This window comes from Herpailurus yagouaroundi, unplaced genomic scaffold, assembly GCF_014898765.1.
Source record: "Herpailurus yagouaroundi ecotype Mexico unplaced genomic scaffold, PumYag 166, whole genome shotgun sequence".
Classification (NCBI taxonomy): Eukaryota; Metazoa; Chordata; class Mammalia; order Carnivora; family Felidae; genus Herpailurus; species Herpailurus yagouaroundi.
In genome coordinates this window covers 21197248-21269336 of record NW_024412407.1, presented here as the reverse complement: position 1 = coordinate 21269336, position 72089 = coordinate 21197248, and the positions used below count along the sequence as shown (strand labels likewise).

Below are 72089 nucleotides of genomic sequence, written 5' to 3'. Positions count from 1 at the left end.
ACCCACAAATGTATGGCCAACCAATGTTCAACAAAGCAGGAAAAAATAGCCAATGGAATAGGGACGGTCTCTTCAGCAAGTGGTGCTGGGAAAACTGGACAGCAACATGCAGAAGAATGAACCTGGACCACTTTCTTACACCATACACAAAAATAAACTCAAAATGGATGAAAGACCTCAATGTAAGACAGAAAACCATCAAAATTCTAGAGGAGAAAGCAGGAAAAAACCTCTTTCACCTTGACCACAGCAACTTCTTACTCAACATGTCTCTGGAGGCAAGGAAAACAAAAACAAAAATGAACTATTGGGACCTCATCAAAATAAAAAGCTTCTGCACAGTGAAGGAAACAATCAGAAAAACTAAAAGGCAACCAATGGAATGAGAGAAGATATTTGCAAACGACATATCAGATAAAGGGTTAGTATCCAAAATCTATAAAGAACTTACCAAACTCAACACCCAAAAAACAAATAATACAGTGAAGAAATGGGCAAAAGACATGAATAGACACTTCTCCAAAGAAGACATCCAGATGGCCAACTGACACATGAAAAAATGCTCAACATCACTCATCATCAGGAAAATACAAGTCAAACCCACAATGAGATATCACCTCACACCTGTCAGAATGGCTAACATGAACAACTCAGGCAACAACAGATGTGGAGGCAAGGATGCAGAGAAAGAGCATCTCTTTTGCATTGCTGGGGGGAATGGAAACTGGTGCAGTCACTCCACAGTATGGAGGTTCCTCAAAAAGTTAAAAATAGAACTACCCTATGACCCAGCAATTGCACTACTAGGTATTTATTCAAGGGATACAGGTATGTTGCTTCAAAGGGACACATGCACCCCTATGTTTATAGCAGCACTATCGACAACAGCCAAAGAATGGAAAGAGCCCAAATGGCCATCGATGAGTGAATGGATAAAGGAGATGTGGTATGTGTGTATACATACACACACACACACACACACACACACACACACACACACACACACACAAAATGGAGTATTACTTGGTAGTCAAAAACAATGAAATCTTGCCATTTGCAACTACATGGACGGAACTAGAGGGTATTATGCTAAGTGAAATTAGAGAAAGAAATATCATATGACTTCACTCATATGAGGACTTTAAGACACAGAAGAGATGAACACAGGGAAGGGAAGCAAAAATAATATAAAAACAGGAGATGGACAAAAACATAAGATTCTTCAATACGGAGAACAAACAGAGGGTTACTGGAGGGGTTGTTGGAGAGGAGATGGGCTAAATGGGTAATGGGCATTAAGGAATCTACTCCTGAAATCACTGTTGCACTATATGCTAGCTAACTTGGAAGTAAATTAAAAAAAGAAAAGACAGCAAAGACAGTCATAAGAGGGAAGTATATAACAATCCAGGCCCTCCAAAAGAAGGAAGAAAGATCTTAAATACACAACCTACCCTTATACCTAAAAAAGCTGGAAAAACAACAGCAAATAAAGAGCAAAAACAGAAGGGAAATAGGAAATAATAAAGATTAGAGCAGAAATCGATGATATTGAAATTTGAAAAAAGTAGAACAGATCAACAAAATGGAGCTGGTTCTTTGAAAGGATTACAAAAGTTGACAAACTTCTAGCCAGACTTATCAACAAGACAAAGGAGAGGACCCAAATAAATAAAATCACAAAAGAAAGAGGAGTGATCACAACCAACACTGCAGAAATACAATTATAAGAGAATATTATGAGGAATTATATGCCAACAAATTGGGCAATCTGGAAGAAATGGATAAATTCCTAGAAATATATAAACTACCAAAACTGAAACAGGAAGAAATACAAAATTTGAGCAGACCCATAACCAGTAAAGAGATTCAGTAAGTAAAAAAATCTCCCAACAAACAAGAGTCCTGTGCCAGATAGCTTGCCAGGGGAATTCTACCAGTCATTTAAGGAAGAGTTAATACCTATTCTTCTCTAACCATTTCAAAACATAGAATTTGAAGGAAAATTTCCAAGCTCATTCTATGAAGCCAGCATTACCCTAATTTCAAAACCAGACAAAGACCCCACTAAAAAGGAGAATTATAGACAAATTCCCCCGATGAATATGGATGCAAGAATTCTCAAGAAGATACTAGTAAATGAAATCCAACAATACATTAAAAGAAATATTCACCATGGTCAAGTGGGGTTTATTACTGCACTTCAGGGCTGGTTCAATATCCACAAATCAATCAACATGACACACCACATTAACAAAAGGATAAGAACCACATGATTCTGTCAATAGATGCAGAAAAAGCATTTGACATAATACAGCATCCTTTTTTGATAAAAATCCTCAAGAAAGTATGGCTAGAAGGAAAATACCTTAACATGATAAAGGTCATATATGAATGACTCACAAATATCATCTCAACAGGGGAAAAACTAAGCTTTCCCCCTAAGGTCAGGAACAGGATCAGGATGTCCACTGTTACCATTGTTGTTCAACATAGTACTGGAAGTCCTGCCTCAGCAATAGACAACAAAAGAAATAAAAGCCCTCCAAATTGGCAAGGAAGAAGTCAAACTTTCACTCTTCACAGACCATGATACTCTATGTAGAAAACCCCTCCAAAGAAAACTCCACAAAAAAACTGCTAGAACTGATACACGAATTCATCGAATTTGTAGGACATAAAATCAATGTACAGAAATTTGTTGCATTTCTATACACCAATAATGAAGTAGCAGAAGGAGAAATCAAGGAATCTATCCCATCTGCAATTGCACAAAAAACCCATAAGATACATAGGAAGAAACCTAACCCAAGAGGCAAAAGATCTGTGCACTGAAAACTATGAAATGCTTATGCAAGAAATTGAAGAGGACACAAAGAAATAGAAAAACATTTCATGCTCATGGATTGGAAAAACAAGTATTGTTAAAATGTTGATACTACCCAAAGCACTCTACACATTAAATGCAATTCCTATAAAAAACAAAAAACAGGGGCGCCTGGGTGGCGCAGTCGGTTAAGCGTCCGACTTCAGCCAGGTCACGATCTCGCGGTCTGTGAGTTCGAGCCCCGCGTCAGGATCTGGGCTGATGGCTCAGAGCCTGGAGCCTGTTTCTGATTCTGTGTCTCCCTCTCTCTCTGCCCCTCCCCCGTTCATGCTCTGTCTCTCTCTGTCCCAAAAATAAATAAACGTTGAAAAAAAAATTTAAAAAAAAACAAAAACAAAAAACAAACAAACAAAAACCACCAGTTCTTCACAGCACTGGAACAGACAATTCTAAAATTTGTTTGGAATCATAAAAGACCCCAAACAGCCAAAGTAATGTTGAAAAAGAAAACCAAAGCTGGAGGCATCACAATTCTGGACTTTAAGCTGTATTACAAAGCTGTAATCATCAAGACATATTGTCTGCACAAAAACAGACACATAGATCAATGGAACAGAATTGAGAACCCAGAAATGGACCCACAAATGTATGGCCAACCAATGTTCGACAAAGCAGGAAAAATATCCAATGGAAGAGAGTCTCTTCAACATTGGTGTTGGGAAAACTGGATGGTCACATACAGAAGAACGAACTTGGACCACTTTCTTATACCATACATAAAAATAAATTCAAAATGGATGAAAGACCTCAATGTGAGACAGGAAACCATCAAAGTCCTACAGGAGAAAACAGCAACCTCTTTGACCTTGGCTGGAGCAATGTCTTACTAGACAGGTCTCCGGAGGCAAGGGAAACAAGCAAAAATGAACTATTGGGACTTCATCAAGATTAATAGATTTTGCACAGTGAAGGAAACAATCAACAAAACTGACGGGCAACTGACAAAATGGGAGAAGATATGTGCAATGACCTATCACATAAAGGGTTAGTATCCAAAATCTATAAACAACTTATTAAACTGAACACCCAAAAAACAAGTAATCCAGTGAAGAAATGGGCAGAAGACATAAATAGATGCTTTTCCAAAAGAGACCTCCAGATGGCAAAAAGACACATGAAAAGATGCTCAACATCACTCATCATTAGGGAAACAGAAAACCACAATGAGATACCATCTCACACCTGTCAAATGGCTAACATGAACAACTCAGTAAACAATAGATGATATCGAGGACATGGAGAAAGGGGAACCCTTTTGCACTGCTGGTGGGAATGCAAACTGGTGCAGTCACTCTGGAAAACAGTATGGAGTTTCCTCAAAAAATTAAAAATAGAACTACCCTATGACCCAGCAACTGCACTACTAGGTATTTACCCAAAGGATACAAAAATGCTGATTTGAAGGGGCATATGTACCCCAATGTTTATAGCAGTGCTTTCAACAATAGCCAAATTATGGAAAGAGCCCAAATGTTCATCAACTGGTGAATGGATAAAGAAGATGTGGTATATAGATACAATGGAATTTTACTCAGCGATCAAAAAGAATGAAATCTTGCCACTTGCAATAACGTGGATGGAACTAGAGTGTATTATGCTAGGTGAAATAAGTCAGCCAGAGAAAGACAAATATCATATGATTTCACTCATGTGAAATTTAAGAAACAAGCCAGATGAACATAGGGGATGGGAAGCAATAATATGATAGAAACAGAGAGGCAGGCAAACCAGAAAAGATTTTTCAATAGAGAGAACACACTGAGGGTTGATGGAGGGGTGTTAGGTGGGGAGATGGGCTAAATGGGTGGTAGACATTAAGGAGGGCGCTCATTGGGATGAGCACTGGGTGTTACATGTGAGTGATGAATCACTAAATTCTATTCCTGAAATCATTATTATGCTATATGTTAACTAACTTGGATTTAAATTTTTTTAAAAAGTGAAACCCATAATAACAGAGTAGAATGGTCATTACTAGGGGCTGAGCGGTGGGGGTAAAAGGGAGATGTTCTTCAAAAGGTATAAACTGCCCGTTAAGAGTAAGTTCTGGAGAACCAATGTACAATTTGGTAATTATAGTTCATAATGTACTGTATGCTTGAAATTTGCTGAGATAGTAGATCTCAAGTTCTCATCACACGCACACACACACACACACACACAACGGTAACAATGCAGATGATTGATCTTTTATTTAGCCTGGTTATGATAATCACTTCAAAATGTATACATATATCAAAACACTATACACCTTAAATATACGAAATTTTGTCAATCAACTAAACTAGAAATAAAATAAATGTGAACATACTAAAAACAAAAACAAACCAAACACTGAATCAGTTGAGCAATGATAACATGTGTAATTTACATTTTATTTTAACCTAAAAAGTATGCCTCCACTTCTTAGTGCTCGGAGTTAGGACCACAGCATTTTTGAGGGGGTCCATTAATTGGAGTTCTGCAGAAATCACACCAACAATTTATCATTTGTGTTGTCCAATTTGAATTTATGCAGGTGAAGCGATAGGAGTGCAAAATCCTACTAGGCTTTTTAAATCCACATGTTTACAGTTTTGTTACCCACACCTACTTTAACAATAAAAAGTGCAAGGTGCCTGGGTGGCTCAGTCAGTTGCATGTCCAACTCTTGGTTTCAGCTCAGGTCATGATTTCATGGCTTAATGAGTTTGAGTCTTGCATCGGGCTCTGTGCTAATGGGCTCGGAGACTGCTTGGGATGCTCTCTCTGCCTGTCCCCTTCTGTTGTCTCAGTCTCTCTCTAAACTAAATAAACTTTTAAAAAAAGTGCAATTCACCATTTTAAGATTTTTTTCCAAAGCTTAGTTTTCATAAAAACACTTTAAACTCTTATTCCATCATTTTACATTACTCAATACAATGAGTACAACCAGAATGAACAGGTCACAAAAGGGAGAAAAAAGTGTTCCATAGGCAAGAGAATCTACGCGGGGCTCTTGCCACGACACCATTTCCTTCCATCAAACCTACCAGCTCTCCTGCATGCATAGCCATCCCTTCCACCCTCCTTCCTGTCAGAACGGAAGGGGACTCCTGTCCTTGAACATAGTCCTTCTCCTGGGTCCTACATCTGTTCTCCCAACACCTCAGGTACTTCTGCCTATATCCTATCTTCAACATCTCCTTCTCTTCTACCTATTTTCTGGGATCTCATCCACTCCTAGAGCTTCCCTACCACTTAATTGCGAATGATTCTTAAACCCGTGATTCCATCCTGATCTTTCTTTCTTTTTTTTTTAACGTTTATTTATTTTTGAGAGAGAGAGAGAGAGAGAAAGAGAGAGAGAGCAAGCTGGGGAGGGACAGAGAGAGAGAGAGAGAGAGAGAGAGAGAGAGAGAGAGAGAGAGAGAATCCGTAGCAGGCTCCAGGCTCTGAGCTATCAGTACAGGGCTGGATGCGGAACTAGAACTCACAAACTGCAAGATCATGACCTGAGACGAAGTCCGCAGCTTAACTGACTGAGCCACCCAGGCGTCCCAATCCTGATCTTTCTCCTTATATCCAGAACTTGGGGTGCCTGGGTGGCGCAGTCGGTTAAGCGTCCGACTTTAGCCAGGTCACGATTTCGCGGTCAGTGAGTTCGAGCCCCGCGTCAGGCTCTGGGCTGATGGCTCAGAGCCTGGAGCCTGTTTCCGATTCTGTGTCTCCCTCTCTCTCTGCCCCTCCCCCGTTCATGCTCTGTCTCTCTCTGTCCCCCCCCCCCAAAATAAATAAACGTTAAAAAAAAAAACTTATATCCAGAACTTTATGTTCAACAACCTAATAATCAAAATATACCTATATATTCCAGAGAGACCTTAGTCTCTACATTTCCAAAATGTGATTCATCATTTTGCCCTTCCTCCCCAATCAGCTCTCCCTCCAGTGTCCCTACTTTCCTGCAGAGTATCAAGATTTACCCAGTGTCCAAGCCAGACATCACTGATTCATCACTCCCCTTATTCTATACATCCAATCAACCACATCATTCATTTGATAAATATTCCTTGATGTGTATAAATTTGTGAGAGTTCGGAATTTCCTATTTAGTAAATAAAAATACAGGACATCTAATAAAATTTTAATTTCAGACAAACAATGAATAATTTTGTAGAGTAATTATAATCCATACACTATTTTTGACATACTGTTACTAAAAAATTATTTCCTGTTAATATGAAATTCAAATGTAACTGGGCATCCTACATTTTATCTGGCAATGTTATTATAGGTTTTCAATTCCAATTATGCATTGGTTTAGGATACCAAAAAAAAAAAAAAAAAAAATCAAAAGCCATAATTGCAAAACTGATAAGTTGTGACACAAGCTATCTAGGCTCAATTTATTATAATTAAAACTAGTTCCTCAGGATCCACATAAGAGTGAAAACATATGGTATCTGTCTTTGTATGGCTTATTTCACTTAGCATCCTGAGAAACTTAACAGAAACCCATGGGGGAGGGGAAGGAAAAAAAAAAAGGTTAGAGTGGGAGAGAGCCAAAGCATAAGAGACTCTCAAAAACTGAGAACAAACTGAGGGTTGTTGGGTGGGAGGGAGGGAGGGAGGGGAGGGTACGTGATGGGCATTGAAGAGGGCACTGGGATGAGCACTGGGTGTTGTATGGAAACCAATTTGACAATAAATTTCACATATTAAAAAAAAAAAACTAGTTCACACACACAAGTTCCAAGATAAGTATTTTAACATAACTCCGCAGGGACCCATGTGTCACAATAAGACTGCCTGCTATTCCAAAAGTGTCTTGCAAAGGCTTCCATAACAAAATACCATAGACCAGGTAGCTTAAACAATAGGAACTTATTTACTCACCATCCTAGAGGTTGGAAAGTCTGAGATGAAGGTGCTGGCATTTTTGGTTTCTGGTGAGAGCTCTCTTCTGACTTATAGAAGTCTGCCTTCTCCCCAAGTTCTCACATGTAGTGAGAAAAGAAATCTTGCAAGCCCTCTGGTGACTCTTCTTATAAGGGCGCTAATTTCATCACAAGGCCCCACCTTCATGACCTCATCTGAACCTAATTACCTCCTAAAGGCCCTCCCTCCAAATACCATCGCAATGAGGCTTAGGGCTCCAACGTATGAATTTAGGGGGACCCAATTCAGCTCACAAGGCAGAGCTTACCTAGTTTATAAATTAGCCTATCCCTGACCCAATGTCACTTACCAACTTTCATCCAGAAACTACCCTATGGCTAACCAGCATGCTCACCTGCCTGCTTTGAGACACTACTTGGATCCCATTAAGATGGTATACTCCTTTGCTCAACAAGGTAAATAAAATCTGATGTGGAGCTAAAACCACACCATCACCTCTCTGCTTCCTAATGGTAGCCTCTATCCCTTTTCCTACTTTTCCTCCCTCTAATCTAACTGATCTCAAACATTACCACTCAAAGGTGATCCATCAGAGTCACCTAGGAGGGCTTGTTAAAACCCAAACTGCTGTGCCCATCCTCATAGTTCCTGATTCAGTAAATGTGGGACAGAGCTGGGGAATTTGCATTTCTAACAAGGTCCCAGGTGATACCAAGGACCACACTTTGAAAAGCTCTGCCTTAGAGATCCTCTTTAATTACCTGATGTGGGGACTGAGCATTGGTATTTTTCAAAGCTCTCAGGTGATTCTAACAAGCAACAGGATTGATTGAGAACACTGTTCTAATGCATTTTCCAGACTACAGCCAGTATGCTTTTTGGAAAGCCCAAATCTGAAAAAGGAACTCATCAGCTGAAAACTTTGAATGGCATCTCACTTGCCCTCAGGATTAGACATAGCTCCTCACCAAGTCTCACAGAGCCTGCATAATGTGCTTCCAGCTAGCTTGTTTGCTGTTGCCTCTAGTCCCATGTCGTGCTAGCTCACCATTTCATGCTCTACAATCCAGGTTTACTTGGACTGATAACAGTTCCCTAAGTTGATCTTGTTCTTTTTCTCCCTGGGTCTTTGCATGTTCTGGGGAAGTTCTCACCACCACACCTCTGCACCTGGCTAATTAATCTTTACTTTCTCTTTAGGGCTTTGCAATTAAGAAGTGTCATCCATGGACCAGCAGCATCCGCCTCTCCTGGGCACTTGTTAGAAACGCAGAACCACGGGCCTCACTCCAGACCTACTGAATCAGAACCTACATTTTAACAAGATCCCAGAGTGATTCATATTTACCTTAAAATTTGAGAAGCCCTGTTTTTTAAGCTCCTCTAGTCATATTTTCTCTGGACTGATGTTTCTGATCCCCAATGACTCAGGCAGGTGCCTCTCTCTGCGCTTGCACAGTAGCCTTCACTAGTGCCTAACACACTGCACCTGTGTGCACCACCTTCCACTGGCCCTTGAACTCTGTGGGGGCAGGACTGGATGTTTATTTATCTTTGTATTCTCTACACTAGCACAAGACCTGGCACATAACAGATGCTCAAAAATAGTTGCTGATTAAATGCTTTTGTAAACAAGTAGAGAATATATCAGCTTTCGAGTTTAAAGAGATTAGGACTTAAATTCCTGCTTTGCCGCTCACTAGGTATAGAATTTGGACAAGTAACTCACCTCTCAGAACTTGTTAGCCCCTGGTTAAATGAGAGTAACACCGACTGTCCCACAAAGTTTTGTCAGGATTAACAATATAGTGGATGTAAACCCAGAAACAATGCCTGCCACATCAGAATTGCACAAGATGTAGGAGTGCTTTTCTCCCTTAGTTCTCTGAAGTGGCTAGACTTTACTGAGTTTAGTAGAATCCTAAATGTTGGCATGGAAAAACTGGCTGTACTTGAATGTAATGCCATTTTTCTTCCTGTTTTTTCCCCCCACTGCAAAAAAGCAAAAACAAATCAATAAAAGTGAGAATTGACCTGGAATCAATGTTTTTCTCTGCTTTGTGTCAGGAAGACAAAACTCAAATTTGGGCCACCAGACATGCTGGTCATTAAGGACCTACACAAGGGATCCCAGCCAGGCTATGGGACCCTGGGATTAATTGTTTAGCCCTGTCTCCCCATCTCTATCCCCCAATATCCTAAAGAAAAGTAAATAAAGAAACTTTTTATAATGTGATTAGAGGTGGGGCAGCAAACAAATGACCTTTAGCAGAATAATCTGCTTTCGATATACTAAAATTTTCACTGAGAAAAGTCTTATAGTCTTTTTTAAAATTTATTTTAAGAGAGAGAGAGAGAGCAAGCAGGGGAGAGACAGAGAGGCTCTGCCTGCAGGCTCTGCACCATCAGCATGGAGCCCTATGTAGGGCTAGAAGCCATGAACCGTGAGATCATGACCTGAGCTGAAACTAAGAGTCAAGCATTTAACCACTGAGCCACCCAGGTGCCCCAAGTGTTATAGTCTTTTTGATGATTCACCCTGAGGCCACTCTCACATCCTCCGTCCTCATTCTCCAACCAACCACATGACTCCAATCCCCTCAGCTCCTGGCTCCCAAGCTTCTTCTACGTTTATTTATTTTTTTGGGACAGAGAGAGATAGAGCATGAATGGGGGAGGGGCAGAGAGAGAGGGAGACACAGAATCGGAAACAGGCTCCAGGCTCTGAGCCATCAGCCCAGAGCCTGACGCGGGGCTCGAACTCACGGACCGTGAGATCGTGACCTGGCTGAAGTCGGACGCTTAACCGACTGCGCCACCCAGGCGCCCCATCCAAGCTTCTTCTAATAGTTGAACTAACAAGGGCAGAGGAGTGAAATTATCAACACCAGAATCAAAGGGTTAAAAGAACAGAGGGAGTTTGAAAGAGGAGAAAGGGAAGGCAAGCAGGGGGACCTTTCTGTTGACTGGAGATTTGACAATATGTTGGCCATAAAGTCACCCCAGATCTTGGCTATTCTACGGGTTTTATTTGGGTCAGAAAACTATTTCTTGACCTGAAGTCACATTCTCCTGAAGTGTTATGCTAGACTGGCTAACCTGAGGATGGTTTTTGTTATAGATCACCCTCCACTTCCACAAGAGCAGAATATAAAAGCTAGAGTGACTACATGTACCACAAATGTCTGAAAGAGGTTTCTTTCAACTACTATATACGAACCAAATATTTTGCTCTGGTCTTTGCATAAACACCATTTGGATACACAAACATTTTTTATGCTTTAGTTATCTTTATGTGTGTGAGGGACAAAGTAATCCATCATCCGCTGCATACTTTTGAAAAATTAATGGGTAGAAACAACTTGACAAGCTTTCTTAACTGGAAAAGCTTCTCTGCAAAAAGTAAATTATTGAAATTAATTGTAAATAATACAGTGTAATGGTTAATTTTAGGTGTCATCTTGGCTAGCTATGGGGTGCCCTTAGCTAAACATTTCTGAGTGTCTCTATGAAGCATTTCTGGACAAAATTAGGATTTGGATTCATGGACTCAATAGATTGCCCTCTCCAATGCATGTGGGCATGAACCAATCCACTGAAGACCTGAAAAGAACAAAAAACGGAGGAAGGAGGAACTTGCCCCTTTTTTCTGCATCACTGTTTGAGCTAGACATTTCATCTCATCTTCTACCCATGGACTTGGATTTACACCATTAGTTCCTTCTGGTGCTCGTGTTTTTGCACTCAGACAGGATTTTCTGGGTCTCCAGCAGACGGCAGATCTAGGATCTTCACATCCGAAGATTTATTATGAGGAATTGGCTCATGTGATTATGGAGGATGAGAAGACCCATGTCTGCAATCTACAAGCTGGAGACCCAAGGAAGCCAGTGGTGTAATTCAGTTTACGTAGGATAATGTATATATATCCTATGGCTTCTGTTGTTCTGAAGAACCCTGACTTATTCAACAGGAAACTTCTTGTCAAGACTGGATTAAAAGAATGACAGAAGGGAATAATGAGGCTCCTCTCCCTGCTCCGCCTTTCTGGAAACTTTTTCTGCATAGAAGAAATTTGATTTAAAATGTATTGTGCCTTGATCGAGTTAAGCATAACTCTAGAGAGGATTTATGCAGACTTTGTTCTCATGTGGTACCTCAAAGGCAGGGGAAGGAGGGGAGTTAAAATCCCTGATATAAATCCATCAAGTAATCCACTAGTAACACAAATCTGTCTCACTCTCTTCTGTGCACATTGTAAACTCCATTTCTCTGGCTAAGTACCTCTATTACCCTATAGTAGAACCACAGGCTCTTAAAAATCAGTCTTTTCCCTAAACTAAAAGAAAGGAATGATGCAGTTGGCTTACATGTCTGACTACCTGGATCTCACATCTCCAGGTAAGCCACTTCTACAGGATTTTTCAGACCAGCACATCTGGCTTCATGCTTTGCTGCCCACTTCTCTCTCTCACCTCTGTCTTTCCCTTTATCTGCCAGTTTTGGCTCCTAGCCCCTATAGACCAACTAAAACAGTCTCTTGAGGCAATCTTATCAAAGGCAGTGAGGAATGATTTCTGTGGACCTCGTGCAGGAACATAGTGTTCATCCAAGGTTCAGTTCTGTTCCTTTTAGCAGAGAAGTCTGTGGAGGTCAATTCCCCCTGGCAGCCTCAGCAGGTGCTGTCCCGAGGGTCACTTAGGCTCATGAACCTCTCTCTAGTCCTGATTCAGGCCTTATCACTTCCTCGAGTATGAGAAGTACTCTATATCTTCAGTGTGGGCTGACCCACTCCACCCGACATCCCTTCTCCTGCAGACTGGGCTGGCTTGTCTGACTAGCACCACTGGACCTGACTTCTGTTTCCTCCGAAGCCCAGTTTTCACTGAAGTGCTTGTATACTCATCATGAATGGATGTTGTCAATTAGCTGATACTTCTTACCTAAATAAGTTTGTTAGAATCTAACACTACACAGTCTAGCACTGGTAGTTCAACAGAAATTGCCTGATGGATATGTGTGTCAATTCACCTTAATCTATACTCCCCACATCACCCCCAACCCCTTGGGAATCCATATTTATCCATGCTTATAAATTAGCATACTCAGGCTCTTATCCAGAGCCATCACAGAGAGAACAGCACCGAATCTTTATCTAAGACTGGAACAGAGAATTCCTTAGTTCCTGAGGAGATATCAGAAATAATGTTTATTGGTGAAGGATGATTTCTGTAGTTGTTTAAAAATGGCATTTCAGGCAAATTAGACTGCTTTATAAAATAAAATAATGAAAATTATAAGCAAATATTAAGGTTAAATGGGCTAAATCTTTCTAGGTAGAGGTTTCTTGGTGTTTTTGTTATGCTGGCTTTAGAGAGTGAGTACCCCAGTGGTGTATCAGTGAAAGAGATTATCTTCACAGAGAAAGAAGTGCTGTCCTGAATGATTCCTTGTGGGAATTAAAAGAGAAATTTTAGAACTGTTGTGAGACACTGGTATTTTCCAAGGAATTCTAGATTTTTATAAGCTTTATGAATTGCCAAATTGAGGCTCTCAATAATCTCTTCTCATGTGAATAATTGGAAGATACAAATACATGTCATTTATTACTAAAGATAGCTATTTACCATCTGCTCTTTCTTCTTCTTCCAGTATTTAAGATCACATTTGATTCCCATTATTTGTGGTAGTTATGTTCTATAAAGTCTTTGAGAACACTGCAAATTCACAGTTACTGAACGGTTTTCCTAGGGGAATAATAGGGTTAGGTTCCTGTGAGCCTCGGGTCACAACATTTTCATCAACCACTCAATACATAACTTTGTTTTCTGTGTTATGTGTTTTGTGTTATGTGTTTCTATTTAAAGATACCATATTTAATGTATTTTGTTCATTCATTAATATTGAACCACCAGCCAAAGGCACTATAACTCATGCTTGAATGAAACTTCCATGTTTTTTCTCTGTAAAGCACATTACAGCCTCCTTGTGCAAAGGAACACCAGACCACACTTTAGCACTACACTTGAGGGCCATTTTAAACCATGAGATCACCAGTAAAAAGCACAAAAATGCAAAAAATGACAAAATAAAGTCCACTCAAGTCCACAAAAAGAACACTCGTTTATAGCATGAGACTTAAAACAAGAAGGCAGGGTACCACCCTGTCCATCCTCAGCTTTGAATATGTCAGGTGACTCAAAGTTTTCACTGTTCTGTGAAAATCCACTAATGACCACAAAAACACCAAGAGTATTGATTTGGGGGTTTACAAACAAATTTTAGTAAGTCAATTCACAAATATAGAAATTGTCAATAATGAAGACAGACTATATATTCTTGGTCCCCGGCCACCTCTCCCCTAAGTATCTTCGTTCTTGGTCTTCTCTTCTGAAACACTACTGGGCCTGCTTTCCTGAAGCAAAGTCCTTAACTGGAGCTTTTTCCTCTCTACAGAGAGTCACCTGGTAACTGTCACTCTCTGCAGGGAACACTTGTCAGCTAGCACGAGTTAGATGCAATAAATGCAGTCACATTTAGGCAGTCATAGCTAATATAATACCTGTTCCAGAGATGACAATCATTTTGTAAAATCTATTTGTTCCTTGATCATATAGAATGAAACTTTAATAGAAGGGTTGCAGAGTGCTGAGTAGATATTAGAGGAAATGAAGATAAGGAAGGCACATTTCTGATACCATATCATATAAGGAATCATGTACTCTAGGAACTGAAGTTTCTTTCCTAGGCCCATGGTTATAAAACATGTCCGATAAAGTCTATGAGTCTGGATTTCTGCCTGGTGTCAGCAATCTCAGAACATGAGAGTCTACGGCCCATTCTTTCTGGAATCTCCACGAATATTTTAAGCTTCCATCCCAATGTTAAAGGATATTGGCCCCAAGTTTTCAACCAGACTGGAGCTGAGCACATCTATGACACAATAGGAGATCCCTGGCCTGAGGGTATCTCTTCCAGGAGCTGGTTGGACAGGAAAGTGTTCCATGACAGGCTTTCAGATGTGGTCGAGATTCTTCAGCATGGTTTGGGTCTTCCATTTATTGTTTGAAGGTTTATCATTGCAAAAAGGCACTTCTAACAGAGCCTGCTGAGATAAAAGCTGCCACCCCATCCCATGCTGGGAAATATAAGTGTTATTTCAGTGGCTATGTACACAGCTCTGTAAATCTATATCTTGGACTAAAGCCCAGCTAGAGAATGAAACATCCCCTTGCATGTATTCCCTGGAAAACAGTCACGTATGCTCAAACATAAAAGAATGGCAAGGGTGCCCCTGGCAGCTCCCCACCTTGCAGAATTTCAAAACTGCCTGTGGCCTCACCAGAATAAACTATCTGAACAAAAGGAGGTAGAAAGAATGAGAGGAGAGTGGATGCTGACTGATTTCTTGGCCTCTCCTTCCTTCCGCCCCCAGCCTCCTTCCCTACAGATGTTTTCGCTGAACTTCTGTCAAACCTTCTTGGCTTACTCTTTGGCTCTTTCCCCAGGGAACTGTATCCAAGCAAGCATGGCAAGTGTTGCATGAATCAAGAAGAAAGATTGCCTTTTCCTAGCTAAGTCATTTTAGTTTTAGTTTACTTTTTAAACAACACTGTTTTTTTCCTAATTACGGAAGCTGTCAGGCCCATTGTGAAAAAGTATTGAAAACTGCAGATAAGTAACAAAACAAATAACAAAAATCAAGTATGATCCCACCATCCAAATTTAATCATCACTGACACTTTTATTGTTTTCTTTTAGCCTTTCTATATGAATCAGTATGAATAAATATGTTTCCAAAGGGATTATATTGGGTATAATGTTTTATAAACTACCTTTCCCCTCACTTGGCAATACATTCTAAATATTTTTTTAATGTTCATTTTTGAGAGTGAGAGAGAGAGAACACAAGAGGGGAAGGGGCAGACAGAGAGAGACACAGAATCCAAAGCAGGCTCCAGGCTCTGAGCTGTCAGCACAGAGCCCGACGTGGGACTTGAACTCACAAACTATGAGATCATGACCTGAGCTGAAGTCAGACAGTCAACTGACTGAGCCACCCAAGTGCCTCAGTACATTCTAAATATTTTGTCATGATATCACATATCTTCAGACCATCATATTTTTAAATAAACTTTGTATTTTAGAGCAGTTTCTAGGTTCAGAGCAAACTTGAGTGGAAGGGGCAGAGATTTATCAAATGCCCCTTGCCCCACATATGCATAGACTCCCTCATTATCAATATCTTCCAGACCACCAAGCTGCATGGCCTTCTAGTATTCTCATTCTCTTAATCAAGTCCTACTGTTGAATGTTCACATTATTTCAAGGGATTATATTCAAAACACATAGAAAACATGTAAAAGCCAGCAGGTATGGATCAACCAATCAGAATGACCAGCCCATCAGACCACAGCTGGGTTCTGGAGACCCCAGACTGTACCACGCGTGAACTTAAGTTTAGTGTTTAAATGGAAGGATGTTCTAGAGCAGGACTTAGAAGGCAGGCAGTTCTTGCAGGGAGGGCTTCAAGTAGCATCTATTTAACCAGTCCCAGCAAAAGATTTTCAATATTTTAAGAGTCTATATTGTTTTATAGATGCTAATTTTCTCAATATCAGAATATTAATTAAAATTACAAATAGAACAGCTATGAACATCTTTGCACAGATATATCTTTGCACAGATCTCTGATTACTCCTAGATGGAACATGTACTGAGTCAAAACATTTGATACATTCTTAGGCCCTTTAGGATATTCCTAAATTGTTTTTCAAAAGTTAACACAATTTACACTTTTACCAAGTTTAATACGTTTTTTAAAAAGAAAAAAATCTAACTTAACCATTAAACCTTGTGGGGTTTTGTTTTGTTTTGTTTTGTTTTGCCTCTTTGTTCCTTTCAACCCAGTATATCCACTCTTAGATATGCATCCAAGAAAAATAGTCTTGTATGTGCAAAAAGAGGCATATACAGGGACATTTATTGTAGTGTGTTGTTCATAGTACGAACAACAACCCAACTTTGTTCTTTCCCAAGATTGTTTGGGTACTTGAGGCCTTTTGTGGTTTCATACAAATTTTAGTATTACTTGTTCTAGTTGTTATTTTAATAGAGATTGCATTAGACGTGTAGATTGCTTTGGGTAATATGGACATCCTAACCGTATTTGTGCTCCCAGTTCATGATCATGGAATATTTTTCCATTTGTTTCTGCCACCTTCAGTTTCATTCATCAATGTTTTATAATTTTCAGAATACAGGTCTTTTACCTCCGAGGTCAAATTTATTCCTAAGTATTTTATTTTTTTTTGGTGCAATTGCAAATGGGGCTATTTCCTTAATTTCTCTTCCTGCTACTTCATTATTACTGTAAAGAAATACAATAGATTTCTGTACATTAATTTTGTATCCTGTGACTTTACTGAACTTATTTTTCGGTTCTAGTAGTTTTTTGATGGAGTCTTTAGAGTTTTCTATGTATAGTATCACATCATCTACAAATAGTAAAAGTTTTACTTCTTCTTTACTGATTTGGATGCCTTTTATTCCTTCTTCTTGTCTGATTGCTGTGGCTAGAATTCCAGTACTATGTTGAATAAAAGTGGTGAGAGTGGACATTTCTTATTGTTCCTGATCTTAGGGGAAAAGCTCTCAGTTTTTCATCATTGAGTATGATGTTAGCTGTGGAGTTTTCATAGAAGGCCTTTATTATGTTGAGGTATGGTCCCTCTAACCTACATTGTTAGAGTTTTTATCACGAATGGATGTTGTACTTTGTTGAATGGTTTTTCTGCATCTATTGAAATGATTGTATGGGTTTTTTTTGCTTTTCAGTTTTTTTTTTTAAGTTTATTTATTTATTTTGAGAGAGAGAGAGAGAGAGAGAGCAGGGGAGGGGCAGAGAGAGAATCCCAAGCAAGCTCTGTGCTGTCAGCATGCAGCCCGATGTGGGGCTCAATCTCAGGAATTGTGAGATCATGACCTGAGTCAAAACCAAGAGTTGGAAGCTTAATGACTGAGCCATGCACGTGCCCCATTTTTTTTTAATCCTTTCTCTTGTTGATATAGCACATTGATTGATTTGCAAATGTTGAACTACATTTGCATTCCTGGAATGAATTCCACTTGATCATGATGAATGATTTTTGAAAACATATTGTTGGGGCACCTGGGTGGCTCAGTCGGTTAAGTGTCCGAGTTAGGCTCAGGTCATGATCTCACCCTTTGTGAGCTGGAGCCCCGCATCGCATCCAGCTCTGTGCTGACAGCTGGGAGCCTGGAGCCTGCTTCAGATTCTGTATCTCCCTCTCTCTCTGCCCCTCCCCCTCTCGTGCTCTGTCTTCTGTCTCTCAAAAATAAACATTGAAAAAAATTTTAAAAAAACATATTGCTGAATTCAGTTCTCTAACATTTTGTTGAGAATTTTTGCATCTATGTTCATCAGAGAAATTGACCTATAGTTCTCTCTCTCTCTCTCTCTCTCTTTTTGCAATGTTTTTATCTGTTTTTGTTGTCAGGATAATGCTGGCCTCATAGACTGAATTTGGAAGTTTTCTTGCCTTTTCTATGTTTGGAATAGTTTGAGAAAAATTAGTATTATCTCTTCATTAAATGTTTGGTAGAATTCACCTGTGGAGCCATCTGGTCTTGGACTTTTCTTTCCTGGGAGTTTTCTGATTCCGATTCAATTTCACTGCTAATAATATGTCTGTTCAAATGTTCTATTTCTTCCTGATTCAATTTTGGAAGGTTTTATGTTTCTAGGAATTCATCCATTTCTTCTAGTTTGTCCAATTTGTTGGCATATAATTTTTCTTAATGTTCTCTTGAACAATAGGGAGAATAGATGGTTAAAATACTTTATGGAAATTGATGGTGTGAAATATTACACAATGATTAAAAAGAATGAGGAAGATGTACAAGACTGACTTAGAAGGTCCTGAGACATAATGAAAAAGAAAAGCACGTGTGGGACATAATATGCAGTATGAGCACAGTAATAGTATATAAAAAGCATTTGAATATGTAACAATGTATAAACGTATATATGTATAATGAAACTATGTATAAGTATGTCAGTATCTGGGAAGAACACACATGGAAATATTGGGGTTTCTGAGGAACAAAATAGTATTATAAGTGGGTAAAAGTTTTTCTCATTTTTTAGTCTGTGTGTTTTTATCATGTTTTAATTCTTATAATGATAAACTTTTCCTATTGTATGATTTTTAACAATATCCTTTAAAATATGAAATAAAGAGATTGAACTTGGTTGTTTCACTTTTGTATTTTGTTTTATTTTTTTTTCTCCTAGCAGAAGAATCCTTTCCTCCCCAAACCTTTAAGTAAAATTCCAACATGTATGATACCTAAAATCAATGCTGGTCTAATTACAAACCAGCCTCAAGGGCCTGAGGTCTGTGCATCGTATAAGCCCCCCACACTTGATATCATACCCTGCTGTCACTGTTTTGAAATTCTTATTAATTTTTAACAAGGGGTCCCATTTTTTCACTTTATATCGGGTCCCATAAATTATGTAGCCAGTCATAACCATAGATTAAAACTCTCCACGTTCCAAGACTGTTTTGTGAGTTTTCAGTGTCAGAACCACTGAGTAGTACTACACTGAGTAGCCACCTGGGGAGTAGAGCCATGGAAGTCAGCCTCCTAAGAGTGTTCTAAGAAACTCTGCACATCCAGGTCCTGAAGTCAGAGCTTCAAATGACTGAGATTTAAATATATGGGCTCGAGTCTTTGCAGTCAAAGGCATGCCAGTGCCAGATGCATCTGTAACTCTTTCAATGCACAACGTTTCTTCCCAAATGCCTTCCTGATTTCTGTGGAAATTCCCTATGATTATCGGTAAAGCCCAAATCTGCATACGATATAATAAGTGAAAACTTTTTAACTAGAACGCTTGATTAAAATCAAAATGTAATCTTTTCATGTTATCTTGGAGGAGATAAGATGACTGATGTTTCAGGTACAGGGAGACGATGAGAAAATCTGCATCCTATGGTATTTTTTTTTCCATTGGCAGAAAAATTAAATTTCCTTCTTAGGGCTTACTTTCTTGGGCTTTGAAAATGATTTCATTTTTCTCCTTCTATGTCAATTGAATGAAGTGAAAGGAGATTTTGTGTGCAGAAAAGATTAATTGTATTTCTGTCATGCAAAAGGAAATGAAATGAGTCTCACAGGGCATGTCTCAGAAAACCCACACCAGTGCTTAGAAACCACTGATTCATTTTCTAACAGCTTGCTTAGAAACCATGTATTCCTTTCTAATAAGCTGCCCGAAATTGCTGTGTTCCTACAGCATGACTTGAGTCATGTCATGTCCTTTGACGGGAATCCTTACTAAGTCCCCATTGCCGGCAGGCTTGTCTGCCTTCCTTCCTTTCTTTCCTCCTTTCTGAAATCTGTGCTGTACAGAAAATCACAAAAATTCCTGCCACTCCAAAATAGCCCCTTTTAACCTGTGGGTGAACATCCTGCAAATTATTTCTCTATGAAAAGATAAAATACCAATTATGGCTATAAATATGTATTGACATGCATGGGTCTTTCCTCATTGCCTTCTCTTCCATTTAATTGGTTAAAACATCAATTAAATGACGTTTGCATAAACTATCTCCGCATCAAATTCCAAGCTCAAACTCCTTACATTGGCATTTAAGACGGGTCCCAACTCCACAGCAGATTTTCTTCCCTCTTCTTCATTTATCTGGACAACATTTGATTCAGTCACACTTATTATGTAGTCCTCTTTAAAAGTATTAGAAATGCCCCTAGGTAGGCATCCTTCCAATAATCCCTTTGCTCTGCAATGCTGCAGCAATCCTATAAATGTCACTCGAGTCCTGCCATGCATCATAGACTGACTGTTACTGTTTCTTATCTTTTTCTAAGCTGAAGGTAAAGACTGTCTTGAACATCCTTTCATCCCTTGCCTTATTTAGCATAGGGCCCTAGATTCAGTAAGCAGCTGATAAATAGTTGATAATAGAGATGAGGATACTGTTACCACCACATAAGGGGACTTGACACTGATGTTTTATTCCTAAATATCTGGGAAGCTGTAGGCACTACTTTCCCTAATCTTTCTCATTATATGTGTTCTCTATCGCTTCCTTTAGCTGCACTCTTGTTTAGGGTCTAATAAGAGAGTTTTGGCTTCTAAGACCTTTCCTTCCTATCATGGGACAGAGTACAATCTTGCTTCCCGTCTCTCTCTGTCCTTTTCTCTCTTTCTTTCAACTGTTTCTTTCTTGAAAACAGTGACAATCATTTTATTAAAGGGCTGGAAGCCAGGGGCTTCCCCGATGTAGAATGAATAATGTTCTCCTTATTTTGGTGGTCAAGATATTCACCACCTGAGGTTTGGCATATTTTATTCCTCCAAGCTGTCACTTCTCTTTTTTAGTGCCTACTGTTTTCCAGGGGCTGTACTGAATACTTTACACAATTATTCTGCTTCCTACTCACAATGAGCCTGCGAGGTAGACATTCCCCTATTTTTTTCATGAGAAAAGGGAAGCTCAGAGACACTGAGTGACTTACAGATATCTCTCTGTCCCAGCAAAGTTAAAAAGGAGCACATTCAAAGGAGATTATTTGACTTAACTCCTGGCTTCATAACAATGTTAGAGAGTGAATTAATAAAATATGCAAAACCTTCCATGGAAAGGTGCTCATTAAAAGGTTCTGATTCCTTTGAGAACATAAATAAACACATATTTACTCCTTTATAAGTTTAATTCCTGAAACCTCTGGGTCCTCAATGAAGCCATTTGCCAATACATTCAAGACATAGGTTTTTCACAGGGATCCAATGCCCTTCTTGATGTAAGTGTCACATCTCAAGACTTGCTGGGCTGGAGGTGGCCTGGTGAGGGGCAGGGAGGATAAACAGGGACCAGGTGGGACAGATGCTGGGGGGCTAGACCCAGATTCAGGCCTCAGGAGCAGTCTTTCTGAGCATCTAGAGATTATGACACTGGATGAGAAGTAGTTCCAGAAAGCTGCCCACTCATGATACCCACGATGCAACAGTAGGGATGCCCTATGACTGTGGTTGCTAATGCTTACAAGATCTTCATGTGTGCCTGCAAGTTCACTTACATTACCCAAAATCTTTAAAAAGGATTTCCCAAAGTGTGGCCCATGAAACACAGTGCTTTGAATATAGAAAAACCTCTGGGATCAAATAAGCGTGAGAAACAAAGTGTATTATTCCCACTCCACCAACGAAATTAGACGATTAAAGCCTCTAAAAATAGGAAAAATAAACAAAAAAACCCTTGTAATCAAGAAGCCATATTGAAAACACTTAGGACCTGAATATGTTACGAACAATAGAAATGGCAACTATAGTAATTGAAATTCTAAGAAATTTTTGTTAAAAGAAGAGAGTTAAGATGGTAGTTCAAACACACAGAGTGAAAGGCTTTTTTCCTACAAGAGCGGAAACATGACAAGGTTTTCACACGGAGGCGAAGCAATAGTGCACAAGGCAGAGCTTGCTGCCTCAGGCTTACGTCTGTTTCCTCAGAGAAATTGCGAGCTCCTTAGGGGAATGCCAGAGGTGGAACTCAAAAAGAGTTTGAGAAATTGCCAGAGAATTGATCATTAATGGCTACCATCCCCAGGAAGGAACAAGGGTGGGAGTCAAGGCAGCCTGAGGGAGAAGAGTAGAAAAGCACTTCCTCTGAGGTAGAAAGGGAGTGGGAAAGGATGCAGAAAACATACGGATATTCTGGAGAGGAGGCTACACAAAGGAGCTGTCTGGCGGTGAAGAGAACTCCCATCAGGTGGCTTCCTTCAGTGCAACAGTGCCGGAGGCTGTGTCACTGCTCACAGAGGGAGCTGGCTGCATTTTGGGAATAGGGCAGAGAGGGAAAGGAACTGAGCAAGACAGAAAACAGCTGTTAGCACCATATTTTTGGGAGGCAACAAGAGATGTATAAAGTTTTGCTGAGTAACTGTGAGAACCCAACGTGAAAAAGAGTCATATACAGTGGTCCTGAAGGGCATGGTCTCTGGAGCCAGACTAACCAGGTTTGGGTTTGAATCCCAGATCCCTCCCTTTTTGAAAGGTGGTAAGAATTAAATTAGGTAATATATGTAAAACGCTTAGAAGAGTTGCCTGGCTCATTAGTAAGCACTCATTAAGTATTAGATGTTATTGTTGTTGTTATTAAATTGTGAAGGAACCACTTATAAGAATCTTGTGATTTTCTCCCTCTTTTTTTTTTTTTTTCTTGTGATTTCTTTCTTAAAGAAGTATAGGATTTCTTGGAACAACCACAGGTACGAACATAGTCATGAAATGAGGCAAGAACCCAAGGCTGAAGATTGGCCCAGCGGGTACTAAGGGAAGTCACAAGATGGAGGAGTCTGGGTTTCTTCTTTTTAAAAACAATTTTTTTTCAACGTTTATTTATTTTTTTGGGACAGAGACAGAGCATGAACGGGCGAGGGGCAGAGAGAGAGGGAGACACAGAATCAGAAACAGGCTCCAGGCTCTGAGCCATCAGCCCAGAGCCCGACGCGGGGCTCGAACTCCCGGACCGCGAGATCGTGACCTGGCTGAAGTCGGACGCTTAACCGACTGCGCCACCCAGGTGCCCCAAAACAATTTTTTTTAATGTTTATTCATTTTTTGAGAGACAGAGAGAGACAGAGCATGAGCGGGGGAGGGGCAGAGAGAGAGGGAGACACAGAATCTAAAGCAGGTTCCAGACTCTGAGCTGTCAGCACAGAGCTCGACATGGGGCTTGAACCCATAAACCATGAGATCATGACCTGAGCTGAAGTTGGATGCTGACCTGACTGAACCATCCAGGCACTCCTGGAGTCTGGGTTTCTAATTAGGTAGAGAGCATAGGAAAGTCTAGGAGAAAGTTGGGACATGTACCTTGAGCTTTTAGCTGAGGAAATATTCAGGGTGATGACCAGACCTAAAATATTGACATAGAAAACATGGCTACCATATATACATTATCCCATTGCTTTGACAAACATTTTTTGAGTGCCTAATGCCAGCCACTCCTAGTGCTGGGGTACAGTTGTCCACAAAGCACACAAACATCCCCGTCTTCATGGAGCCTACATTCTGGCCAGAGGACTAACAGCCATCCACAATACCCTAAACTCCCTCCTCAAATGATTGCCTTAATCTTCTTGACAAACCAATTAGGCAGGTATTATCCAAAACATTTTTTCAGACAAAGAAATTAAATTCTGCCACAAGCCAAATAGCTAATGAATGGCAAAGCCAGGTTTGAAACACTGATCTAATTCTAAAGTTCATGCCTATAAAAATTTGTATCTCCATGCTGCTGAATAATTTTGGTGGTTGTAGAGGAAAGTTTTAAGAGTTGGGGGCTTCAGATCCCTGAAGTCAGCACGTTAGGCCCTTCCAGTGGGTGCTGAGTTCCTCAAGAATGATGGGAGAAGATGAGGTACCAAGGGAAATGTACATTTGGCACTGAAGTCATAGAAGAAGTGAAAGTGGGTTGTAGAGAATGGTAAGAGGAAGTATGGATTTCAAATGCAAAGAGGTGACGGAGCCACCAAATAGGAGTAGCCCTGGCTCGCAAGATCAACTGCTTCCTCGTTCCTGCTAAGTGGGAGGGAAACGGGAGAAGTCATGTCCTCTGTTGTAGAAGATTTTACTTAAGTGTCTTATTCAGACAAGGAGGTGAAAGGAGCAGGCATGGCAGAAGCATCCGAGGCTGGAAAGGCATCCCAGAGCATCGTGTCCGTAGACAGATGGACAGAGGGCTGAATTTAGTTTCCAATAGTTAGCAAAAGCAAGGAAGCTGGGAGATTAGCTGGAGATTAAGTTAAAAGAAAGCAGGCGAGCTCTGTATACCTGGAACTTTGTGAGAGGGGGTTGAAGGGTTGCACATGCCGCATTCCGTGCGGAATGTCAGAGAGGAAAAGTCCAACTGCAAACTCGCCTGCCTAGGTGTGTAGCTCTCACAAATGGCCTCTTCTAGGGGAAAGGTGGATCTGGCCTCACCAGAACTTTTCAGGGAAACTTAACTGTCCCCAGTCTACCCCACTGAATTGAGAGAATTTTGTGATTACCGGATTGAAGAACAAGGATATTAGCAGGTATATACTATTTCACAGCTGTACCGTCTCGTCACAACCTTGCCAGGAGCCTTGACATCAAATCCTTGATTATTGGAACCATGCTTTAAAATTCCTGGGACCCCAAATTGTCTGGTTAGCAGAAACTGAAGAGGGCAATCTGAGTGGTCAGGCCTGGAGAAAATCCCCCACAAAATGTAAGTTAGAGATCTCATCAGCTGTCCTTTAAAATAGTTGATCTGTTTCTTTTGATTAATGGTTCTCCAAATTTATAATGTTAAAGGTTTTGGTGAGGCTGGGGGAAGGAGGAGGGATTCATTCCAGTTGTACCAAACAGCCCTAGAGACCAAAGGTATAAACACATAGCAATGAAGAGATCGGGTGTAGGGAGGAGAAGAGGGATTCTCGTTTCAATGGTCTAGAGTGTAATATTTTCAAACTTTCATACATATATGAATCACCTGGGATCTTGTGAAATGCAGACGCTGATTCAGTGAGACAGGGTAGGACCTGAGATTCTGCATGTTTAGCAAGCTCCCAGGTGGTGCTGATACTGCAGGTGTGCAAACCACACCGTGAGTAATGAGGACCTACACTACATAACTCGTCAAGAGTTAGTTTCAGGGGTGCCTGGCTGGCTTGATCAGTAGCACAATGTGACTCTTGATCTGGAGGTCTTGAGTCCAAGACCCACACTAGGTGTAGAGATTACTAAAAAAAAAGTTAGCTTCAAAAGATAGCTTGTTTTTGAGATGAGAAGGTTATTAAGTAACCCATCAAAACATATTGGGCATCGGGGCGCCTGGGTGGCGCAGTCGGTTAAGCGTCCGACTTCAGCCAGGTCACGATCTCGCGGTCCGGGAGTTCGAGCCCCGCGTCGGGCTCTGGGCTGATGGCTCAGAACCTGGAGCCTGTTTCTGATTCTGTGTCTCCCTCTCTCTCTGCCCCTCCCCCGTTCATGCTCTGTCTCTCTCTGTCCCAAAAATAAATAAACGTTGAAAAAAAAAATTAAAAAAAAAAACATATTGGGCATCAAATGTACATATAACAGTAGGATAATTGCCACCTTCGTAGCCAGAACTTGCAGGTTTAAATCCTGATTCTACCATTTTCTAGCAATAAAATTTGGGCAAATCATGGACCATCTCTGAGTCTCAGTTTCTGCATCTAAAAAATAGAGGCAAGGGGCACCTGGGGGGCTCAGTCAGTTGAGCGTCCGACTTTGGCTCAGGTCATGATCTCGCGGTCTGTGAGTTCGAGCCCCGCATCGGGCTCTGTGCTGGCAGCTCAGAGCCTGGAGCCTGCTTTCGATTCTGCGTCTCCCTCTCTCTCTGCCCTCCCCTGCTCATGCTCTGTCTCTCTCTCTCTGTCAAAAATAAATAAACATTAAAAAAAAATTAAAAAATAGAAGCAATAAGATCTGCCTGGGTTGCCTGACCATACAGGGTGGATGTGAGGCTCAAATGAAACAACTTAGTGAAAGTTCTTAAGAAACTGAAGGTGCTGCACATGTGTAAGCACTATTATTATTATTATTATTATTATTTTGAAGCTAAAGAAACCTGACTAATAGCTCCCATTTCTACTCTTATTCACTGTATCTAGTTGATTCACTCTGGCAAACACCCATCATCACAGAAGAAGGTGATGGTCTAGAACAAACATTGGCAAACTTTTTCTGTAAAGAGCAGGATCGCAAATATTTTAGGTTTTGCAGGCCAGGTAGTAAATATTTTAGGCTTTGCTTGCCAAATTTACATTGCTCTTGCAACCATTCAACTCAGTCATTGCAGCACAAAACAGTCATAGACAATATGTAAAGGAATGGGTGTGGCTGCGTTCCAATAAAATTTTATTTACAGAAACAGGGGGCAGGATGGATTTGGCCTGCAGGCTATAGTTTGCTGATTCCTGGGCTAGAAAATCTGTGTTGTTCAATATGGTAGCCACTGGCCACATATGGCTAATTGAATTTAAATTTATTTAGGTAAAAAAGTTTCAATTCCTCGGTTGCATTAGCACATCTCAAGTGCTCAGTAGACATAGATGGCTGGGACCTACTGTATTGAACAGTGTAGAGAAGATTTCCAACATCACAGAAAATTTTATTCGGAAGCCCTGAGCTAGATCATCTTTTGGGGTGGGGAAGAAATCCCTTATAAGTAGCTGTGAGGACATGGAAATTCTGAGTCTTAGTTTGGCTAGTTAACCAGCTGTATGACTCTAAGTAAATCACACCATCCCCCAGAGCTTAGGACACATAAAACAGGAATAATACCTTCCTCACTGTGTTGTTGTAGGAACTGAATAAGATAATATGTGAAAAGCATTGTAATCTTGTTAGGTGCTGCACAAACATAAGCCATCATTAGGATTCTGTTATTTGAAATAAGAGAAAATGTATGGATGCAGAATTGGTGTAGGTACTTGAATTGAGAGAAACAGGTTTTCTTTTGAATCACCCAATGGAAACTATTAGGATGTCAAAGAATTGTCAAAGTCAGGAAATATTATTTGCACAGTATTCCAGTTCTTGGACAGGAAAGAGACATGAAACCAGGCAGATTTCATGGCCATTCATCTTTCAAAGCTAGGAACTGCCTTAGTAATGCTCAGCACCTTCAGGAAACAGATGAAACTGTCCAGATAGGATCTGTGATGAAATTGGGCAGGTCACAGCGTCCCTCCTGAAAGAGATCAAAGTTTCAGTCTTTTTTGTCACACTCAAAGCTAAGAAGGATGGAGCTACCTCACATCAAAGGTTCTAGTCTTTCCCTTTGCTTCTCCTTCACAAGGGTCCCCTCTGTACCACATCCACTGTGGATCCCCCCCACTGGTCAAGGACAAAGCTCAGTTTTGCCACAGAGTGATGGACCAGGGTGTTGGCTGCCCAGATGGTTCCAAAATATCTGTGGTTCCCAGAGCCTCTTTCCTCCTACCATTCCTTTTTCTTTTCTCTTTAATTTTTTTTAATTATATTTATTTATTTTTGAGAGACAATGAGACAGAGCACAAGCGGGGTGGGGTGGGGGGAGCAGAGAGAGGAGACACAGAATCAGAAGCAGTCTCCAGGCTTTGAGCAAGCATTCAGCACAGAGCCCGACATGGGGCTCAAACCGACAAACCATGAGATCGTGACCTGAGCCGAAGTCAGACACTTAACTGACTGAGCCACCCAGGCACCCCTCTTTAATATTTATTCATTTTTGAGAGAGAGAGAGAGAGAGAGAGAGAGAGAGCGTGCGAGCTTGTGGGGGAGGGGCAGAGGGCGAGGGAGAGAGAATCCAAAGCAGTCTCCACACTGTCAGCACAGAGCCCAACAGGTGCTTGATCTCAAGAACAGCAAGATCATGACCTGAGCTGAAACCAAGGGTCGGATGCCCAACCAACTAAGCCACCCAGGCACCCCTCCTCTTACCATTCTTAATCCCAGCCATAGTTCACCCTTCTAGGAAAATCCCTGCTATCCTTTGCCTTCCATTAGCCTATATTCCCCCTCGGTCCCTCAGGGTTTCTGTCTCTCAGGGTTCTGGGGGGCCAGGATACCCTCCAGAGAAGAAGGTATATCCTTTTGGTGATGGGTATAATCCCTGTGATTTCTGCCAATAAATGGGAGTTATGTTTCATAGGGATCCTTTCTTATAGCTTTTCACATGAGCTTTCTAGAAGCTTCCTCACATCTCTCTGCCTCCTTTCTATTTCCTCTCCCCTTTCTTTTCCCCACTACCTCACTACTCTAACACTTAACTCCTCCGCCCTCTGCTAACACTTGCCTGTCTGGCTGGAAGGAAATGCCCCTTCTCATACACAGCTGGTGGTGGTGTACATTGTTTCAACCTTTTGGAAAGCAATTTGGAAATATTTTTCTAAGTCCTTAAAAATGCATATACACCTCGACCCAGTTGCTTTACTTCTAAGGAAGTATTATAAGTAAATAATAGAGATGTGCTGAAAATTACTAAGCAAGGATATTCATTACTATATTATTGACATTACAAAATTAGAAATGACCTAGTTGTCAACAACAGAAAAAGAATAAAACAAATATCGAATTTAGAAATAAAAATAAATACAACAAAATATTAGGAGTGGTTTTGTCTGGATATCTTGGGTATCTCTGGTCATCTCCAGAGTACCAGTGATTTCTATTTCCTTCTTTCTCCTTTTCCATTTTTTGTGCGTATACATGATCAAAAAGAGATTTTAAAATCCAAGGGTCCCATTTCCCTAGCCTGGCTCTTATACATTGCTCTATAATATTCTCATTCAAGGATTTAAAATACACATTTGTAGGCTCAGACCACCCTCATGTTAACCAGAGAAGTCCTAAGGACAGCCACACACACAGACTTTCCTGTATATATCTGAACAGAGAAACCTAAGAGCTTACTTTGGGGTCCCTTATAAATGATGGCCAGTTTTGGAAGGAGAGGGGTTAAGACCAAACTTCCTGAAATAGGCCTGTTATCAGTGTATCAGTGCAGGGAATGTAGTTGCCATCCTGCTAAGAAAGCCCTCTTGTTGCCATCATCGTCCCTGCAGCGCTGAAGAAATGGCTCTTATGAAGCTAAGTGACAGGATGTCTCTGCAGATGAAGACAGTTGGAAAGGAACAACAGTTTACTGAGAAAAACAATGGCTTTCTCCAAAATACGGATGTGGCTGAAGGTGCAATGCAGAAGTAAGTGAGGGCTGAGCTCTCAGGAACAGTCTCTGTCTGGAGACTTTGTTGGGACAGTAGGATGCAAACAATGAGATTTGCAAGTTCAGGGGTGGGGTTGACATTCTTCTCTACAATTCTTTTAATTTTGACCTCATGAATATTTATTGGAAGACACTAAAGGGGCCTATGGTCATAAACCAGGTGGACATCAGTTGAATACAAATGGTTAAGGCTCTAATCTCAATTTACAAAAATACTTTGCTTTGTGCTTTTATTATCTTCGTGTGGAAAATATATAAACCATTTACAATACTTTCTGGAGTAGAAAAAACACAAAATATTCAGACAAATAAACATACGCATTGGTTAATACATGATAAAAATGTGTTCTAATATAAACCAACAATTAACAACCTTTTTGAATAGGAAGAAATGTGTTAAAGTAAAAGACTTCCCAGAATCCTCATGTGTCAAAAAACCTATTATGACATCAAAGATGTTTTTAAATGCATTTACAATTTATTAATACCAGTAGTATATACCTTTGGAAACTTTAAGCAGTATTTGTGGAAGCAATATTTGTTCAGTCTATAGAAATGTTTAGATTCCCTGTATAGATTCCAGAACCCCTTTCTATACAGGGTAGGTGTAAAATGCACCCACCTCAGGGTTCAAAACCCACAGACTGGAAACTCCTGCCATAGACCTCCATCACAATGTATTGCGATTCACTCAGATGTATATGTGAGTGTGTGTGTACATATACACACACATACGCTCCAGATAATAACAGTAATCCAATAGGAAATGGGCAAAGGATTTCAATACATTACCTTAGAACAGGAAATACAAATGGGTTTTATACATATAGGCAAAAATGCTCAACCTCGCTAATAAAAAAAAGATTAAAACTAAAAAGAGATACCAGTTTAAGCATATGGGATTGACAAAGATGAAAAAAATTTAATAATACATGATTGTAGAAAAGGAGTGGAAAACAGGCACTCTCATCATTTTTGTTGGAAGTGTAAATGGATTCAACCTCTTTAAGGCATAACTTAAAATCTATGATAAAATCTTTGATAAAATCTGTCACAATTTAAAATATATGTATCTACTGACCCAGCAATTCTATTTTTAGGGTTATCCAATAGATATATTTGTACACATACACACACATCGACCCATAGATGTATAGGGATATTCACTGCAACACTGTTTGTAGTTAACAATTAATTGGAAATAATCTACATATGCATTAATGAAGAACTGATTAGCAAATTGGTATATGGCCCCACAATGAAGTACCACATAACCATTTGAAAATGAGGCAGCTCCCGGGGAGCCTGGGTGGCTCAGGCGGTTAAGTGGCCAACTTTGGCTCAGGGCATGATCTCACGGTTCGTGGGTACAAGCCCCGTGTTGGGATCTGCACTGACAGCTCAGAGCCTAGAGCCTGCCTCGGACTCTGTGTCTCCCTCTCTCCGCCCCTTCCCCGCTTGCACTCTGTCTCTCTCTCTCTCTCTCTCTCTCTCTCAAAAATTAATAAACATTTAAAAAATTAAAAATAAAATAAAAATAAAATGAGACAGCTCTATATGTACTAATATGAAATGGACTCCAAGAGGTTGTTAAAAAAGAAATATAAGGTGCAGAATAATGTGTATAATATCCTCTCATGTATATTTAAAAAGGCTTATATATCTACATAAACATAGCTTGTTTATGCATGGAATCTCCGTGGAAGGAGAAAAAGGAACGAGTAAATGTGGGGCAGACATTAGGCAACTAGAGATCAAGATAGTAACACAGACTTTCTCCATTCTGCATGGTCTTTTGAACCACACGACACTTTTCAACTCTACTTTTTTAAAAAGAGTATTTATTTATTATTTGTTTATTTTACACACACATCTGCACGCACGCAGGCACACAGCTGTAATGGCTTTGGAATTTGCAATCTCACTGTTCAATCACTTATTGATTCAGTCAGCAAATACTTATCCCGCCTCTCTATTCCTGTTTTGTGCAGTATACCATGGTAGACATTATTCACACAGGGTGAAATCAGTACTCCTTGGAGCCGGGAAAGATTCCTGTGTTCTCCCTCTAGAGATGTTTAGGTCGAGCCTAAACTATAGACCTAAGGCATAATAACAGCATCTGTTTTGATTGTGTGGCTTGCAGTTTGCAGAGGGAATTTACCAAAATGGACCGCATATTGGACAGATCAGATGATGAGAACATTTTCTCTGAAAAGCCTCAAAGTGACTTCCATCATGTGACAGAGACTACAAAATGGGTAAGGGAAGATGTAAGCATCACAGTGGGTGAAGAGAGGAACTTCGTATCTCAAATCTCAAGGTGACAAGGAAAGATCTGAGGGTTTCCCCCATAGTAGGTGCGGGGTGTTCAGAGCTTGAGACCAGGAGGGAGGGAGCGTCTCCTCTGGGGGCTGCTGTTATCACGTGAGGGATTTGCTAACCTTTCCACACAAAAGCACAAAAACATTTGTGCATTCTATGTTACTTTTGTCCTTGGGATTTGTGAAATAACTGTGACTTTTTTCACCCTAGAGTAAATTGCCGTGTGTAAAATCGCCCTCTGCTCACAGACTGTCTTCCAACAGGAAGCACCAGAGAGATCTATTTACTCTTAATTCAGTCTGAACATCTCCCAGTCTTTGAAATTCAGTCACTCAGCTGACATGGAATGGAGGAAATTCCAACAAACGCCAGAGATTGTCCCGGGAAGGGTTTATGTTTTCACTACCATCTAGATCAAAGCGGAGGCATGGCTGAGACAGACCCAGTTTATTATCGATGAGCAAATCTCTCCATAGATCCCCCAGGCCATTGGCCTTTGGTTTCAACCAGCCAGAAAAACATGAAAGAAGGCTAGAGTGAGAATGTCCACACCCAGGCTTATGCATCCCCCACAGGAAGCTCAGGATTCATCTCTTTGTCTACTTCTCCTTTGAATATATTTTGGATTCAGGGCTGGCTAATTCTGTAAATCCATAGAAGGAAAAGTCCCAAAAGAATATTGTAAGCTGGACTTTACCTTTGAGGATTCTTCAGTAAGTAAACATAGAAACAAAGAAGTAGAAGGGGATACAAGGCATGAGGGGATGGAGTTAGAAGTTGGAGAATAGACATAATGAGACAGACAAGAAGTGAAAGGAAAGACAGACAGACAGCCAGCCAGCCAGACACCTTTTATGGAAAAAAAGAATAATAGGTACTGAATTAGAAGGGGAGACTTATGATGGGGTTTTTTAGCAAGGCTGAGGATGAGAAAAGGAAATTGGGAAATTGAAGTGTGAGGCTCTATGATCTTAGGGAACATGAATTGAAGGTATTACTCTATAAATAGTATCATCTGATTTTTTTTGGAGGGGCCTTGTCCCTGGACTCCAAGGGCTGTTACCATTGACCCACCGAATCCTGTCAGTCAGTGAACATCCCTTGTTGACTCAGTATAGAATAAGTGTAATTAGAGAATAAAATTATTCACTCTGTAAGAGTTTACCAAACAGTCCACATTCTCAGGGTATAAGGCAAAAAGACTATTTCTTACAAACTTCAAGTCAGAGTATCTGTTTCACAAAGGCTTTAAAATTTTTTTGGCTATATTTCTTTATGTCAATTTAATTTTTTTTTTTAACGTTTATTTATTTTTTTGGGACAGAGAGAGACAGAGCATGAATGGGGGAGGGGCAGAGAGAGAGGGAGACACAGAATCAGAAACAGGCTCCAGGCTCTGAGCCATCAGCCCAGAGCCCGACGCGGGGCTCGAACTCACGGACCGCGAGATCGTGACCTGGCTGAAGTCGGACACTTAACCGACTGCGCCACCCAGGCGCCCCTATGTCAATTTATTTATAGGGAAAATTCTACAATCATATAAAAATAAATCACATGCAGTTACACAATTAATGTAAGTTAATAAATTAAGATCTTTGCCAATAAAAGGACAAATATATGACTTCTTTAGGAAGAAGCAGCTTTGTCTTATTCCCTGAAAGCAAACCAGAAGGTCTTTAATTTGCATAACTTCACATTTTTTTATGAGACCATGAGATTTAAAGGTTCAGAAAAAGGACAGAGTTAACAGAAGTTTTTAAAAAAAATCAGTTGGCTTAATTAACAAAATAGACTTTAACCAGACTGCCAAAATTGCCGTATCTAACCATCAAAACCCCCAAAATATTTAGAAACGAATATTTTGTCTGGTTTCACATTTTCCAATCTCTGGCACTGCTATGTATAGTGTTGATTTCGGATGCCAGGTGAGTGAGCACACTTTCCTGTTTCCTGCTTTCGTATGCATCTCTCACAGGCAGAATGCATTTGCCTACTACTGAAGTCTATTTATTTATTTTCTGTAACTGGAAGTTTGTGCCTCTCCACCTCTTTACCTACTTTGCTCCTCCCCTCTGGCAACCACCAGCTTTTTCTCTGTATTTATAAATCCGTTTGTTTGTTTTGTTTATTCAATTGTTTTGTTTTTTAGACTCCACACATAAGTGAGATCATATGGTATTTGTCCTTGTCTGACTTACCTCACTTAACATAATGCCCTCTAGGTCCATCCACGTTGTCACAAATGGTAAAATCTCGTTCTTTTCTTTGGTGGAATAATATTCCCTTGTGTGTGTGTATGTGTGTATGTATACATACATATAATAAATATGTAAATAAACAAACAAATAAATAAATAAATCAGTTTCTTTATTTGTATTTCTGTTGCTTCATTATTAGTGTATAAGAATGCAACTGATTTCTATACATTGATTTTGTATTCTGTGACTTTGCTGAATTCATGTACCAGTTCTAGCAGACTTTTGGTGGAGTCTATCGGATTTTCCATGTATAATATCATGTCATCTGCAAAAAGTGAAAGCCTGACTTCATCTTTGCCAATTTGGATGCCTTTGATTTCCTTTTGTTGTCTGGTTGCTGATGTTAGCACTTCCAACACTATGTTCAACAACAGCGGTGAGAGTGGGCATCCCTGTCGTGTTCCTGATCTCAGGGAAAAAGCTCTCAGTTTTTCCCCATTGCGGATGATGTTAGCTGTGGGCTTTTCAGAAATGGCTTTTATGATGTTTAAGTATGTTCCTTCTATCCTGACTTTCTTGAGTGTTTTTATTAAGAAAGGATGCTGAATTTTGTCAAATGCTTTTTCTGCATCGATTGACAGGATCCTATGGTTCTTATCTTTTCTTTTATTAATGTGATGTATCACGTTGATTGACTTGCGAATGTTGAACCAGCCCTGCAGCCCAGGAATGAATCCCACTTGATCATGGTGAATAATTCTTTTTATATGCCGTTGAATTCAATTTGCTAGTATCTTATTGAGAATTTTTGCACCTATATTCATCAGGGATATTGGCCTGTAGTTCTCTTTTTTTGCTGGGTCTCTGTCTGGTTTAGGAATCAAAGTAATACTGGCTTCATAGAATGAGTCTGGAAGTTTTCCTTCCCTTTCTATTTTTTGGAACAGCTTGAGAAGGATAGGTATTATCTCTGCTTTAAATGTCTGGTAGAATTCCTCAGGGAAGCCATCTGGTCCTGGACTCTTTATTTGTTGGGTGATTTTTGATAACTGATTCAATTTATTTGCTGGTTATAGGTCTGTTCAAGTTTTCTATTTATTCCCGTTTGAGTTTTGGAAGTGTGTGGGTGCTTAGGAATTTGTCCATTTCTTCCAGGTTGTCCAGTTTGTTGGCATATAATTTTTCATAGTATTCCCTGATAATTGCTTGTATTTCTGAGGGATTGGTTGTAATAATTCCATTTTCATTCATGATCTTATCAATTTGGGTCATCTCTCTTTTCTTTTTGAGAAGCCTGGCTAGAGGTTTATCAATTTTGTTTATTTTTTCAAAAAACCAACTCTCGGTTTCGTTGATCTGCTCTACAGTTTTTTTAGATTCTATATTGTTTATTTCTGCTCTGATCTTTATTATTGCTCTTCTTCTGCTGGGTTTAGGCTGTCTTTGCTGTTCTGCTTCTATTTCCTTTAGGTATGCTGTTAGATTTTGTACTTGGGATTTTTCTTGTTTCTTGAGATAGGCCTGGATTGCAATGTATTTTCCTCTCAGGACTGCCTTCGCTGTATCCCAAAGCATTTGGATTGTTGTATTTTCATTTTCATTTGTTTCCATATGTTTTTTAATTTCTTCTCTAATTACCTGGTTGACCCATTCATTCTTTAGTAGGGTGTTCTTTAACCTCCATGCTTTTGGAGGTTTTCCAGACTTTTTCCTGTGGTTGATTTCAAGCTTCATAGCATTGTGGTCTGAAAGTATGCATGGTATGATCTCAATTCTTGTATACTTATGAAGGGCTGTTTTGTGACCCAGTATGTGATCTATCTTGGAGAATGTTCCATGTGCACTTGAGAAGAAAGTATATTCTGTTGCTTTGGGATGCAGAGTTCTAAATATATCTGTCAAGTCCATCTGATCCAGTGTATCATTCAGGGCCCTTGTTTCTTTATTGATCCTGTGTCTAGATGATCTATCCATTACTGTAAGTGGAGTATTAAAGTCCCCTGCAATTACCACATTCTTATCAATAAGGTTGCTTATGTTTGTGAGTAATTGTTTTATATATTTGGGGGCTCCTATATTCGGCACATAGGCATTTATAATTGTTAGCTCTTCCTGATGGATAGGCCCTATAATTATTATATAATGCCCTTCTCCTCTTGTTACAGCCTTTAAAGTCTAGTTTGTCTGATATAAGTATGGCTACTCCAGCTTTCTTTCGACTTCCAGTAGCATGATAGATACTTCTCCATCCCCTCACTCTCAATCTGAAGGTGTCCTCAAGTCTAAAATGAGTCTCTTATAGATGGCAAATAGATGGGTCTTGTTTTTTTATCCATTCTGATACCCTATGTCTTTTGGTTGGAGCATTTAGTCCATTTACATTCAGTGTTATTATAGAAAGATATGGGTTTAGAGTCATTGTGATGTCTGTAGGTTTCATGCTTGCAGTGATGTCTCTGGTACTTTGTGATCCTTGCAACATTTCAATCACAGACTCCCCCTTAGGATCTCTTGTAGGGCTGGTTTAGTGGTGATGAATTCCTTCAGTTTTTGTTTGTTTGGGAAGACTTTTATCTCTCCTTCTATTCTAAATGACAGACTTGCTGAATAAAGGATTCTGGGCTGCTCATATTTTTCCTGCTCATCACATTGAAGATTTCCTGCCATTCCTTTCTGGCCTGCCAAGTTTCAATAGATAGATCTGCCACTAGTCTTATCGTCTCCCTTTATATGTTAGAGTGTGTTTATCCCTAGCTGCTTTCAGAATTTTCTCTTTATCCTTGTATTTTGCCAGTTTCACTATGTTATGTTATGCAAAAGATCGATTCAAGTTACGTCTGAAAGGAGTTCTCTGTGCCTCTTGGATTTCAAGGACTTTTTCCTTCCCCAGATCAGGGAAGTTCTCAGCTATGATTTGTTTAAGTACACCTTCAGCCCCTTTCTCTCTCTCTTCCTCTTCTGGAATTCCTATGATATGCATATTGTTGCGTTTCATTGCAACACTTAGTTCTCTAATTCTCCCCTCATACTCCTGGATTTTTTCATCTCTCTTTTTCTCAGCTTCCTCTTTTTCCATAATTTTATCTTCTAATTCACCTATTCTCTCCTCTGCCTCTTCAATCCGAGCTGTGGTTGCCTCCATTTTATTTTGCACCTCATTTATAGCATTTTTTAGCTCCTCATGATTATTTCTTAGTCCCTTGATCTCTGTAGCAATAGATTCTCTGCTGTCCTCTATGCTTTTTTCAAGCCCAGCGATTAATTTTATGACTATTATCCTAAATTCTTGTTTCGTTATATTGCTTAAATCGTTTTTGATCAATTCGTTAGCTGTCGCTACTTCTTGGAGTTTCTTTTGCAGAGAATTCTTCTGTTTCATCATCTTGGGTAGTCCTGTGGTGGCTCCAAACTGCAGGGCACTTCCCCTGTGGGGTCCGGAGTAACTTGTGTTGGTGGGAGGGGTTGCAGTCAAACCAGATATTGTCCCCAGCCCACCACTGGGGCCACAGTCAGACTGGTGTGTACCTTATCTTCCCCACTCTCAGGGGCAGGACTCACTGTGGAGTGGTGTGGTCCCTGTCTGGGCTACTTGCACACTGCCAGGCTTGTGGTGCAGCCTGGATGGGATCTGGTGTATTAGCCGGGGTGGATCTGCAAGGTGCACAGGGGCGGGAGGGGCAGGCTCAGCTCACTTTGCCGATGGTGGTCCCCTGCAAGAGGGCCCTGTATCACTGGGAGGGAGGGAGGCCCATTGGAGGGATGGATCCACAGAAGTACAGTGTTGGGTGTTTGTCTGGTGCAAGCAAGTTCGGTGATGGGAATTGGTTCCCTTTGGGTTTTAGGCTGGGGGGTGGGAGAGGGAGATGGCATTGGCCAGCACCTTTGTTCCCCCTCCAAGCTGAGCTCTGTCTTCCGGGGCTTAACACCTCTCCCTCGTGGTGTCCTCTTGCCCTCTTGCTCTCCAAACGGAGCTGTTGATCTATAACATTCCAGATGTTACATCCCGCTGGCTGTCAGAACTCACTCCGTCTGGCCCCTCTGCTTTTGCAAGTCAGACTCAGGGCTCTCCCTTGCCGGGAGGGCTGCCCCTCCACCGCCCTGGCTCCCTCCTCCAGTCCGTGTAGTCTGCACCGCCTCTCCGCCCTTCCTACCCTCTTCCGTGGGCCTCTTGTCTGCGCTTGGCTCCGGAGAGTCCGTTCTGCCAGCCTTCTGGCGGTTTTCTGGGTTACGTAGGCAGATGTGGGCGGAATCTAAGTGATCAGCAGGACACAGTGAGCCCAGCGTCCTCCTACGCTGCCATCTTCTCTGGTCTGTACCAGATCTTTTTTATCCATTCATCTGTTGATAGACGCTTAAGTTTCTTCCATATCTTGGTCATTGTAAATAATGCTGCAGTGAACACAGGAAGTCTATTTATTTTAAAACCACGTACTGAACATCCACTGTGTTCTAGGCACTGTAAAGTGTTGAGACTATCTCTACCTATCTAAAATCCTTTCCCCTCAGTGAGCTCACACACTAGTCGGGACTCAGACAAGAAAATGGCTCTGCATGATAAACCCACGCCGGAAGTAGCAGATGTGGTACAAAGTACATGGCAGGTGCTGTACAGGCAGATGACCAGGAAAATGAAAACTGAGTTTTGAAGGGTGAACTGGATGAAAGAAAAGCATTTCAGAAAGAAGGGACAGTACATGCAAAGACAAAGGAGCTAAAGAGAACTTGTGTTCTGAGAGGAAGGGTGGAAGAAAAGGAGTGATGAGCAAGCAGGCAGGCAGGACACTATGGGGGGAGATAGCGCAGGATACAGGCTGGAGCCAGGGCGCCAATAGGAGTCAGAAAGTGATGAGGACCAAAACAAGGCACTGACTGGCAGCCATGGAAATGGAGAGAAAAGGACACAGGTTTAAAAGATAGGTGCTATTGGGCTTGGACACCAAGTGGTGTGACATGAGTAATGAAGAGGGAAAAGAATATCTCCCATGAAAACTCAAGGACTTCTTTCAGGGTTCCTGCAGAGGCATCCAGATGAATAGGGAGAACATATGCAAAGACGGGAACCTGGACAAGGTAGAGGGGAAATACAATAAGTTCAATTTTTTGCTTGATGAGTTTGAGGTGCCTATGGAACACCCAAATAGAGGCATATGAGCTTTTCAAAGAGCTGCACATAAATGGAAAGTAATGCCCTCAGGCGTTGTATTTCATGCAAGTACACTTTTAGTTTATTATTAACACACACACACACACACACACACCTCTTTATTTGTTCAATCCTGAAGCTTTTAAAAAATATTTCATTTCAGGGGCGCCTGGGTGGCGCAGTCGGTTGAGCATCCGACTTCAGCCAGGTTACGATCTCGCGGCCCGTGAGTTCAAGCCCCGCGTCGGGCTCTGGGCTGATGGCTCAGAGCCTGGAGCCTGTTTCCGATTCTGTGTCTCCCTCTCTCTCTACCCCTCCCCTGTTCATGCTCTGTCTCTCTCTGTCCTAAAAACAAGTAAACGTTAAAAAAAAAAAAATTTCATTTCAACTTCCTGGCTTTGACTCTTTTGCAGTGTATTAACCATTACAGTAAACCAATTGATGAAAATGAGAAATGTTGTAGATTTTTTTGGACATAGACAGAACCCTGAGGATGATCTGGTCCAATTTTGTTCTTCCAGAACAGGAAACTGAGCTTTAGAGTGGTTAGGTGGTTCCACAGCCACAAGAGTAGAACAAGGCTTAGAACTCAGGTCCCCCATACCCAGTGAAGTGTTGTTCTTCCTCAACATCACAGTGTTGCTGCTGCCTTTGAATAGCGTGGCAAAAGATTAGGTGGGAAGAAATTGAAGTTATGGATGTTTTTATTCGCAAAGAAGTAGCTAAGCAGAGTTATACAGCACTCGGAAAATCTAGCCTGTTTCTTCATCCGTAAGTGTGATAATAATCCTTACCTCGCTGGCAAGGTGCCTCTGGGCCATGGAAGTGATAGGGACGAGATATTTCTTAATGTGAATCCAAGGACTAGATATGATGAAAATAGTCATGGCCTTGGAATCAGAAAACCTACTTCAAGTTCTAGTCCACATATTTATTGGCCATATGTATTGGTTTCCCAAGGCTGCTGTAACAAATTACCATAAATTTGGTGACTTAAAACAACACGAAATGTATTCTTTCATAGTTCTAGAGGCCAGAAGTTTGAAAAAAGGGATCAGCAGGGTCATGCTTTCTCTGAACACTCTACAGGAGAATCCTGCCGTGCCTCTTCCAGCTTTTGGAGCCTCCAGGCATTCCTTGGCTTGTGGCAGCTCTGTCTTCTCATGACTTCTTCCTCTCTGTGGGTGTTTTCTGTCTCTCATTAGGACACTTGTCATTGGATTTAGGGTCTAGGTAATTCAAGATAATCTCATCTTAAGACGCTTAAGTTAATTATATCCGTAAAGACTCTTTTCCAAATAAGGTCACAGTCTCGGGGTTTTAGTATTAGGACATGGACATATCTTTTTGGAGAGACCACTTAATCCACTATGTCATATAACCTTGGACTAATCACTGATATGAATTCCCTAGGAGATTTCAATACCTGACTTTATCCACTGAAGTCCATCATGGGAATTAAAAGAAAGAATGCACATGAAAGAGGTTTGTAAAGAGTTATGTGAATGTCGGTTATTCCTGTTGACATGGCCAGTAATTTATACAGACATTTCAGTAAGAGACTGATCTGCACTCCAAATTTTTCTCCTTTCAGTTTAAAAATAGTTTTGCTGAAACACAAAAATTTCAGACCAAAATTTCAGACTTCTTCAAAGAACAGAGAAATATTTCACAATGTAGTCACTAAAGAAGAGAAATGTTCAAATATAAATGATTAATTGTGTGCATGAACAGAAGTGAAATACGAGAAAATGGTTTAAATGTTTTTATAGAACAAGGCAAAGAATAAAGAAACAAAGAAATAAAATTCATGGGTCAGACTGATAGAGTAGGCTTTTCCCCCCTTATAACTCCTTATTATGAAAAATTTTAAATAAAATGAAAACTTAAAGATATACAAGGATCAATCATATACTCCCACTTAGATTTTGAAATTGTTAGCATTTGTCACATTTGCTTTATCTTTTTATTTTATTTTAGAGAGAGAAAGAACGTGAGCAGGAGAAAGGGAGGAGGGAGAGAGAGAGAGAGAGAGAGAGAGAGAGAGAGAGAGAGAAAGGGAGAATCCCAAGCAGGCTCCATTCTCAGTACAGAGCTAAAAGCAGGGGCTCAGTCCCACAACCCTGGGATCATGACCTGAGCCAAAATCAAGGGTCAGATGCTCAACTACTGAGCCACCCAGGCACCCCTGTTTTATCTTTATATATGTAAATAGATGGAATTTTTTGATCCTTTTTAAAAGTAGGTCAAAGACAGCATAAGACTTCACCCTTGTTTATTTCAGTCAGCATCTCTAAAAATAAAGACTGTCTTCTGCATAACCAAGATTCCATCATCACATCAGGAAAACAGCAATAATTACATGACATAACCTAATATCCTCAATTCTCTGAACATTGTAATTTTTTCAATTGGCCCTCGAATGCCCGTACTTTTATTTATTTGTTTGTTTGCTTATTTATTTATTTATTTATGTATTCATTCACTCATTCAGTCAGTCAGTCATCCATTCAGTTTTGGTGCCAAAACCCAGAAAATGCCTACACTTTTAAAATCAGCATCTAAACAAGAGCTATGCAATGCATTCAGTTGTTTTATCTCTTTAGACTCTCTTAACATAAAACAGTCCCACCCCCTTTTATTTTTCCCTGATACTGACTTTTTTTGGAAACCAGTATGTTGAGTGGAGTGCTAGAGCCCATGATCAGGTGGAATTCTGTTACCCGTCAGCACTGAAAAGAGTCCTGCATCTGGACCCTAATGTTTTCTGCGTCCCTGCTGCAGCCTTCCTCTGTCAATGGAGCAAGAGGGCATGTCTGCTTATTTTATAAATGCATTAGAAGGCTCCAGCCTCACAGAGGGTTATGTGCTTGTCCCCAGAGAAGGGGGCATGAGTAGGCTAAGAAGGCCATCACCTCTTGTGATAACACCCCCTTTTTTTTTTCTGCTTTTCTTCTTTCATCATCTTTATCAGAATATGCCGGAGCTGGGTGCTGAGCATCACCAGGACCTGCAGAAAGAGCAGTATGAGCAAGAAACAAATCAGGTTCAACATGAGGATCCTCAAGTGCCCACATCTTTGCAGTTTTCAGAGGAGAGCATCCCTGAACTGTAAGCCTTGAAACAAGAAAGAGGGATTCTTGATAATACTTTGTGGGTATAATGCTATGTGAGTATGTCAGTCAGAGAAAGACAAATATCATATGGTTTCGCTCATATGTAAAATTTAAGAAACAAGCAAGCAAACAAACAAACAAACAAACAAGACAAACAGGGGAGCTTGGGTGGCTCAGTTGGCCGAGCTTCTGACTTAGGCTCAGGTCAGGATCCCCCAGTTCATGAGTTCAAGCCCTGCGTAAGCCTCTCTGTTGTCAAGCGTGCAGCCTGCTTCGGATCCTCTGTCCCCCTCTCTCTCTGCCCCTCCCCAATGGTACTCTCTCTCTCAAAAATAAAATATTTTTTAAAAAGACAAATAAAAATCCAGACTCTTAAGTACAGAGAATAAACTGATGGTTGCCAGAAGAGAAGTGGGCAGGGGGTGAGGGGCAGAGGAGGGTGGGGGAGGGATGGGTAAAATAGACAAAGGAGATTAAAGTGTACATTTACTGTGATGAGCACTGAGGAATATATAAAATCCTTGTTTCGTTATATCATACACTTGAAACTAATCTAACACTGTGTGTTAATCATACTTCGATTTAAAAAAGAAAAAAATAGTATTTTGTGGCAAAGAAAATGAAATTTAGCAGACAACTTAGGGAAAGACTGGAAGATTTAAAATCCATACATGTCTTAAACCTTAAACACTCACGTGCCCCAGGAACTACCTACACATTCCAGTAAGGATGCACAGTAAGGACATTTCTAGAGATGTAGGCAGAGCCATGGGGTTCTCTTTGCAACCTCTTCTTTGGAGCCTGGAATTAATACATATCTTGTCACTCTCAGATAATTCTCTAGATATGAAAAGCATCATAATTATCAATAGAAATGTATTGTTAAGGCCTTGTAGAACCTTTATAGCTCTCTTCTTCCAACAAGATGCAATCACTACCCTAACATTCATTAGGGGAGTGTAATACTTAACACTCATTCCATACAGGGAAATTTAAAAAATACATCATTTTTTTTTTTTTTTACTAAATGTAAAATGCATTTTATTTCCTCCAGCCTTATGACGATCTAAATGGCTATCATATAAATGCTTTCTTGAGGCCTAACTGCCTACCTGGCCCATTCTGGTGACAGAAAAAGAATCAGCATTCTAACTTGCCATTCAAGGGAAGAATTTTTCTGCCTTAAAACTGACCATAATAATATTTCTGCAGGAGTCAGGAGAACACGCTCTTCCAGCTAAACCACTGGAATATACAGATGGGTTTACAAGTGAGAGAACTTGGAGCTGATCACATAGACTGGATGGAGAAAATGAACAATATTATGCAAAAAATAAACCTAACAGAAAACACAGTGAAGAGGTAATTTAAAATTTCCTTTTTAATGTTTATTTATTTTTGAAAGACAGAACATGAGTAGGGGAGGGGCAGAGAGAGAGGGAGACACAGACTCCAAAGCAGGCTCCAGGCTCTGAGCTGTCAGCACAGAAACAGATGTGGGGCTCAAACCCACGAACGTGAGATCATGACCTGAACTGAAGCAGGATACTTAACCGACTGAACCACCCAGGCGCCCCTCACAGTGAAGAGGTAATCTTAGGGTGTTGGGTTTGGCCAGAAAATAGTTGAAAATTTTCATAGCTTCAGAAACTCTGGCTTTAAGGTAGTAAGATCTTTTACAAAGTCTTCAGAATAGGAAGTGCCAAGTCTTATGTTTAGAGGTCAATGCCACAAAAATCTCAAAGCCTGAATCACAGTTATCTGCATCTTTGCTCTCTCTTCTCTCAAGGAAAGAACTTCCTTCATAAGCTCTTTTTTTGGAGATGTGTTAATAGTCACCAAAGGGAGGTCTTCAAGTCCCCAATAACCAGCTCTAGCCAGTGTTGTCCAAAGGGATCCAACTAGCATAACATGAAAAAAAATATATTAAAAAGTATAGTTGTTAACGTATATCTGAATTTAACTGAAAAGTTTTAAGCTGGAACAGAAGTGATGAGACTAATTGTTATTTATCTAGTCACTGGTATAAAGAGATTGGGCTTTGGAGTCAAAGGTATTCCTTCCATCAGTGTTGTATAGTGTTCAGGGTACAGAGATCATATTTTGTTAGATTTAGGCCTAAGTATTTCATGCTTTTGGTGCCATTATAAGTTACTTGAAATTTTTCAATTTCTAATTATTAATTGTGAAGATACAGAAATACAATTGGTTTTTGTATATTGGTCTTGTGTCTTGTGACCTTGCTAAACTCATTTGTTAACTCCAGTAGTTTTGTAGATTATTTGGGATTTTCCACATAGATAATCATGTCATCCGCAAATAGAGCTTTATATCTTCCTTTCCAATCTGCATACCTTTTACTTCCTTTTGCTACTTTATTGTATTGGCTAGAACTTCTAGTATGATGTTGAATAGGAGGAATGACAGGAGACACTGGACATACTTACCTTGTTCTCTATCCCACAGAAAAAGTATGAGGTGTGATGTTAGCTGTCTTGATGGTTTTGTTTTGCTTTGTTTTGTTTTTGAGATTGGGAAGGTGTTTTCTCATCTTAGCTTACTGAGATGTTTTTAAAATCAGGAACGGTACTAAATTTTTCCAATAGCTTTTGCCACATCTATGAATGAGCATGTTATTTGTTTTTTGTTTGTTTATAGTCTCCCGATACAGCAAATTATAATGAAAGATGTTTGAATGCTGAGCCAGCCTTGAATTGCCAGCATAAACCCCACCTGGTCATAATATATTATTCTTTTTATATGTTGTTGGATTCTGTTTACTAAAATAGAACTTTTGAATGCATATTAATGAGAGATATTGGCCTCGGTTTTTCTTTCTTTTAATGAAAGAAACATCCCAGAAAAAACTGGGATATTTTCTGGATGAATTTGTGTAGAACTGGCACAATTTCTTCCTTACATGTTTGATTGAATTTGCCAGTGAAGCCATATTGCCTGGGTATTTCATTACAGTAAGATTTTTAACTACAAATTTAATTTATTTAATGATATACAGGACTCCTCCGGCTACTGAGCTCTCCAGTATATATTAGCAGTAGGTTGTATCTTTCAAGGAATTTGCCCATTTCATTTCCCCTCAGCCTTTCTAAATGGTAACATTTTGTCCAACTTTAGTATACCATCGAAACCAAGAAAATGACCTTGGGACTATAAACAGAGCCTATACAGATTTCACCAGTTATATGTATTCTCATTTGCGTGTGTGAGTGTGTGTATAGTTCTGTGCAATTTTATCATATGGGCAGCCTTCCATAGCCACCACCACATCAAGATTCTCAGCTGTACCATTGCACAAGACTCCTTTATAGCCACAGCGATTCCTTCCCACCCACTGCTAATACCCAGCTATGACAGATCATTTCCACATGTCTATAATTATGTTATTTCATCAATGTTACATACATCAAATCATGCATTATACATTTTTTTCACTCAGCATAATTTTTTTGAGGATCATCCAAGTTGCTGCCTGTATGAATAGTTCCTCTCCTTTTGTGGCTCAGTAGTATTCCATGGTATGGAGAGAGAGAGAAACAGAGACAGAGACAGACACAGAGACAGCGACAGAGAGAGAGTTTGGTTAACCATTCACCCATCAGAGGACAAGTGTGTAATTCCTAGTTTTGGGCTATTATGAATAAAGCTACTTTGGACATTCATGTACAACTTCCTGTGTGAAAGTAAGTGTTTATTTTTCTGGGATAATAGCCCAAGAATGAAATTGCTGGGTCATATGGTAAGTCTGTTTTCAGTTTTGACAGGCACCGCCAAGCTATTTTCTGGAATGACTGTCCATTTTACATTCCCGCCATCAATGTACGGGTGACCCAATTTCTCCAGAAGCTCACTAGCATTTGGCATTATCACTATATTACATCTTAGCCATTCTGATAAGTTTGTAGTACTATGTCATTGTAGCCTTGATTTGAATTTCTCTCACGGCTAAAGGTGCTGCGCATCCTTTCATGTGTTTATTTGCCATCTGTGTATCTCCTTAGGGAAATGTCTGCGCATGTGTTTTGTTCATTTCTTCATTGGATAGTTTGCTTCTTTAATACTGAGTGTTGAGAAGTTTTCATATTTTCTACATATAAGATCTAGGGTATGTGACAAGCAAATCCACTTACAGAGTCTTTGGCCAAAACAAAAGCTTTAAATTTTGATGAGGCCCAGTTTATCAGTGTTCCCTTTTATAGATGTCAAGTGGAAGAAAGCTTTGCCTAGTCCTACCTCCCAAGGATTTTTTTGTGTTTGTTTTTTCTAGAGATTAGGTAAGCTTCCATTTTAATCATTTAAATTTTCTGCTCCTGGGGTGCCTGGGTGGCTCAGTCGGTTGAGCGTCCGACTTCAGCTCAGGTCACAATCTCGAGGTCTGTGAGTTCAAGCCCCGCGTCAGGCTCTGGGCTGACGGCTCGGAGCCTGGAGCCTGCTTCCGATTCTGTGTCTCCCTCTCTCTCTGCCCCTCCCCCGTTCATGCTCTGTCTCTCTCTGTCTCAAAAATAAATACATGTTAAAAAAATTAAAAAATAAAAATAAAAAAAAATAAATTTTCTGCTCCTGTGTCCAATTAGGCCTTACATTTCTGTACTGCTCTCTTGATTATTTCGTGTTTTTTACTTTCTTGCATTGTATTTGTGACATTCGTTCCAACACAGCCACTACCCAAGAGTCCTCTGAAGTAAGAAGAGGATTTCATTCTTGAAAGATCAAAAAAGATTGTCTCTTGGGTGATTTTTCTTAGCCCATGTGACTTAGTCCATCTCTTGGTCTGTCTGCAGCTTATTAAATGAGGTGGTGTCCCTGGAGGGCCACATTGAAAAGCTGGAGTCACAAAAGGACTTTGACCCTGGTAAGGGGACAAACATTGAGGTAAGTGGGAGGCTTGGAAGAGAGGATCTGGGAGGCTCTGGGGAATCTGTCACCTCTTCCCACCCCTCCTATTGTTTAACAGGTCGTAAGAAGAATTAAAACCTGTCTTTTGTCACAAGGAGCAATGCTCTCTGGTGGTCAGTTCATGTGGGTACCGCCAGTTTTATCCTCTGAAGACACAAAAAGGCTAGACTTATTTTTTAAGTTATTTTATATTATTTTTTTGAGAGACAGAACACGAGCAGGGAAAGGGCAGAGAGAGAGACAGAAGGACACACAGAATCCAAAGCAGGCTCTAGGCTCTGAGCCATCAGCACAGAGCTGAACGCAGGGCTTGAACCCACAGACTAGAGATCATGATCTGAGCTGAAGTTGGATGCTCAACTGACTGAGCTACCCAGGTGCCCCCAAAAAGGCTAGACTTTTTAATACTATCTGGAAATTCAGTTAGATAGGCTTATATCTGGATGCCATGTGAAGACATGATGAGTGCCTTAAGGGAAGACTTCTCTTCCTTAATCTTTGCATCCCAGCACCTAACAGTTTAGAGAAGACACCCAGGAATTAAGTATTTGTGAGTAACTGCATCCTTAAAATGAAAGAGATATATTCGTGTTCATCTCTGATGCTTTCATGAAGAGTTCTTGTGTTGGTTTTCATGATCTCCAGCTTTTCTATTGTTTTCCTGCCTTGCATTTCTTAGAGACTCTTTTCTGAGAAAGGTTTAATTTTCCCTTTTTAAAGAGTCATAGAATGTTAGAAAGGTAGTAACCAACTTTGGATAAGAATTAGACCTCAGAGCCCTGGCCGATAGTATTTCTAAACTTCGTGCCTTTGAAAAACATTCTCTAAGAAAGGAAAAAAATCTGTGTCTACCTACTTCCTTTTATTGAAATCGCCAGCCTCTGCTTTAGCTTAAGCCCAAAAGCTTACATTAAGTGGATTTTGGAGAAAATAAAGATGAAATATCTCTTTATTGTAGGAAGGTAATGTTTATTTAGACCCCTTACATATTAAAAGCCATCTATAGATAGCATAGATTAATGCCAGGGGAAAAAACTACTTTCAACCATGATTTAGTCCAAAACTTTGAAGTAGCGATCTCATTTTGAGATAGTTGAAAAGTTAAGGTTTTTTTCCACTATCCTTGGGCTTTGGAAATCGCAAACTATGAAAAAAGGGAAGGGGACAAGGGCCAAGAAATATTCTGCCTTGGGAAATTTGCTCCAAAGTCAGCTGTGTTACAGGGATGTGAATTTCAGCAGGAGGTAGGGATAGGGTGGGGTAGATATTAAAAGAATGATGAGAAAGATAGAAGAGAACAAAAATAAATGAAAGGGAGATTTGAAAACAAACCAACAGAGGCTTGGAATAATTATGAAAAGGGAAGGCATGACAAGTAGATAGGGAGATTTTCTATACAGGAGATGCACAGCTTTGTACGCACTTAAAAAACAAAACAAAACAGGCATGACTTAAAAACTATAATCACTCCACTAACCACCAACTGGTATGTGGATAAACTGTGGCACATGTGCTATGATAGACTACTACTCAGCAATAAAAAGGGCTGGATTTCTTAGTCATTTAACAACATGAATGAATCTCAAGTGCATTCTGCTGAGTGAAAGAAGCCAGATCCAGAGGACTACATAGTTCATGATTCCACCTGCATCACATTCTGAAAAAGGCAAAACTATAGGAATAGAAAAGAGACTTGTGGTTGCTGAGGTTGTGTGGGGAAAGGGAGAAGGGAATTGATAAAGGGGCACAAGGAAATTTGAGGTGTGATGGAAATATTCTGTATCTTGTGCTGATGATTATGTCAAAATTCATAGAACTGTAGACTTTTATTTTCATTTTATTTTACATATGTGTTTTTCATTTTTTATTTTATTTATTTATTTTGAGAGAGACAGAGAGAGAACGCAAGAGACAGTAAGCATGAGTGCAGGAGGGGCAGAGAGTGAGGGAGAGAGAATCCCAAGCAGGCTCCACACTATTAGTGATGCGGGGCTTGATCTCACAAACCATGAGATCATGACCTGAGTGGAAATCAAGAGTCATATGCTTAACTGACTGAGTGACTCAGGTACCCCCATGAACTATACACTTTTATTTTTTTATTTTAAAGTGTATTTATTTATTTTGAGAGAGAGAGAGCACAAGCAGGGTGGGAGCAGAGGGAAAGGGAGAGAGAGAGAAAATCCAAGCAGTCCCCATGCTGTTAACATAGAGTCTCATGTGGGACTCGAACCCATGAATGGTGAGATCATGACCTAAGCCAAAACTGAGAGTCGGTAGGTCGCTTAACTGACTGATTAACCCAGGCATCCCTGTACACTTTTAAAAAGTGAGTTTTGCTGCATGTAAATTACACCCCAATGCACGTGGCTTTTAAAAATGGATGCCAGGGGGGTGCCTGAAGGGCTCAGTCATTAAGTGACAGACTTGGGCTTGGGTCATGATCTCACAGTTCATGGGTTTGAGCCCCAACTTGAGCATCAAGTTCTGTGCTGATGGTGTGGAGCCTGCTTGGGATTCTCTCCCTCTCTCTCTGCCTCTTCCCCACTTGCACTTTTCTTTCTCTCAAAAATAAATAAATAAACTTAAAAAAATAACCGTTTAAAATAAATAAATAAAAATAAAAATGAGGGTGCCTGAGTGGCTCAGTCGGTTAAGTGTCCAACTTCGGCTCAGGTCATGATCTTGCAGTTCGTGGGTTCGAGCCCCTCATCAGGCTCTGTGCTGACAGCTCAGAGCCTGGAGCCCGCTTCAGATTCTGTGTCTCCCTCTGTCTGCCCCTCCGTCTCTTGCACTCTGTCTCTCACATTGTCTCAAAAATGAATAAACATTTAAAAAATTAAAAATAAATAAAAATAAAAATAAAAATGGGCACAACGTCTGTCCTCAATAAGTCTAAACAGTGATGGGAAAGGCTGTGTAATGAATAAGAAACTTTAAATATAATTACCACAGAAGCAAAATCAGTAGGAATGGCTATAGGTTTACTCTGGTGAAGAGAAAGTGAAGATTGTTAGAAATATAGAAAAAGCAGTCAAGCAAAGTTTGGACAAATTAAAGGAGAAATGCGTTAATAAAGTTAAAATAATATCACATGTATTGGCTCATTTATATCTCATGAAGAAATGGAATGGCTCAGAAAGGCATGAAGGCAGGAGGGAAAGATTGGTAAAATCACTTAAAACACACTTAAAACTCACACACACACACACACACACACACACACACACACACACACAGCAGAAACAAATTTAAAGACCTTTACAGTGAAGAAAGGACTTTGGGGTAGCCTTTGGGTGTTGCCTGATATTTAACCCCTAAATCCACGAAGCTTTCTGAAATCTCCAGGTCAACATCTAAACTTTCATTCGGAGATTGACTCCTATCTTTTCTCTTTGATACAATTATCTCAGATAAGTACTGTGCAAAAGATATTCATTATATAAATAAACCAGGATACCAAGTAAAACACGATTGTAATATCACAGCTCCTTTCTAAATAATTAAGTCATACAATTCAGGGGTTGGTGATGAATGAGCTTGGTAAAAAAAAAAAAGGGTATAGACTATACATTCTCGAGAAGCTGTTTGAAGGTAAATACTCATTCCATGTATCTAATCAACACAATGCCTAGCCCAAGGGCCACTTACGTAGGATGTGGCCAACTCAATCGTGTTGATTTGACTTAATGTTGATTTTGGAGATCAGAACTCAGAAAAGTACTGAAAAAACAGTTGCTCTTAAGTCTCAAAATTTTTGACCATGAATCAGCTTTGTTCCAAAAATCGTCTTCATTTTGTTTCAGTTCCACATATCATTCATTACAACTTTTGATTTATGCCCTTTTGTTTTAAAGGAGAAGATCATGGAAATTAAGAAGCAATTAGAAGAAATGGATAACAAATGTGTCCAGGTAATGATAAAATGGCATTACAATTAAGGAAGAAAAACAGTTCTTCAAAGACAATCTCAGATTTAGAGAATTTTGGTGAATGGAATCCAAATTTTGATGAAAGATAGACTCAGCATTTTAGACCTAGCATGGAACTGTCTTGTAGCCTTTACTCTCATGTTCAGAAGAGAACAGCATAACTCAAAAACATGACGTGATCTGCCCACATTCCCAGATGAAAAGACCAGTCTTGTTCTTGCTCTTCCATTAAAAAAAAAAAAAAAAAGTATATGTTTTTTTTTCTAACAAAAGTAGGGCACGCTTATTTTAATAATTAAAATTTAGAACTATTTCATATAAAAAATGAAAAATAGGGGAGCCTAGGTGGCTCAGTCAGTTAAGTGTCCGACTTCGGCTCAGGTCATGATCTCACAGCTCGTGAGCCCCACATCGGGCTCTGTGCTGACAGCTCAGAGCCTGGAGCCCGTTTCAGATTCTGTATCTCCCTCTTTCTCTCTCTGCCCCTCCTCTGCTCTCTCTCTCTCTCTCTCCCAAAAGTAAACATTTTTTAAAAATGAAAAATAATCCCACTCTCTCAAAGATAAACACAGTGAACATTTTAGCATATTTATGTTCGTCCAAATTTTTGTATACATGTATCTACATGTTGTTGCAATTGTAATCAGATTATATTATATATAGTTTTGCAAGTTGGCTGTTTTTCACTTACCATTTTTCTTCAGCAACTTTCTATGCCACCAGATGTCATTTTTACCTTTTCACTGTCTATATAATGCGCAATTTGATTTTGGGATTTATAAAATTTATTTTATTGGATATTTTGGACCTTATAATAAATGTTTGCTATTATAAACTTTGCCTCAGAAAATCTGTATCTTTGCTTGCTTGTGCAAGTACTTAAGCAAAATTTCTGGAAATGGCACCTCTAGCACCCATCTTCCTTGAATCCCAGAACACTGTTCTTCCTACTATAGCTCTGCCTTTCAATATCTCCTGCAAGTCTATTATAGAATGATTAATTAAAAACCTGTTAAAGAGTTATTTACTCCCGACATATGTATGATTGGGATTCATGTCTTAGAAGGTTTGCTTTCAGCCTGTCTCTTGAACTTACTGATAGGAACCAACCAAAACCATATGTTGTCTCTAACGACCTGTAGGAGACAGGATGAAAAGAAGAATCAGACATTTTTTGTGGACAGCTCTTTTGCTAAACTGTAAAGTCAAAATATGCAAATTAATATAGTGAGAACATGTACTCGTATATTATAAATTTTAAGATATTTAAAGGAAATGCAATTTTCTTTTTTTTCTCTGAAACATACTACGTTTCTCTAATTAGTGCCTTGGAAGTATTTTAAGGCACAAAGAAAGAATAATGAATAGAGAAAAAGATTTATAATAAGCTGCTATTGTATAAATTTATACTTCTAAAATATTAAAAATAACTATGCTAATCTTTTGGTTATTCCTCCTGCAATTTATCATGATTATACTATGAATTTGCTGTAAGAGGAAGGATTTTATTGAGTAAAAGCAGTTTCAAAGAAGCCGCTTTACGACTAAGTGGTGTCAAAATGAGTGACGTTTTATGGTATAAACCAGAAAAATCTAATTTCCATTTCACCCAGAATTGTGCATGTCTTTTCAGGAAGATGCTTGTAATGAAGCTCATGCATTAAAGGAGAAACTCATTGCAAGAATAAAGGTAAGATTTCACAGTTATGCAAGTTCAAATAATGATAAAATCTAACTATAGGGATGATTCTCTAGAAGTTGAGATTGTGCCACATACTCTTTCTCTTTCCTGATCACTTTTTCCCCCCTTTCCTGGGCTTCTTCTTTGGGCCAATGGGACACCTCACAGGTCTGGTGTACTCCCCAGACCTCACAGCCCTGTGCTGCTTCTACATCTCCTCCATTTGGAGCTTATCCTCCAGGTCGACAAATTATGCATTTTTCAAGGCTCAGCTCAAATGTCATCTCCTCCTCCAGACCTCCCCTAAACTCCCCTAGCCAGAAAAATGCTTCCATATCTGAACCTCTCCCACAAGATCTTGAGATAAACAGGAATGCGTAAAAGAAGCAATGAATGACTGAGTCAATGTCACTTGTTCAGAGATGCCTAATTGTCCCACCTCTAGAGTAGATGTCCCACCAACAAACCTCGGCTACTCTGTCTCATCACCTTATTTATTTTCTCTTTAGCATGTATCAGAGTCTATAATGTCTAATCTAATGTATGTGTGTGTGTGTGTGTGTGTATTAGATATTATGTTTTGTTGTTTATTGCTTGTCTCCCAGCCCCTATAAACATGCATGCAATTCGTTATCCATTTGGTTTAAAAATGCACATGTAATAGAATGCATATTCTTATCTATTTTGTTAACCACAGAATCTTAGAATGGTGCCTAGTAGGAGTCACTTAATATGTTTTGCATAGATGAACAAATTGAACAGATGAATTCAATACAAGGATAATTATCTTCCTACATGAATAATCCAGTAGTTAAAGATTAGCATGTGGGTTTCGTTTAATTTTCTACTGTGGTGCTGCTACCTTATTTTGTGAATGTGTAAGTCTCTTTCCATTAGGTGGGTGTGCACCTGCCAACGATTTCCTCACGTGACTCATATGGGATTGGCAGTGTGGGCTCCTGAGGTATTCTGGAGGAAAAGCATGCTGCATCTACAATAAGACAAGCAGACCTCTGACATCATTGTTTTAAATGAGAGTTGATTGCTATTTTTTTCCAGAACTTTTACAAAGACATGACTCTGCTGAATACAAAGCTGGGGATGTACCAAAAGCAAGAGGGGAAAACAGACTCTCAGAGTCCTGAAGAAATGGGAGTGGAGGAAAGAGAACCTCCGCATCCTCAGGCTCCATGCCCCCCTTTAGGGGAGAATGCTCCTTCTGGCATTACAATGTGGTAAGTCAGAGAAAGGGGCCTTTGGGGCTGGACAAAGGCCCCCAAATGGATGAACCATAGTATGATGAGTTGTTGCAAGGGTTGACTGAAAATTTGTTTTATCTTCATTTATAAATTATCTATTCTTGTTCTACTTGTCTATTTGTTTATTGGAGTTGTAGTGTTTATTGGAGTTTTTTTGTATCATTTTTAGATACAGATCTATTGCATTAGATCTAAAAATACAAGTATATATTTCTTTATTATTGCTTTAGGTAAATATGTATACATACATCTTAGGACGTTGTCTGCAAGGTGTGATGCAGCTTCCCCCACCAAAGGAACATACCTGCCAGGCAGACTTGAAAACCTTTGTTCATCACACAAGAGGCTTCTCCCTTGTATGGTATTAAAGATATACATACTAGCAAATCTGACTCTTTGGATCCCTTTCTGAAGATGCCACAACATCATATATACCTGGAGCAGTACTCTCCTGTAAGAAAACTTGTCTGATTCTTTATCCTCAACTACCAATCCAAGTAGATGTTCAGCAACCTGTCTTGCGCATACACTGTACCTTGCACATAATCCTGACACAGAACCCACAGTATATCATTGCAATTACATTACTTTATTATTTTTATTTTTATTTACTTACTTTATTATTTTTAAATGCTTATTTATTTATTTATTTTGAGAGAGAGCGAGAGAGCATAAGTGGGAGAGGGGCAGAGAGAGAGGGGGAGAGAGAATCCCAAACAGGCTCCATGCTGTCAGTGCAGAGCCCGATGCAGGGCTCAATCTTGAGAACTTTGAGATCATGACCTGAGCCAAATCAAGAGTCAGATGCTCAACCGACTGTGCCACCCAGGTGTCCCACGCAATTACATTATTTTAAATCTGTCTCCTCCTAGTAATTCATGAGCTGAAGTTAGAGATTTTAGTCATTTTGAGACATGGAATATAAAACATCTTCACCAGGCTTAACAGATATTAAATTACTAAGTAAGTGAGGAGTGATGTCAATGAAAATAGTGGAGTAAAGACCCCAGAAAATTTCCTCCTCCATAAAATCAATGAGAGAGCTTGAAAAAAAATAGAATCAACTCGTTCAGAACCTTGGAAATTAAGGATTTAGTATCCAGAATATATAAAGAACTCTTATAACTCAACAACAAAAAGAGAAACAACCCAATATTTTAAATGAGCAAAGGACTTGAATAGACATTTCTTCAAATAAGGTACACAAATGGCCAAAAAGCACAAGAAAAGATGTTCAACACCATCGGTTATTAGAGAAACGCAAATCAAAATCACGTGATACCACTTTACATCTCTAAGATAACTATAATCAAAAGAACAGCATTGGAGAGGATGTGGAGAAATTAGAACCCTCAGACATTGCTAATGGGATCGTAAAATGGTGCAGTCACTTTGGAAAACAATTCGGCTGTTTCTGAAAATATTAAATATAGAGCTATCATCTGACCCACTCCTAGGTATGCACCCAGAAGAACTGTATGTCCACACAAAAACCTGTACACAAATGTTCACAGCAACATTATTCATAATTGCTAAAAAGTAGAAACAATACAAATATCCATTAACTGATGAGTAGGTAAACAAAATTTGGCATATCCATACGATGGAGTATTGTTCATACACAAAAAAGGAACAAAGGACTAATACATGCTACAACATTGATGACCCTTGAAAACATTATGCTAAGTGAAAGAAGTCAGACACAAAAGGCCACATATTATATGATTTCATTCCTGCGAAATGTTCAACATAGGAAAATCCATGTAGGCAGGAAGTAAATGAATAGTTGCCAGGCTTTAAAGGAGTGGAAAATAGGGAGTGGCTGTTCATGGGTACATTCTTTTTGGGGTGATGAAAATTTCCTGGAATTAGATAGTGGTGATGGTTGTACAACCCTGTGAATAAACTAAAAGCCACTGAAGTATACACTTTCAAGGGTAAATTTTATGGCATGCAAATTATATCTCAAAAAAACAAACAAATAAGTAAATGTCTTTTTATCATCACTTGCTTGCATTAAATGGGCAGATTACAGTTCAGTTGAGTTGCCCATCTTTCATCACGTCATTACATCCTAGTTAAGATTGCTTAAGACTTTGACCAATTTCTTGTCTATGAACTGGAAACATACTGGTTCCATTGAAGCATATTTATACATCATATTTTTGAGAAGGTTTATGTATCAATTTTGCTATTTTTAGGCTCGGGGGGACCTCTTCCTGGTATCCTCAGTTCTCTTATAGACCTTCCACTAACAATACGAGCATTTTTTAAAAGAATAAAGGTTTTATATATGGCAAGTCTTGAAAAATATATATATAAATGAATAAATAAACAGTATTAAAAAATCAAAGGAATGTTTTTATTCTTTAAAGAACATAAATTCAAAGTGAATAAAATATTTAATGACACTAATATTTGGTTCCGTACCGATGATATGAAAAAAAAAATGATTTTGAATTAGTAGCTATGATTAGTTCAGAAAAGTGTCTGAACTTTTAAAAAACAAACATTACACATGTTCTTTTAGTTGTTTACTGATAGAAAATCTGAAAAATATTTTTTTATATTGACTTGCAAATAAAAATCAAACCATTCAGTAGTGTCAAGAAATAAATCTGAACCTAACCCCACCTGGAGTGTTCACTTAAGGAAAGAAAAAACTGGAAGAACACACTCTAAACCAGAAGAAAAACAAATAAAAAACAAAACAAACAAAAACTAAGAAAGAAAAAGAAAGAAAGAAAGAAAAAGAAAAGAAAAGAAAAGAAAAGAAAAGAAAAGAAAAGAAAAGAAAAAAACAGAAAAAAACTTAGCTGATTATAGGGGCACCTACATGGCTCAGTCAGTTGAACATCCAGCTCTTGATTTTGACTCAGGTCATGACTTCAGGGTCGTGAGATTGAGCCCCGCATTGAGCTCCATGCTGTGCATGGAGCCTGCTTAAGATTCTCTTTCTCCCCCTCTACCACTCGTGCTGTCTCCCTAAAAAAAACTTAGCTGTTTATATTAGGGTGATGAGATTATAACTTCTTCATTTCTCTGTTTTCCAAATTATTTGTGATTCAGAAAAACAGTTTTTCTCTTAAAAAAAAAAATAATGTTAGGGGTACCTGGGAGGCTCAATTGGTTCAGCCTCCAACTTCAGCTCAGGTCATGATCTCACGATTTGTAAGTTCAAGCCCCGCCTCAGGCTCTCTGCTGTCAGTGCACAGCCTGCTTGGAAAACTGTCCCCCTCTCCCTCTGCTCCTCCCCCACTTGCTCGCGCGCTCTTTCTCTCTCTCTCTCTCAAAAATAAACATTAAAAAAAAAAATGTTAAAATGTGTTCCTTTGAAAATGTACCAGTTTGGTGCTTCCAAAGGTTATTGGTTTTGGAATTTAGGAAGAATGGTGTTCATTTACTAGCTATGTTTTTGTAGTGAGTTGTTTTTCTTTTCATAAGAAAGAACAAATCTATACTTAGCGCTTCTTGAGGGAAGGGCATCTTTGCTTCATCTTAGCAGCCTCTTCTGACTAGAGTATATTATAAAAGCATTGGCTCTTTAATAAATGTATGAAATAGGGACGCCTGGGTGGCGCAGTCGGTTAAGCGTCCGACTTCAGCCAGGTCACGATCTCGCGGTCCGTGAGTTCGAGCCCCGCGTCGGACTCTGGGCTGATGGCTCAGAGCCTGGAGCCTGTTTCCGATTCTGTGTCTCCCTCTCTCTCTGCCCCTCCCCCGTTCATGCTCTGTCTCTCTCTGTCCCAAAAATAAATAAACGTTGAAAAAAAAATTTTTAAAAATAAATAAATGTATGAAATAGAAGCAATCATTTGTGTAACTACCAAGAGGCAGCCAGTGGCAATAATTCCAAGCACTTTGGCTCAGGTTTACAGAATCCTCTGAGTTGGATCACAAACTAGATCCATAGCTGGCTTTAACTGCGCTTTAGATTTTCTCTTCTGAAATTTATTGTTGATGGTAATTATCTACAGGTTACTGTATTATCTGGGACATTTCTTTCTTTCTTTGTGTTTTCTGGATCTGCCAGATCTTCTGCCTTAATCAAGTATTGCATGTATAATTAAAAAGTAATAACACAGGATTTAAAGGCAAACAAAATACATCGTAGGTACAGCCTAGAAGGAGGAGTCCTTAAAGACTTGAGAAAGCTTCTATTGCTTTCAAAAGGGTAAGTCAGGTGCCAGGACAAAACTAGTGATAGAGCTGTCACTAGTTTTGTCACTAGTATTTTATATCACCAGGAAAATCTAACTGCCTGTTCTTTTATTTCCCTCCAAATTGGCATCATTTACCTCACAAGTGAGGTCTTTACCTCAATAATCTGCTAGTGTGTGAGAAGTCCATTTCGAAGGAGAGAACCTCATAATATCCAGGGTTTCATTGTTTCGTGGCTGCAGAACCTCGGAATTCCAGCTCTAGTCCTAGGATGGACTTACGTGCTTATTTATTCTAAGCTCCTTCTTTTGTGGATGTTAACTGGGGTCAAGAGAAGTTCAGTTATTTCCTTGCAGTTAATAGAACTACCTGGGTGGAGGAACCAGGAATCACATCAGTGTGGTTTTCTGTACAATGTTCTTAACACAGACGTCTTCTTTTCTTGTAGGAAACGTGCACTGAGGATTTTCATCATGTTTTATGTCCTCACCTTCACTGGACTTTCATGTTACATACTATTTTTTGATGCTACGTTTATCTTTGAAAGCCTGCTCCCCACAATGCTTGGGCACCGCAGAATGTGGGAACTACGGGAGATCATCAGGCCTTGAACTTGCAAGCAGAAGACTTGTTACCCTCCTAAAGATATAGAAGTTACTGTTACCCTAAGACTTTCTCCTTAATAAAATTCTGGCTGTTCTTGTATTATGGTGGTTGACATATTTTTCAAAAAATACTATTGGATGTTCAGCAAAGGACATTATAGTTAAAAGGAAATTGGTTGCTCACAGACAGAAAAAATGAAAACAGTTTATCTTTACCCTTATGACTCACAATTACTTCTTGAATCATCCCAGAGGTTGTTTAAACATTTACTTCAAACCCCTAGCCTCTCCAACCCTGGGAACCTGAGACTATCCAGTATTAGCTTCCTCGGTATTTGCCCCATTTTGACCTTTGCTTCCTCAAAAAGGAAAACACAGAATTCTTCTTCATCAATATCAGTTTTACTTCAATTGGATTGGGGCCATATTTTGGTAGTAGTGGATATTTCTTGGTTTTGCTCCTAACATTCATTTTTCCTTTTAGTAACAGGACCCTAATTTTGCTTTGAAAGAACTATCTTTACCCAGTGAGCATAATTATAGTGGTCTTCCAGTCAGTGTCCCGTTTCTTTCTATTAACAACAGTTAGGAATATATTGAATCAGACATTCTCTAAGAATGAGAATGTTGTGGGGTGCCTGGATGGCTCAGTTGGTTAAGTGTCTGACTCTCGATCTCAGCTCTAGTCTTGATCTCAGGGTCATGAATTCAAGTCCTGAATTGGGCTCCACACTGGGTGTGAAGCCTACTTAAAAAATAAAATAAAATAAAATAAATAAAATGAGAATGAGAATTTTGAGAAGAATCATATAAAAAAGACAAATGATTTGAAACTTCTATTTTAACTATTTGAACTACTCTATACCTTTTCCGCTGAAGTTTGTCAGAGTTGGTTCTGTTGCTTATGATAAAAGAAATTTTAATTGATACAGAAGTTTTGAATGCTCGACTGGAGTGTTTTTATCCCTAATTGTGTAGGTAATGGGGAGATTGTAAACTTTATCTGCAATATGAAAAACAGTTATAATTGAACTGTTTAATATTAATAGAACCATAAAGAATACATTGGCTTTAGGAGAACAGAAGGGATGTGAGGGATGAGTTAAAAGGCCATTCAGTGGTTCAGGTGAGTGAAGGATGGGGAGTCGAGGATGGAAAGGAGACGAGGGGTGAAGTAGACATTGTAAGGATGGGTTCTACGACACTGGGTTGTGCAATGGATGTGGGGTTGGAAGGGTGGTGATAGGGATATGGTCCCAATTCTCACACTTGAACGGATCTTGAAGGATGGATAATATTTTCATGCCAGAGATGAGGAAAAGGCATTTCAGAGAAAAGAAACATCTGAGTAAAACTTAGAAGCCATGAGTATAAGGCAGAGTAAGGAAACTTGCTAGAGTATATTACTCAACAAACCAGTTTATATGGTCCTTTCAAAAAGCACAGCCTCACTCATTTTTGTGGTCTCTGGAACAGTGATTCCCAAATAACTGGTCCATTAACTGAATGCATCAGAATCACTTGGGGAGCCTTACACATTGAAGATTTTCAATCCCACCTCCAGATATTTACATTCAGTAGAGCTAATGTGAAGTCCAGGCACTTTATTTTTTTAAATCTCCCCAGCTGAATATAATACAAAGCCAAATTTGGGAACCATGCCTTGGTACCCTTTAGGACAATGCTGTGCACACAATAGATACTCAAGAAATACCTACTGAAATAATCTAAGTTATGTGTTTTTCTCTTTGTGGTCTCCCTATCACCTCATCAAGTGCTACATTTAATATTTGTTCAATAATTTCCATCATAGCCATTTTCCCAATGATACCTTCAACTCCTTTCTATCTTTTTGCTTTAACATTCTAGAAATCACCAGGTCCTTCCAATTCTTCTACAGCAATTTTTCTCAAACAGCCCCCATTCTTTACATTTATAATGTTTCTATTCTGATAGCCCTTATTATACAAGTGGATTACTGCTAGCGAAAGCCAGCCCGTTATTTCCTCTTCTATAGACTATTATATATATGCACAATGTTAGAAAAGAATAGACTCCAAATGCCAATTTCATCCTGATATTCTACAACCAGAAAACCGTATCAGTGTCTAGAAATGTGAAATGTACTTCTGAGTGTTTTTCAGGCCGTGATACTGAACGGAATTCCACAAAGAAACATTCAGTTATACAGTTGTCTGAGCGTCACCTCCAGAAATTCTAAATCTTTAGATCTAGGATGAATCTCTAATATCTTCCATTTTAATAGATTCCCCTAACAAGTCTTAGGACTCAAAGTTTAAGAACCACCATACTATGCTATGAGCAAAAGCTACCTGGGATTCCAATTTGGCTGAGATCCCATACAATGTTAATCAAGAGGCGACTCCTTTTTAGGGGAGGGAGAAGGCAAGGGTATGGATGAGGAAATTTCCAGGACAAACAGTAAAGGGAAAAAAAAATCCAAAAGCTCTGGGAACAATGAGTAATATATTCAAAAGGTCTTGTGATAGTGAGAGAATATGCTGACAGATTTTTTTTTAGAAGTCACAGATTTATTTTCAAATAAAGGGACTACTCAGACCAATTGGTAGACAGAACTGGGTGTATGTTTTTTGATAATCTTCAGGAAAATTCCCATTGCTGGATACGGTATCTGCTGATTTGTGTGTAAAACCAAAAAAAGAAGCATTGAGTTTAACTAGCTCAAGTAAAGCCAAAAGTGCTGCAATGACCATGTAACACTAGTGATGAAAATAATGTAGGGAACTAGATTCTTTTAAGGCATAAATTCATATTGTACTGACTTCTAAGATATACTTTATTAATATTTAAACTAAGGTGGAATAATTTTCACTAGGGGATGAATAGCCTTGAGGTGGGAATGATACTATTTTCATATCAATTTATTTTCAATTTATCAACATCTCAAGCTGGAAAGCTGGGTGTCACAATGTCCTACTCCACTGAGAGAGAAAAACATTTAGTAAAGTACCATAGTATTAAGATGATATAAATGGCTATATGTGGCAATTCAGTTAACTGCTTTGTGTGGTTGGGTTTTATTTCAGATCTTTTATTTATTTATTTATTTATTTTTAATTTTTTTTTCAACGTTTATTTATTTTTGGGACAGAGAGAGACAGAGCATGAACACGGGAGGGGCAGAGAGAGAGGAAGACACAGAATCGGAAACAGGCTCCAGGCTCCGAGCCATCAGCCCAGAGCCCGACGCGGGGCTCGAACTCACGGACCGCGAGATCGTGACCTGGCTGAAGTCGGACGCTCAACCGACTGCGCCACCCAGGCGCCCCTATTTCAGATCTTTTAGACGCCACATTCAGTTGAGTCAACCACTATGCTCACAATCACTTACCAAAAACATCAGAATCACTTTACAAATATGATCTTGGTTTTGGAGGACAGAAAATAATGGTCACAGAATCTCCATATGTCGTTTATTTTTTAGTGAAGGCAGCTACGCTGTAGTGAAGGAAGCTTTAAATTTGGATTCGAAGTTACATTAGAGTCATGATCTGCTGCCAGCCGTGTGTTTGGTAGGGTCACCTAATCTCCACCCTCCCCCTGCTCTGAAGGGGATCCAAGCACTTGTTCCCCAGCTGTTCAGCGTATTGGCTGCTGAGAGTTCACAGCTAGGATCTCCCTTTGGACTTGTCTTTGGTCAAAGGGATCTCCTTCACCTAAGGCTCCTCTCCTTTCCCAAGGGTAGGCTACATCCAACAACTGATCCAGGCCAGGGTACATTTCTGAAGCGCCATCCCGACTCAGAGCTCCCCATGAGATCCATTAAAGCTGTAGTGCAACTATTGTGTCGTAGTTCAGCTTCTCTCTCTGCCCCGTGCTGTTCCCATCATCCCCTTCAGAGGGGATGATCTAGAAAGTGCTCCTCAATAAACCTACCCTCAGGTCGGGATCTCAAAGTCCATTTCCCAGGGAACCTGACCTAAGACCCCAATAAAAATAAATGAAGACCAATTAAATGAGAATAAGCAAAGGCTAGTTATTTCAAACTTGCAAGGAAGTCAGCCACCTTCACTTGTGTCTTAATAGAGACTCAAGAAAGATAGAGGAGTGGGAAAGCTTTACAGTGAAAAAAGAGGAAGGCTTCAGGTATGTGGCTATTGGCATGAGGAAGATGTAGCTGGGCTAACTAGAAGCAGGGCATCCTACATAATGGTTAGGGGTGCATATTTGGCTGTTTCCGGTTGGTCCTAAGCTATTGGTTATTAATCACATCTCTGTTTACACGTAAAAATAGTGGAAAATAATACCTGCCTCATGAGGTAGTTGAATTAAAGGACTTGATGCTTAACAGGTTGTAGGGTGTTGTTTTTATTATTACTGTGGACAATATTTTTAAATATGTGAGATTACCGAATTAAGAACTTTGGGTCTGACCTAATAGGGAAGAAATGAATTTGAATATACTTCCTGAGGTACTATTTCTTGAAATGAAAGTAACTGAACCACAAGTTTTGACTCCTTTCTTTCTCACGTTCCACTTGAGGTCTAATAGGAAATCTTTTGGTTCTACCTTAAAACACATGCAGAATTGAAGCACTCCCACTACCTCCCTGATACCAACTGCCTTGAGTATCAATCACCATTATTGCAAAAATTTTCTAATTGTCTCTCTGATTCTTCCTAAGTCCACCCTTGCTCAGCAGTCAGAGTGATACTGTTTTAATGTACGTCAAATCAAATCACCCCTCTGCTTCAAAATCCTTCAATGGCCTCCCATTTCTTTTAGAGTAAAACCAAAATCTTTACAATGACCTTCAACGACCTGTACTTGGCCCTCTCTTGGCTCTCACATCACCCTGTTCTACTTGCCCCCTTGATCATACCAGTGCAGTTTCACTGTCCATCCGGCTATCGCTGGAGCACATCGGCCACACTCTCACCTCAAGGGCTCTGCCCTGGCTGGTCCCCTTGCCTGTCAGTCTCTTCTCTGAGACTGAGAATATTCACATGGCTCACTTCCACATTGCCTTCAAATCTTAGCTCCAATGTTATCTTCTTGGCTATCATAAAAAAGGCAGATAGTAATAAGGATTGGTGAGGGCGTGGAGAAATTGAAAACCTGATATAATGCTAATGGCGATGTAAAATTAAATAGCCTCTTAGAAAAACGGCTCCTCAAAAAGTGAATGTACAGTTACCCTATGACTCAGTAATTTCACTCCTGGTGTATAGCAAAAAGAAATAAAAACATAAGTCCATACACAGACTTGTACATGAATGCTCCTAGCAGCATTTCATAATAGCTAAAAACTAGAAACAATCCAAATAACCATCAACTAATGAGTGAACAAAATATGATATGTCCATACAATGGAGTATTTATTCAACTGCAAAAAAAGAATGAAGTACTGAATCATGCCTCAACATGGATTACCCTTGAAAACATTATGCTAAGTGAAGGAAGCCAGACGCAAAGGCTACATATTATAATGATTCCATTTACATGAAATGTTCAGAATGGGCAAATTCATAGAGACAAGATAGATTTATGGATGGGGGTGGGTGGGGAGGGAGTGACCAATAATGAGAACAGCATTTCTTTCTAGAGTGATTAAATACTCTGGAATTCGATAGTGGTGATGGTTGTACAACCTTGTGAATATACTAAAGATTACTGAATTTGTATATTATAAACTAGTGAATTTTATGATATGTGAATTGTATCTCAATTTTTAAAAATATCATCTTCATGAGACTTATATGGTCATCATGTTTCATATTGTAATCTTCATCCCCTCTCCATCCTTCTCAATTGCTCTTCTCTGCTCTATTTATTTTACTGTGACTTCTAACATATATATATATATATATATATATATACACACACATATATACACATATATGTATATATACATATGTGTGTATGTATATAGATAGATAGATAGATAATTTATTCATTTATTAGGTCTATTGTTCACCTGTCTCTTCCTGTTGAAATTTAAGCTCCATAAGAGCAGAGACTAGACTAGGACTATAGAGACACTACATTATCTATATGCATAATACAAGAAAATACATCCATTTGAAAGGGGGGATGCTAGCATCACAATTACTAAGAAAGATTATTTTGCTCTGAAAGCTAAAAGGCTGAAGAGGAATGAGTTATATCTAGGGTGAAGGAGTCAAAGTCAAAAAAGGTCAGGTAATCACGAAGGAGAAAAATCTGTGAGGTTTGCACCTGAATAAAAGTTTAGAGGAAAAAGAGAAAAACATGCTCCACATATGGCAAATGAGTTTCCCAGTTATGATGACTAAATTCATTCACATAGACTATGGAATCACCTAGGCTAGAGAGAGCAAATTGGTAGGAACAAATGTGATAAGGGGTCCAGGACTTATTGGATCCCAAGGAAGCAAAAAAAAATTCACTAGCAGGGGGCACCTAGGTGGCTCAGTCAGTTGAGAAGCTGACTCTTGATTTCAGTTCAGGTCATGATCTTACGGTTTGTGAGTTCAAGCCCCATGTTGGGCTCTGTACTAAAGCATGAAGCCTGTTTTGGATTCTCTCTCTCTCTGTCCTCCCCTGCTCATTCTCTCTTGCTCTCTCTCTAAAAATAAATAACATTAAAAAAATACTTTCACTTAAAAAAAAATCACTGGCAGGTGGAATTGAGCTGAAGGTTACACTGCTCACTTTGGATTAGAAGTAGGTAAGATGGTACCTTCAAATTAGGGGTTCCCATGCCTGTGGCCAAGCAGAACTGGGTAAAGATAGAGATTTTCACAGGACATTTCGTTTGCAATGAGGGATGATGCGTATGAGGGTGAGAGAGGATAGCCCCTTTGTCATTAAAGGGCCTGTTAGTCACCTTAGAGGTTATTTTCAATTTTGGCATAACTTCATGAAGTCTGAAACCATCTTAATTTTTAATTATTTTTAATTTCAGTTTTTGAATCTCTTTTTCTATGGGTATTTGAGGAGGCTCATTAATATTCAATATCGTAGAATAGTTACTGACCAAGTGACATATCATTTCTGTTTGCGTAGGCCGATGGCTTTTTCTCTCTTTCTCCTCAATTTAAAATTAACTGATTTTGCTGCTATGATCTCCAAGTGATACAGCCCAACAAATAAAGCTAAGTTCAGAAGAATGTAGCAATATTTTTTCCAGCTGCCATTCCTCACTTCCCCTTCTTACTGTAGAGATACAGTACCCTTGTCCTGAGGGCTCTGGATCAGATCCTGATTGGCCTAAGCCAATCATAGTGGCCCTGATCCCTTTGTTCATGATTGGTTTAGAAGTAAGCATGTGATTAAATTCTGACCAATGATACTTGAAGGTATAACTACCGGGGGAGGGGAAGTTTCTGCGCTGTTTCCTTTATCCTAAAAGGAGACAGTAGAAAGAAAAATCTCTTATTTACTTTTGGATGTCACTGTGTGCAGATTTGATGCTTGAAATTCCTTAGGTCATTTTGTAGCCATGAGGGGAATGTACAATCTCGTTTGGGCTTGAAACCATTATTAGAGCAAAGCTGATAGATACAAGAGATAAAAATAGCCTGGATGCTCAATGGCATCAGTGAACTACTAACAACCTAATCTACAGTCCTATTGTATATGTCTTCCTACTGTTCCAGACTCTGAGATTTAGATCTGAGGAGAGGAACTGAGGAGGTGGAGGCAGAGGTGGATGAGATAATTACTTTTCAAAGTCCAGTTTGATTTAAATATATATATATATATATACATACATGTATATGTATGTATGATGGGGGGTTTTTATTTTCTTCAGTAAGAGGATACAGACAAATTTTAATTTATGGTTACCTGCTATCTTGGAATTAAATAATAGCAAAGAAAAGTTTTAATAAGTGTATCATTAAGTACATAATTAAATGCACTTGAGTGATATTTGGGTGAGGTAGAAGATGAGCCTACTCATGTTTGAATTCAGTTCTTTTGGTGTTTTATCAAATTCCTGTGTTGTTTATGTGGTTATTTTCCTTTCCTGAATAAGAACAAGCAGTAATGTCTGTTGTGACATTGGCGTTTCCCAAATGAAGAGTACTTGACTAATAAGCAGTCTCAGACATGGCCAAATGTCCTCCTGTACTTGTACTTGATGAGATCCAGGCCTTTTCAAAATGATACCACATGTGATATTCTGTCTGCACTACACAGCTAATGTTCTTATGTGTGGATGTAGGAATAATTTGTTTCTTGTTTTCTTATTTTTCTTCTTTGAAATTTGGTCAGTGAAGCATTAGGGAGAAAAAGAAAAATCTTTCAGAGCAGATCAAGTGACTAAAATGCCCTGGGTTTTGGAATTTTTAGTGGCACAAATTCCTTCCAAAAGTGAATGGTGTTTTCTCTGCATTTGGCAAAGTGAATTCTTACCTCTCAGATCAAGGTAATCTCTCCAGGGAAGAATATGGCTGGTTTGAGGGGAGAAAAGTCCTGGAGCTCCTGAGACCTTCACAGCCTCTCACACTCAAAATGTCTTGTGCCTCTGTGAAAAGTGTTGAGGAAAAGAGAGCAATGAGTGCTTTTTAAAAAAATTTAAACCCACGTTAATTAACACATAGTATAATAATGATTTCAGAAATAGAAGTTAGTGATTCATCACTAAACACCCAGTGCTCATCCCAAGTGCCCGCCTTAATGCCCATCACCCATTTAGTTCATCCCCCTACCCAACACCCCTCCAGCAACACTCAGTTTGTTCTCTGTATTTAAGACTCTCTTATGGTTTGTCTCCCTCCCTGTTTTATATTATTTTTTCCTTCCCTTTACCTATGTTCATCTGTTTTGTTTCTTAAATTCCATGAGTGGAATTAAATTTCTTAAATTCCATACGAGTGAAATTGTATGATATTTGTCTTTCTCTGACTGACATAATTCACTTGGCATAATACACTGTAGTTCTATCCATGTTGTTGCAAATGACAAGATTTCATTCTTTCTTTTTGATTGCCAAGTAATATTCCATTATATATATATATACATACATATATATATATATACATACATATATATATATATACACACCGCATCTTCTTTATCCATTCATCAGTCGATGAACATTTGGGCTCTTTCCATAATTTGGCTATTGTTGATAGTGCTGCTATAAACATTTGGGTGCATGTACCCCTTTGAATCAGCATTTTTGTATCCTTTGGATAAATACCTAGTAGTGTAATTGCTGGGTCATAGGGTAGTTCTATTTTTAATTTTTTTGAGGAACCTCCATACTGTTTTCCAAAGTGGCTGCACCAGTTTGCATTCCTATCAACAGAGCAAAAGTGTTCCACTTTCTCAGCATCCTTGCCAACATCTGTTGCCTGTGTTGTTAATTTAGCCATTCTGATAGGTGTGAAATGGTATCTCATTGTGGTTTTGATTTGTATTTCCTGATGATGAGTGATGCTGCGCATGTTTTCATGTGTCTGTTAGCTATCTGGATGTCTTTGGAAAAGTGTCTATTCATGTCTTCTGCCCATTTCTTCACTTGATTATTTGATTTTTGGGTGCTGAGTTTGATAAGTTCTTTATAGATTTTGGATACTAAATCTTGATCTGAAATGTCATTTGCAAATATCTTCTCCTATTCCTTTGAGTTTTTCTGATTGTTTCCTTCACTGTGCAGAAGCTTTTTATATTGATGAAGTAATGAGTGCTTTTTGACTGCAAGACTACGAACACATCAACATAACTTCCTTCAGTGGCTTTGCAGATAAGGCTACAATCAACTTTAGGGCAGATTATCTTCAGCAAAATTCTATTCTCTAGCACAAGAAGAACACAAATGTAAATAATAAATGTAACAATGATTGTTATTAACTAATAATTTAATAATACACATACAATAATAAAAAATAATTATATTGTTTATGAAGTGATTACTGTGTTTCATGCATCATGTTAAATCTTTCATATGCATTTTATTATTTGATCCTCACAGTTCATTGATAAGCCAGGTATTGTTGTTATGCCCATTCTTATGCATGAGGTAATCGAGGCACAGAGAGTAGAAGTCACTTGTCCATAGTCCCACTGTGAATGGTAGAGTCAAGATTTGAATCTAAATCTGTCTGGATGCAGTAGCCTTTTCATGTGACACATAGCCTCCCCAAACCGGGTTGTAAATTCTGTGACAGCAGAAACAATGCCATGTTAAACCCTGTGTATTTAGCATCTAGAACATTACTTAGAAGACAGCAAGTGTTGGGATGCCTGAGTGGCTCAGTTGGTTAAGCGTCCAATTCTTGGTTTCAGCTCAGGTCATGACCTCATGGTTCGTGAGTTCAAGCACCTCATTGGGCTCCATGTTGACAGCATGGAACCTGCCTGGGATTCTCTCTCTCCCTCTCTCTGCCCTGCCTCTACTCTCTCTGTCTCTCAAAATAAACTTTAAAAAAATTTTAAAAGAATATAGCAACTGTTTGATAAATATTTATCAATGAATCAATGAACTAACGTGTTAAGTGTCAAGTTCAGCCTCCACAGTGCAGTTGCTTTCAGATGCCACCTGCCACATTGCCCTTCTCTGGCATCATCTCTGCCACTCATCACTACTCCCAGAAGTCACATTGATGCAAAGGTCATTGACATAGGATTGGAATGGCCAGTGGCCCACTTTTCACCCAGATTGAGCTACAACCTTTTCTGCTTCCTCTTTGTCTACTCTCCAAACTGAATCCCCCTCTGGAAGTCAAAGTAAGTCTAAATCCCATTACTTATTCTAGTACTCAGAGGTACACTAGAGATGAAGGGTGCCCCCTCGACCTTTCCCAATTTCTGGGCATGAAGCCCACACAGCCTGTCCCAATCTAGACACTTGTGTTTCCTTTAGCTTCTGGATAGTGACCTTACCACATGCTCAAAACCCAGATTTGGTCCCATGACTTGTTTTTCCTTTGGAAGATCTTTTGCTACATGTGACTGATGAGTGAGCACAGCAAATGGTCACATTATCTTGTTTAAAAATAGAGGCTTAACAGTTGGAATGCTTTTGTCTATAACAGAATACCTAAGTAATATTGACTTAAAGAATAAGGACATGAGGCGCCTGGGTGGCTCAGTCGGTTAAGCATCTGACTCTTGATTTCTGCTCAGGTCATGAGCTCACAGTTCATGAGTTTGAGCCCCCCGCCAGGCTCTGTGCTGGCAGCATGGAGCCTGCTTGGGATTCTCCCTCTCTCTCCCTCTCTCTCTTTCTCTGCCCCTCCCCTGCCTGGGCTTTCCCCTTGCCTATCAAAATAAACAAACATTAAAAAAAAAAGAATAAGGACATTTATTACATCACATGACAAAATGTCTGTAGCCAGGTTGGTTCCAGGGTTCAGTTAATTAAGCACCTCAGTGATGCCAGTGCTCTGAACCACCTTATCTTCCATTCTCTTGGCTTTCCCTTCATGTCCCAAGATGGACCTTCACTGTGAAGAAGCTTGATAAGCCAGGTATTGTTGTTATACCCATTCTTATGCATGAGGTACATAGAGGGTAAGTGGCTTGTCCATAGTCCCGCTGTGAATAGTAGAGTCAAGGTTTGAATCTAGATCTTCTGGATGCAGTAGCCTTTTTATGTGACACACAGCCTCTCAAAACTGGGTTGTAAATTCTATGACAGCAGGAACAATGCCATGTTAAGCCCTGTGTATTTAGCATCTAGAACGTTACTTAGGAGATAGCAAGTGGCTACTGCTGCACCAATGTCTTCGTGTGATACAACATGCAACAAAAGAAAAGAACAGGGACAAATCTTTCCTAGAAGCTCCCAGCAGACTTCTTGGGAACCATTGGGTACGGTAGATTATAGGCCACCCAAACCAATTACTGGCCCTGAACTGCCACCCTTCCCACTCCCCTGTACTGTGAGTTTAAGCACAATGAACCCTTCTCCTGTCCAGCTGTCATGACATAATAGAAAGAAATCAGGTATATACAAAAGGTTAACGGTTATCTCTGGGGGGTGAGACTTTTTAGAAAACGTTATACAAGGGGCGCCTGGGTGGCTCAGTCGGTTGAGCGTCCGACTTCAGCTCAGGTCACGATCTCGTGGTCCATGAGTTCGAGCCCCGCGTCGGGCTCTGGGCTGATGGCTCAGAGCCTGGAGCCTGCTTCCGATTCTGTGTCTCCCTCTCTCTGCCCCTCCCCCATTCATGCTCTGTCTCTCTCTGTCTCAAAAAATAAATAAACGTTAACAAAAAAATATTTAAAAAAATAAAAATAAAAAAAATAAAAATAAAGAAAATGTTACACAATGTACATGTACTACTTTAAAAAATACTTTATTTCAAAATAATTTCAAACTTATAGAATATTTGTAAGAAAAAAATGAGGAACTTCATATATCCTTTGCCCAGATTCATCAATATTTAACATTTTGCCACATTTTTTTTACTAACTACTCTATTTTTGTTGGAACCATTTGAAAATCTGCATATATCATTCCCTTTACTTCATAATATTTGAATGTATATATCCTAAGAACAAGGATATTCTTTCACAGACCAATAGTATAGTTATAAAATTTAAGGAGTTTAACATTGATACATTCCTTTAATCAACTACCCATGTTTTAATTTTGTCAATTGTCCCAATACTGTCCTTTATAGAAATTTTTTTCCTATACAAGATCTAGCCCAAGATCATGTATTATTTGCCTTTTTTTTTTTTAAATTGAAGCATAATTGACATCTGGCATTATTAGTTTCAGGTGTACAACAAAATGATTCAATATTGGTATATACTGTGAAATGATCATCACAATAAGCCTAGTTAATACACATAGTTACAGAATTCTTATTCTTATGATGAGAACTTTTAAGATCTACTCTCTTAACTTTCAAATATGCAATACAGTGTTATTAACTATAGGCACCATGCTATCCATTATATCCCCATGACTTATTTTATAACTGGAAGTTCGTACCTTTTGACTCCTTCTTCTCATTTTGCCCACCCCCATCCCCTGCCTCTGGCAACCACCAATCTGTTCTTTGTTTTTATGAGCTTCTCGGGTTTTGTTGTTGTTGTTGTTGTTTGTTTTTTGTCTTAAGATTCCACATATAAGTGAAATCATAAGGTATTTGCCTTTCTCTGTCTTATTTTTACTTAGCATAATGCCTTCAAGTTCCATCCATGATGTCACAAATGGCAAGATTTTATTCTTTTTTATGGCTGAATAATATTCCATTGTATATATACCACT

General features: G+C 39.4%; 1 protein-coding gene and 1 long non-coding RNA gene across 4 annotated transcripts in view; one reads left to right on the top strand and one right to left on the bottom strand.

The window, feature by feature from the left end:
* Window positions 1–7835, bottom strand: part of LOC121038788 (uncharacterized) — a 109059-nt gene extending 101224 nt beyond the window's left edge. Inside the window, exon 1 of the long non-coding RNA XR_005794502.1 lies at window positions 7742–7835. This is a non-coding gene — a long non-coding RNA (uncharacterized LOC121038788). The remainder of the gene's footprint in view (window positions 1–7741) is intronic.
* A 16858-nt stretch (window positions 7836–24693) lies between these two features.
* On the top strand, window positions 24694–58990 carry SMCO2 (single-pass membrane protein with coiled-coil domains 2). Of its 3 annotated transcripts, none has more exons than XM_040488582.1 (10): window positions 24694–24874; window positions 29396–29533; window positions 31703–31817; window positions 42197–42333; window positions 43551–43700; window positions 47138–47228; window positions 51110–51166; window positions 52818–52874; window positions 53925–54100; window positions 58734–58990. In XM_040488582.1, exons 2-10 carry the CDS (start codon window positions 29406–29408, stop codon window positions 58894–58896), a joined length of 1074 nt encoding a protein of 357 aa, XP_040344516.1. In that variant the 5' UTR covers window positions 24694–24874; window positions 29396–29405; the 3' UTR covers window positions 58897–58990. The 3 variants fall into 3 exon arrangements, with proteins under 3 accessions (XP_040344516.1, XP_040344515.1, XP_040344517.1); XM_040488581.1 differs by having other exon boundaries at window positions 24694–25050; XM_040488583.1 differs by lacking the exon at window positions 29396–29533.
* The last annotated feature ends 13099 nt before the right edge of the window (window positions 58991–72089 follow it).

Bases quoted from the DNA above. Each gene is read 5' to 3' on its own strand.
- SMCO2 (XM_040488582.1), top strand. From the start codon at position 29,406: ATGGCTCTTATGAAGCTAAGTGACAGGATGTCTCTGCAGATGAAGACA. The intron at 43,701-47,137 runs GTAATTTAAAAT...GTCTGTCTGCAG, and splicing joins ACAGAAAACACAGTGAAGAG to CTTATTAAATGAGGTGGTGT. The intron at 47,229-51,109 runs GTAAGTGGGAGG...TTTGTTTTAAAG, and splicing joins GTAAGGGGACAAACATTGAG to GAGAAGATCATGGAAATTAA.